Source organism: Hyperolius riggenbachi, chromosome 1, assembly GCF_040937935.1.
Source record: "Hyperolius riggenbachi isolate aHypRig1 chromosome 1, aHypRig1.pri, whole genome shotgun sequence".
In the NCBI taxonomy this organism is placed as follows: domain Eukaryota; kingdom Metazoa; phylum Chordata; class Amphibia; order Anura; family Hyperoliidae; genus Hyperolius; species Hyperolius riggenbachi.
In genome coordinates this window covers 471,974,401-472,037,049 of record NC_090646.1, presented here as the reverse complement: position 1 = coordinate 472,037,049, position 62,649 = coordinate 471,974,401, and the positions used below count along the sequence as shown (strand labels likewise).

General features: G+C 44.2%; 1 protein-coding gene across 1 annotated transcript; it reads right to left on the bottom strand.

Moving 5' to 3' along the window:
* Positions 1–2,399: 2,399 nt before the first annotated feature.
* SELENOM (selenoprotein M) lies at positions 2,400–44,908 on the bottom strand. Its single transcript, XM_068271500.1, has 5 exons — positions 44,739–44,908; positions 44,478–44,513; positions 16,044–16,078; positions 13,236–13,314; positions 2,400–3,774 (listed from the first exon to the last, which is right to left on the bottom strand). The coding sequence occupies exons 1-5, from the start codon at positions 44,835–44,837 to the stop codon at positions 3,580–3,582; spliced, it is 444 nt and encodes a 147-aa protein (XP_068127601.1). The 5' UTR covers positions 44,838–44,908; the 3' UTR covers positions 2,400–3,579.
* Positions 44,909–62,649: the final 17,741 nt, after the last annotated feature.

Here is a 62,649-nt window from a genome sequence, read left to right as displayed (position 1 = left end):
GACTACAAAGGATTAGAACAAAAAAAAAGCGCACCACTTTTCCACATAGTTATAGCCTTATTTCAAAATGTATTCATTTTTTGCCTCTGAATTCTACACACAACACCCCATAATGACAACATAACAAGTTTACTTTAGATTTTTGCTAATTAAAAATAAAAAATTGAGAAAGCATGTGTGCATAAGTATTCCCAGCCTTTGCCATAAAGCTCAAAATTGAGCTCAGGGGCATCCTGTTTCCCCTGAGCATCCTTGAGATGTTTCTGCAGCTTAATTGGAGTCCACCTGTGGTAAATTCCGTTGATTTGACTTGATTTTTGAAAGGCACATACTGGTCTGTACAAGGTTCCATAGTTGACAGTTCATGTCAGAGCGTAAACCAAGCATAAAGTCAAAGGAATTGGCTGTAGACCTTCAAGGCAGGATTGTCTTCAGGCACAAATCTGAGGAAGTTTACAGATAAAAAATCTGCTTTTTTGAAGGTTCCATCGAGGACAGTGACCTCCATCATCTGAAAATGGAAGAAATTCAAAACCACTAGGACTCTCCCTAGAACTGGCTGGCCATCTAAACTGAGCAATCTGGGAGAAGGGTCTTAGTCAAGGAGGTTAACAAGAACCCGGTCACTCTGTAAGAGCTCCAGAGGTCCTCTGTGGAGAGAGGAGAACTTTCCAGAAGGACAACCATCTCTGCAGCAATCCACCAATCAGGCCTGTATGGTAGAGTGGCCAGACAAAAGCCACTCCTTAGCTAAAGGCAAATGGCAGCCTGTCTGGAGTTTGCTAAAAGGCGCCTGAAGGACTCTTGACCATGAGAATCAAAATGTTCTTGTCTGATGAGACAGATTGAACTCTTTGGCTAGAATGGCAGGCATCCTGGTTTGCGGAAACCAGGCTGATGCCACCTCTACAGTGACGCATGGTGGTGGCAGCATCCTGCTGTGGGGTTGTTTTCGGGGGCAGGAACTGGGAGGCTAGTCAGAATACAGGGAAAGATGCCTGCTACAATGTACAGAAACATCGTGGCTAAAAACCTGCTCCAGAGCACTCCTAAACTCAGACTGGGGCGATTGTTCATCTTTCAGCAGGACAATGACCCTTAGCACACAGCCAAGATATCAAAGGAGTGGCTTCAGGACAACTCTGTGAATGTCCTTAAGTGGCCCAGCCAGAGCCCAGACTTGAAACTCATTGAACATGTCTGGAAAGATCTTAAAATTGCTGTGCACCGACACTTCCCATCCAAATAGCTGTAGCTTGAGAGGTGCTGCAAAGAGGAATGGGCGAAACTGGCCAAAGATAGGTGTGCCAATCCATAGTCAAAAAAATTGAGGCTTTAATTGCTTATTAAACATTTATTTAATAAATGTTTGAAAGTAAAAGTGTCTTATGGTATATTTGGGCTTATATTACTTTTTGGCCACAAGATGGCGCTACACTTAGTTCACCAGGTCTTCTGTTTACAGTAGATAGGAACTAAAGTGTGTGTAACTGTTTCCTTGCAATTATGAATGAGAGATGCATCTCTCTCCCATTCATACCAGGCACAGTGATCGGGGCCGAGAATAGATGATTCTCGTACTCCGTCACGGAAGAACAGGGATGAGGTGATGGCAAATGGAAACGGCACAGGAATCGGGATTGGCGGCGGTAAGTAAATAGTGCGTATGTATACGCCCCTGATCTGCTAGTGGTAAACACAGGGGCGTATATATACGTACCAAAGATCTGGACCTAGTTAATAATCAGAAAAGTGGGTGGGGCCTACAAAAGCCAATGAAGTCATCAGTGAGCGGAGACAAATACAAATTTCACTGGGAAAATGTAATCTGCAGCCATTCTTACACTGTTTATGGTAGGTTTCTCAAACTTTGCACAGCTAGTCACTGGGTGACTGGGATTAATATTCAGAAAAGTGGGTGGAGCCTACAAAAGCCAATCAAAATTCACCTATTTTTAAGGGGAATATTTAATTGCTGCCATTCTTGCACTGTTAATGCCACAAGCTTTAAACCTGGTACAGTTGGTTATTGGGTGACTGGGGTTCAAATTCAGAAAAGGGATGGAGCCACAGCCAATCGGATACCTGGGCAATGCCGGGGCATCAGCTGGTTTTTAATAATTTTGCCAAAACCTCAAGTAAACTTTTTCATGTTGTCATTATGGGGTGTTGTGTGTAGAATTCTGAGGAAAGAAATTAATTTAATTCATTTTGGAATAAGGCTGTAACATAACAAAATGTGGAAAAAGTGGTGCCCTGTGAATACTTGCTGGATGCACTGTACAAAACATTACAAATCATACTTAAATTTGCAATCATCCTTGTAAGAAACACTCAGTTGTACATTTCTATGTCACCTTCTTCACCTCTATTAACAGAAAACAAAATTCTACACATACTTTCTTTAAAAGTTTTTATTTTCTTAAAAAGTCCTCCTTACAGGTCACAATCTAGTATCTGACCATTCCTAGTCAGCAGAAACGTTTACATCGGTTCCCAGCCAAGACTTTACAGCTGAGATCTTCATTCATGTTCCTGAAGACAGCAATGGCCAGAACATGGATCGCTGAGGACAGCAGGTGATTTGGGGATTTATTCTGCATTATTGGGGGACCTAGCCTACTACATTCCATAATCATTGTAAAACCCAGATATATTCTAACAGTAGCTAATTTTATTGTCAACCAACGTGCATAGTAGTCAGTAAGGGATGGCAGCTTATCATTTTCCATAGATTGTGTTCTTTAATATACATCTGTCACCTCTTCAATGGTTTTATCCAAGTGCAGAATTCCCAGAGAAATCTGTTCTCACTTGTGCCAGGTCCTGTATGTCAGGGAAGTGACACTGATGTCCTGTCTGCCTGCTGGCACCACACTCCTGGCCAGGGCGAGTGTAAGCTCACAAGTCAGAAGTGCTGTGCTGCAGCCCAACCAGGTGCATCACCAGCTAACAAACAGGATCTCTGCATTCAATGAGACCGATTTCTTTCAGGATTGTGCACTTGGCAAAACATCTGCCTTGCTTGTAATGTGTGTGTCCTAATAAAGCTGTGGGGGGTCAGTGTGTGACTCCTGTTCATGGTGCTCTGTATGGAATCTGTAACGACCTCCTTATCACATGGCAGTCACTGGCAGACACAGATCTGAGCTCGGGGGAATAGCACCGCTGAGAAATGGCTCTGCTTTTGCAACCTTTATGAAAAGTCTGACAGGTAGGACTTTATATAGCAACACATAGATGGTCGGTGGGATGCTAATAATTCAGAGCTGAAGCACTTTATGCAAATTGGTGCAGTGGCTGCTGCATTTGACGAGTTCATTCCCAATCTGCAAAAATTAGCATCCGCTCTGAATTCTAACATCTCATTCACCATCTGTAGAACCACTGCTCTGGTGGTAAGTGTAATGCTCTGGTGGGAAGCATAACTTTAGAACTATGGAAAATGTCAAGCCAGCTTTATCAGTCGGTTGAGCAAGTGGCATGTGTCATTGTACTATGTGTAGGATAATTTAGCTGTGTGAGCGGTATGTGAATGGTGCGGGTTCTCCAGTGTCAGGACAAGGGTTAGTGAAGACCCTACAGCTCTTCCCTGGTCTCCTCCTCTGTGACTTTTCCCTCCACACTCTCCTGCTTCTCTTCCTTAACAGGCTTTGCAGGAGCCAGCTTAAACTCTGCGGGAACAGCAGCATCTGGGCTCTCCTTCCTATAAAATCCCAAATCCTTCAATAGCTGGTTGATTTCATTTCTTGTCATTTCACGGAGAGGAATTCTCTGGAAAGGAGAAAAGAAATATATATAGATGTCATTTGCTCTCAAAGGTCAAGTGTATTTCCATTCAGCATAAACTGCTTATGTTTCTAACTGGCAGAGGCTTTCCGCAGAATAACATAAACAGATAATCATTGTGTTTATGAGAGAAATGATGGCTGAAATTAGGCGATTCCCATGAGATGCAGAAGACTAGGAGTGGAGGTATTATGACACTGACATGCAAGCATTACAAGTGCAACAGTAATCCTTTCTGGACAGAAGTGTGTTGATGTGCAGAGCCCTAGCAGTAAGTGTTTTGTAAACACTCCAATGTAGGGTTGCTTTCATATAACAGATGGTAACTGCCAGCATAATTTTCAACGTGTCCAAAAATAGGATTATAATGCATTGTTTCAGGACCTTGCAAATAATGGCTTTATAGGCTTGCAGGAAATCTGGGCGCACCCTGCACCACCACAGGCCGTAATGTGAATGACAGTTATAGTGGCACTCAGACAGCAATTTCGGCACTAGCTGGCAGCCGAATTACATCTTCCCCCGGGGTCCATGGCGACCTGGAAGGGGAATAGTAATTAACGTCGCCAGGACTTTTGCAGAAGCATTGTGAGACGTTCCTTGTGGCCAAATTTCCCAGTGCTGTTTTTGCATGTGCACTTGCAGTCCATCCATACCTCCAGAACTGCTGGATTACAGCAACTCTTTGTCCTTAGTTTTACAAAGCTATCTATTCCAACCTGCACACACTCATTTGGCTTATTTGATTTTAATGAGCGTGAGCAAGAATCTATGACCTCATTGACTATGGTTCTCCTGTCCTGGAAAGCTTGGTGATCCAACAAATCAACACTTTTTCTGGAAAAAAAAAAATCTGTTAGGTGGCAGAGTCCTTGTCTTTGTGATGGCAGAACATGGCTAAGATTGCTTAAAAAAGGGAAAAAAAATAGCTAGTGAACTAGCTTTTTTTTTTTTCCCTTTTTTTAAGCAATCTTAGCCATATTCTGCCATCACAAAGACAAGGACTACTCCCTATCAAATTGGACAGGCGAATCTTGTCACCCTGGCAGGTGCTAACAACAACTGGATCAGGCAACATTATGGTCTCCTGATTTTTAGACTTGCCAGTGTAAGGCCCGGTTCACATTAGCGGTGGCCGTCCGGAATCGCCGTTCCGGAGCCGGACCGCTTGCAGAACGGACGGAACGGACGCACGGCAATAGCTATGAAAGCCTATGCGTCCGTTCACATGCGTCCGTTCTGCCGGACCGGAGCCGGACCGGATCCGGACCGGATCCGGACTCCGGCGTCCGTTCCAACATGCGCTATTTTTTGGTCCGGCTCCTCCGGCAGCCGTATCCGGGGCGGAGCCGGACTGCACCATCCGGCCAATACAAAGTAATGAGAACCGGAGAGCGCACAACACACTGGCTACAAAAACCGGACGTTCTACCCCACTTCCTATGCATTTTGGATGGGGACCACATGGAGTTCACAGAGTGGGGCAGCAGCGATTTCATGCTGGAGCTCTAGGCAGCAACATGTCTGATATAAGTCTGATAACGAGGAGGCGAACAACAGAGAATTCCCAGGTATACGAAAAATGCCTGGATCCATGGTCCCAACTGCAGTCTCTGTATCCACGGATGGTCTCCACACGTCCACCTGTCTCCAACAATGACCCCAGACCCTTCTGCTGACCTCCCAGACCCCAGGTATTTACAGGTTGTTATCTCCTTAAGAAACCGGATCCGGACCGCAACCGTGTTCACACCGCACGGAAACCGGATGCAAACGGACCGGATCCGGACCGGATCCGTATAGGAACCGTACGGATCAGGTCCGGTCCGGATACGGTGCGGTCCGGACATCCGGTGCGGTTTTGACAAAACCGCAAGTGTGAACGGGGCCTTAGTGCTGGCGAGTTTGTCAATTGCATCAGGCCCATTGAATTTTATGAACAGATTGTGTAGGGAAGCTCACATACTATCAGTTTATTGCTGGTGATTACTGCCACAGATATCACAGCCCATAATTGTTATATATTTGGAACTACTGTATTATTTTCCATAACATCCATTAGACAAGACTTCCATATACTGAACTGTAGTTGCGCAGTAGATAAATGTTAAATTCATAAGTCAATAATTATATACATAAAGTTATGTTGGTTGTTACAATTTTAGTTGTTCTATCCCGTTTTTATTGCTTTGCTTGTAATGCTGGCCAGAGAAGTGGCAATTTTTAAATTGTTCAGTGTGAATGCTTCAGTTATTGAAAACTATTGCATTGCCAACAAACAAATCCACGTCCATGTGGTAAAATAATCAAAAGCCTTCATTTCTACCCTAGCTGAATGTTTCTATTTCAAGAAACCGTAAAATGTACACTGGAGTATATAAAAACTGTTCTTAAAATTTTTGCTTCCCAGTCAATTCAATAAAATGGTCATATTGACTAGAAAACTACAATTTTTACTGCCACATTTGTGGGCACCATAAAAAACGCTCTTTCCGGTCTTGTTAAGATTTTATCCTGGTCCGGGTGTGAATGATACTTTAGCAGCTGTTTCTAACACATACGGTTGTGTGTATGGCAAGCATTTTTTCCATGCAGGGCCCACTCATCCTCTGGGGTGAGTAATATTTCTTATGTAACCAATCTCTCTAGTTATCTCTCTGAAAAGATAAAGATAACTGTGCAATAACTGTACTTGTGCAGCTGGTCATTGACTTTTTTTTAACAACTTCTTATGACCTCTAATCCAATGAAAGTTCATGGAATTAAACTCTCAACAGTCACTAGATCCAGATGATATAAAGTCCTTCCCAATTGTACAAAAGTTGCAGGTCAAATCAAACTTCTCAGTATAAATGTTCCCAGTGAAGCATTCCACCGACAAGCAGATAATGCACTCACCGAATCAGTCAGCTGACCAAATTACAGACCAGCAAACACGTTTTTTTTTTTTTTTTTACTACGCACGATCTCAGGCTCCAAACACTCAGCAGGGTTCCCTCAGTGATGCATGTAAAAAATAAACAGATAACTCCACATTGCATAATACTGTTATTATACAGGGACTCTTTCAACCACCAGTGTGCTTTGGGTTAAACACCCTTTTACACTTGTATCACCATCCATCAGTAATGGAGAAAAGCACACTTAACCACTTTCCCCACCACTACAGTATATCTACGTCAGCTGTGGCACTCTCCAAGCCACAGCGACGTAGATATACTGACCTGCTTTAAGCCCTTTTGTGCAGGAACAGGTGCGCTTCAGAGCGCACCCCCCGGCACTGTCGGTTGCCTTACTAATTGGCAAAAGGGAACATGTTCCCTTGTAGCCAATTAGTGACCCCCCCCCCCCCCCCCCCCCGCGGATGAACGATCACCGCTGTAGCAAACAGTGTGATCCTTCATCTCCCCGTCCTCCGTGCACAGATAGCTAAAAAAATGTAAATAAAGCCGCCTCTCTCACCTTACCTCGTTCCAGCGATGAGCCTGCAGCCCGAGCATCCGATCCCAGCTCTGAACTCAGCCGCGTATTGCCGGTGACCCGGGTCCCGGCTTGATGACGTCATCAGGCCGGGACCCAGGTCACCGGCAATACGCGGCTGAGTTCAGAGCTGGGATCGGATGCTCGGGCTGCAGGCTCATCGCTGGAACGAGGTAAGGTGAGAGAGGTGGCTTTATTTACATTTTTTTGGCATCTGTGCACGGAGGGGCTGCCTGATGGGGGGGGGGGTCATACATCTGCCTACCCACACTGGGGGGGAGGGGGGGTTTGGGGGTGCAAAAAAACTGCCAGGCATCTGGGTAACTGGGGGGATGACATCACAATGGGGGATCATTTGGCTATCTGGGGGGGGGGGGGGGGTAACCTAATACTGGGGGCACATCTGGCTATAATTGGTGGGGGGGGGGGGGGGCAATTCTGGGGGCACATATGGCTATAATGGGGGAAATTTTATCCTGGGGACACAACTGCCTATAATGAGGGGTGCCAATCCTGGCGGCGTTACTGTCTCTCTGTACTGGGGGGTGGTAGATACATGGGACACATCTGACTATACGGGGGTGCCGATATTGGGGTCACATCTGGCTAAACTGGGAAGGTTGGGCTGATACTCGGGGCACATCTGACTATATTAGGGGGGACATTAACTGGTGGAATGGTTTTATCACTGTGGCACTTTTTATTTTTAAACTGGCATTGTTAAAAACTGAGAAATAATGCATTTTTTTTAATTTTTGTTCCCTTTTTTCAATTAAAATGCCTAGAAAACAAAATTGTTCTTGGAACTAAATACCCCCCATTGAAAGCCTGGTTTGTCTTGAAAAAAAAAGATATATAGATCATTTAGGTGTAGTGAGTAGGGATAAAGTTATTGCTGATTGAATAGGGACACCGTTAAAGCGTCAAAACTGCTCTGGTCAATAAGGGGAAAACAAGGTCTGGATGTGAAGTGGTTAAAGAGAACTGGTGACTAAGCACCCCATGTATTTTACCATATATATCAATGCGAACATGTCAGTAAACTCCTACCCTGCCCTCTGTTTCATTCTTCACTGCTAAATCTGCCTGTTATCAGCCCTGATAAGAATCCCCGACTGAGCATTCAGTCTAGCTTTTCCCAGAATGATTATAGCTGAGTCAGTCTTCTGTGATGTCTTTTCAAGCCCAAATCTGCCCCCTTGTGGCTCTGCTTTGTTGCTATTTATCCTCGAAGCAGCAAAGCAGAGCCACAAGAGGGCAGGCTTGGGCTTGAAAAGACATCACGGAGGACTGACTGAGCTATAATCCTTCCTGGAAAAGCTAGACTGAATGCTCAGTTGGGGATTCTTATCAGGGCTGATAACAGGCAGATTTAGCAGAGAGGAATGAAACCGAGAGCAGGGTAGGTGTTTTCTCTAATGTTCATATATATATATATATATATATATATATATATATATATATATATATACATACATACATACATACATACATACATACATACATACATACATACATACATACATACATACATACATACATACATACATACATACATACATACATACATACATACGAGAAAACACCTACCCTGCTCTATATATATATTACATGAGGGTGCTTCGTCTCTGGTTCCCTTTAAATTAGCTAAGTGCTCAACAGTCACTAGATCCAGATGATATGGGCGGAGTTTGGACATCCATGGAGACGCCAGGAGCATATGGATTTTGATATGCGCATGACTTTACCTTCATATGCGATTGCACTCAATTTTTATATTTTTATTTAATAAACAGTTTCGCACTATTGGAGTTCTCTTTTAGTTGAAGGTCTGCTTGTACGGTCGATGAGGAAGACCCCCAAAAAGGGAGTTCAAACGCTGTTGCTGGTCTGTGCTGGGTCAGCCATAGCATTTGGTAAGAGGCGGATGTTATAATCTGGTGGATGATGACACTATTGAAAAAGGTGTTTAACCCAAAGCACGCTGGTGGTGGAAAGAGTCCCTGTATAATAACAGTATTATGCAATGTGCAGTTATCTGTTTATTTTTTACATGCATCACTGAGGGATCCCTGCTGAGGGTTTGGAGCCTGAGATCGTGTTTGCTGGTCTGTAATTTGATCAGCTGACTGATTCGATGAGTGCAATCTGTATTATTTGCTTGTCGGTGGAATGCTTCACTGTGAAAATTTATACTGAGTAGAAGGTTGATTTGAACTGCAACTTGTGTACAATTAGGATGGACTTTAAATCATCTGGATCTAGTGACTGTTGAGTGCTTTGCTAAATTGTGTGTGTTAAGGGTACACCACGCTAGTGGTGTAGCGAACCAGTCATAAAGGGAACCTAAACCGAGAAGGATATGGATTTTTCCTTTTAAAATAATACTAGTTGCCTGATTATCCTGCTGATCCTGTGTCTCTAATACTTTCAGCCACAGCCCCTGAACAAGCATGCAGATCAGGTGCTCTGACTGAAGTCGGACTGTATTAACTGCATGCTTGTTTCAGGTGTGTGATTCAGCCAGCACTGCAGCCAAAGAGCTCATCAGGCCTGCCAGGCAACTGGTATTGTTTAACAGGAAACAACCATATCCCTCTCAGTTAAGGTTCCCTTTAACCTACTCACAGAGTGACTTCTCATTTATTTAATTTAACACACTCACTTAAAAACCTCTGTAAGATCACTGAACTAAATCTTAAATTGGTAAAAATAAATCAAATTTCCCTATTCCTGGACTGCTTCCCCAACATACCTGTTCTAATGGTCTGTTTGCTCTAACACTCTAAACTGTACATGGCGCGTGGTTTACCAAACACTTCAGCAATCTGTTACTGCAACTGAAGCGCCAGCAGAAGCTGAATACACCCACATACAGCTTCTATGGCAAAGACAGAACTTTGTGTTGGCAAACAGCTTTATAAAGCACCCATAGCTACAGAAGGTGAACATGAACCTTACTTCATAAGCATAATTATTCCTTAATTTACTTTTTAATGCGTGGCACTGCCTCCTTGTAACCTGCAGATGTCACTGTTGCAGCTGCTCACTGCAAACCATAATGAGATGTATGCATCTGCAGCAACAATAGATGTCTCATAAAGACAGCTGTGCTTCATACAGAGGGGGAAGCAATGCATATGCAGTACTGGCTGTGCTGATTCAGGCTCATTTTATAGAAAAGTGGAAGAAATGTAAAGGAGAAAGGAATTGAGAAGTTGCTATAGCGAGCAATTAGGTTTTATTTTTAGAACTTAATGGAACAAGAATTTTCATAGGTAGTTTCTCAGTGTCTATTCTCACTTTATTTGTTCATTTCTCTATCAACTGAGGCCAACTATCTTAACCTGTAGAGCACATCAGTTGTATTTCCTTAAGTTATCAACAGAATGTAGATGACATTTATACAGTATGCAGCAGCCTTTGGGCAATCTTTAGAATACTTACTTGTGCCATTAACATACAGTGATGTGAAAAACTATTTGCCCCCTTCCTGATTTCTTATTCTTTTGCATGTTTGTCACGCTTAAATGTTTCTGCCAGTGTTGCCAACCTTGGAAATACATTTTTACTGACAAAGCACAAAAAATTTACTGACAGAACACTTTTTTTTTACTGACATCTAATATTGAAATTGATTGAGCATGCCAACCTGAGATATTCCAGCATGTCCGATTGTGATCGATACATGCAACTAATTTTGGCCCGAAATTGGATTGATTGTAAACAAGGCATGCTCTTGGTGGCACCAATTTCTATAATATCAATAATAATTGTCTTATCTGATGGTTGATCGGCCGCCAAGTCTACAGATGTATGGCCACCTTTAGCTAGAGCAGTGTACATTCCAGAGTGATAGAATACGTGAACTGATAAGTAGTAAGTGCTGTGATCTTCTGGGAAAGAGAGAGGGGTTTTTTTTACTGACACCACAATTTTTTTCATGGACTTTACTGACAGCCCAGATTTGTTGACTTTTTTACTGACTGTCAGTAAATTTACTGGCGGTTGGCAACACTGGTTTCTGCTCATCAAAAACCGTTAACTATTAGTCAAAGATAATAAAAACCATCATTTAAAACTGCATTTTGTCTTCAATTATGTTATTTAGTGAGAAAAAAAACTCAAAACTTACATGGCCCTGTGTGATAAAGAAATTGCCCCTGAACCTAATAACTGGTTGGGCCACCCTTAGCAATAACTGCAATCAAGCGTTTGCGATAACTTGCAACGAGTCTTTTTTACAGCGCTCTGGAGGAATTTTGGCCCACTCATCTTTGCAGAATTGTTGTAATTCAGCTTTATTAGAGGGTTTTCTAGCATGAACCGCCTTTTTAAGGTCATGCCACAACATCTCAATAAGATTCAGGTCAGGACTTTGACTAGGCCACTCCAAAGTCATCTTTTTGTTTTTCTTCAGCCATTCGGAGGTGGATTTGCTGGTGTGTTTTGGGTCCTTGTACTGCTGCAGCACCCAAGATCGCTTCAGCTTGAGTTGACCAACAGATGGCCGGACATTCTCCTTCAGGATTTTTTGGTAGACAGTAGAATTCATGGTTCCATCTATCACAGCAAGCCTTCCAGGTCCTGAAGCAGCAAAACAACCCCAGACCATCACACTATCACCACCATATTTTACTGTTGGTATGATGTTCTTTTGCTGAAATGCTGTGTTACTTCTACGCCAGATGTAACGGGACACGCACCTTCCAAAAAGTTCAACTTTTGTCTCGACGGTCCGAAAGGTATTTTCCCAAAAGTCTTGGCAATCATTGAGATGTTTTTAGCAAAATTGAGATGAGCCTTAATGTTTTTTTTTTGCTTAAAAGTGGTTTGCGCCTTGGATATCTGCCATGCAGGCCGTTTTTGCCCAGTCTCTTGTTTATGGTGGAGTCGTGAACACTGACCTTAATTAAAGCAAGTGAGGCCTGCAGTTCTTTAGATGTTGTCCTTGGGTCTTTTGTGGCCTTTTGGATGAGTTTTCTCTGCGCTCTTGGGGTATTTTTGGTCGACCGGCCACTCCTGGGAAGGTTCATCACTGTTCCATGTTTTTGCCATTTGTGGATAATGGCTCTCACTGTGGTTCACTGGAGTCCCAAAGCTTTAGAAATGGCTTTATAACCTTTACCAGACTGATAGATCTCAGTTACTTTTCTTCTCATTTGTTCCTGAATTTCTTTGGATCTTGGCATGATGTCTAGCTTTTGAGGTGATTTTGGTCTACTTCTCTGTGTCAGATAGCTCCTATTTAAGTGATTTCTTGATTGAAACAGGTGTGGCAGTAATCAGGCCTGGGGGTGACTACAGAAATTGAACTCAGGTGTGATAAACCAGTTAAGTTATTTTTTTTTTAACAAAGGGGGCAATCACTTTTTCACACGGCCATGTAGATTTGGAGTTTTTTTTCTCACTAAATAATAAAAATCATTTAAAACTGTATTTTGTGCTCAATTATGTTATCTTTGACTAATAGTTAAATGTTTCTGCTGATCAAAAACCGTTAAGTGTGACAAACATGCAAAAGAATAAGAAATCAGGAAGGGGGCAAATAGTTTTTCACATCACTGTACATTCTTGGAACAGGAAGTGATCTATGAAGGACAGGATGTGAATGTCTGCCACACAGCTGCAGCAATCCCAGTTAGGATGCTACTGTATAACCTTCAGTAGCAATACACTGTATATATACAGTATAATAAGCTTACTAACTGATGCTCTTTTTTTCATGTGAATTCACACGATAATGTCTGGCCAGTATTTTAGTTTCCAGGTGGTAGTCACTGATGTGAAAGGCTTGTTCTGTGTGTAACTGGTTATACTGAACAATGTAGAAAGACTGCTGAGAGCATAATCTGAATTGGGAGTTGTATATGTATGCTTACTCATACATTTTAAGTCGCCTGAAGACCTGATAAAATCTGTTGTAGAGTCTGTTACTTGACAGCCTAGTAAAGCCTAGTCCTCACCTCCAGCTCCTCATATATGTCAGAGAGGAGTATTAGTTCAGGATCTGCTCCAGCCATATGCTTCATCTCAAGGTTGTGACTGAGAAAAGACATGCTGTCAAGGAAGAACTATTCATACTTTATATAGAATATCTACTGCAACCAACTAGGCCTAATTGGTATCTCTAACAGTTTAGGAAACCATGCATGTTCCTAAAGGTGACCACACAAGATACAATAAAATGATCCAGTTTTATGGTACTAAGATAAAAAACGAGTGTAGTCATTTAACTCTCCTTACTTGACTCCACCAGGATCCTTAATACCGGGTGTTGGGAAATTTGGGCACCCAAAAACCCCGACAGTTGAATATAGGTAAATTACGTTTTAGTGAAAATTACCATTTTACTACAGCTAAACCTAAGCCTTTTCTCACACTGAACCCTCCAACCCACTACCAATGCCTAACATTAAACACCCCCCCCCCAATGCCACACCCCTAACCTTAATCATACCTCTTCAGCGCTCAAATTTCCCCTCATTGCTCGTATTACAATGGGGGCCTATGGCAGCAGCCAAACTTCCACTGCTAATGGGTGCCAAAATCTCCCATTCCCCTCAAAGGACAACTGAAGTGAGAAGAATATGGAGGTTGCCATATTTATTTCCTGTTAATACCAGTTGCCTGGCAGTCCTGCTGATCTATTTGGCTGCAGTAGTGTCTGAATAACACCAGAAACAAGCATGCAGCTAATCTTCTCAGAACTGACAATAACGTCAGAAACGCCTAATCTGCTGCATGCTTGTTCAGGGTCTGTGGCTAAAAGGATTAGAGGCAGAGGATCAGCTGGATAGCCAGGCAATCTGCATTGTTTAAAAGGAAATCAATATGGCAGCCTCCATAATCCTCTCACCTCAGGTGTCCTTTAATACATAGTTACATAGTTATTTTGGTTGAAAAGCCCGTCCCCCACATACCCCTGTTGATCCAGAGGAAGGCGAAAAAAACCCCACAAGGCATGGTCCAATTAGCCCCAAAAGGGAAAAATTCCTTCCTGACTCCAGATGGCAATCAGATAAAATCCCTGGATCAACATCATTAGGCATAACCTAGTAATTGTAGCCATGGATGTCTTTCAACGCAAGGAAAGCATCTAAGCCCCCTTTAAATGCAGGTATAGAGTTTGCCATAACGACTTCCTGTGGCAATGCATTCCACATCTTAATCACTCTTACTGTAAAGAACCCTTTCCTAAATGGCTAAAACGTTTTTCCTCCATGCGCAGCTCATGTCCTCTAGTCCTTTGCGAAGGCCTAGGGACAAAAAGCTTATCCGCCAAGCTATTATATTGCCCTCTGATGTATTTATACATGTTAATTAGATCTCCTCTAAGGCGTCTTTTCTCTAGACTAAATAAACCCAGTTTATCTAACCTTTCTTGGTAAGCGAGACCTTCCATCCCACGTATCAATTTTGTAGCTAGTCTCTGCACCTGCTCTAAAACTGCAATATCTTTTTTGTAATGTGGTGCCCAGAACTGAATTCCATATTCCAGATGTGGCCTTACTAGAGAGTTAAACAGGGGCAATATTATGCTAGCATCTCGAGTTTTTATTTCCCTTTTAATGCATCCCAAAATTTTGTTAGCTTTAGCTGCAGCTGCTTGGCATTGAGTACGATTATTTAACTTGTTGTCGATGAGTACTCCTAAGTCCTTCTCCAAGTTTGATGTTCCCAACTGTATCCCATTTATTTTGTATGGTGCTAGACCATTGGTACGACCAAAATGCATGACTTTACATTTGTCAACATTGAATTTCATCTGCCATGTATGTGCCCATATAGCCATCCTATCCAGATCCTGTTGCAATATGACACTATCTTACTATTACTATTACTATTACTATTCCTAATACTATTTTGTTTAATCTGTAGCTGGGAAACTGGCATTACCAGGTGAGGAACCATAACTGATGTCTTACAATACTGGACTGAACTCTTGAAAGGCCCGATTTAGGGATTAAATAGCCTAGAGAGTAAGAAGTGTGGCCCATCCCAGATATATCATTACCTGCAGCCCCCTCTCCCATTCCGGGCATCAGAGGACACAGAGCAAGGCTGATGGTGTAGCTGTCAGCAGAGTCATCCAGGGATAATTAGATGAAGGTTGTAAGATACCTGAGCTAAGAGGTAAGATTAGGACAAAATAAAGAATACCCTTCATGGTGCATTCTGTATATGGGCCCCCCACCCCTTCCTCACCACTCAAAATCAGTACTGCCACTGGACTTCAGCATAGTTATCCAGGGGCTACCAACAAAGGAAACAAGACACAAAAATAAGCAAAATAGAAAAATAATGCAGGTAACCGCAATCCCAGCCGCTCCTGAGGCCTTCTAGGGCCCACTTTCACTTTTGTGACCTCTCGGTCATGACGCTGGAAGGAAAGAGCTCTCTCTAACCCAGCGTGCAGGGAGGTGGGGGCGCGGCCAGGGAGAGAGATGCCCAATGGCCCCTAGTGGGCGTTTGAGCAGGGAATCTTCTCCTCCCTTACCCTTAGCAACATATATTTTAGCTAATTTCAGGGGGGCTGTGGTGGTGGGGGGGGGGGGGGGACACAGAGGCATCTCATGAGGCAAAGAACATGCCTCTGTGTCCCATCACCGCCCCGCGCCCCCCCCCCCCCCCTCGCACTGCCTCAGGGTCACTTTAAAGCTATTACTATCATAAAATGCAACCTAACCCAATTCTCACACAGAACCCTCCCTCTACTGATGCCTGTATGTGGACAAATCACATACATATCTCCATTCTCGCATAAAGGATACTAAAAAGGGATGTCTTCATTTACGAAGGCCTTCACCTGAAAAACAAAGAGAACTCTGTTACTGCTCAGTTTTGTACTTTGCTCAGTTTGTCATCAGCATAATTTACCACAATATTCCAGTAACAGTGACTAAAGTAAACCTTTACAAGAAAAGTCAAAAAGTGAATATTTACATATTATTCAGCAGGTAATATCTCTGGAAGTACTGATCCCTCTAGCGTGCAGTTTTCACTGCAGGTAATTTCTGATTATGATTTTTTTTTATATGCTGAGCTTGGATTGCCTAGGCTTGTGATGGGTACGATGCTGTGGTCAGTAGATAGTCCTCTATTGTGGTGCAGAGATGCTGGAGCCTAGTGTATAGGGTCCAAAAACATTTTTTTTAATGGATTGCTCCTTAAAGAGAATCTGTATTGTTAAAATCGCACAAAAGTAAACATACCAGTGCGTTAGGGGACATCTCCTATTACCCTCTGTCACAATTTCGCCGCTCATCGCCGCATTAAAAGTGGTTAAAAACAGTTTTAAAAAGTTGGTTTATAAACAAACAAAATGGCCACCAAAACAGGAAGTAGGTTGATGTACAGTATGTCCACACATAGAAAATACATCCATACACAAGCAGGCTGTATACAGCCTTCCTTTTGAATCTCAAGAGATCATTTGTGTGTTTCTTTCCCCCTGCATCTCTCATGCACTGAAGTTTCAGGCTGTTTCTTCCTGCAAACAGCTTTGCCCTTGTCTGTAATTCCTCAGTATGTGAAAGCCCAGCCAGCTCAGAGGACGATTTATCCTGCTTGTAAAAGAGAAGAGAAGAGAGAAGCTGCCCTAATCTAAATAATACACAGGCAGTGTGCATAGAGGGGCCTGGAAGGGGGAGTTCATAGCAGAACCACAACACTGAAGAACTTGGCAGCCTTCCAGACACATGCCGACAAGTCTGACAGGGGAAAGATACATTGATTTATTACAGAGATGGTGATAGTAGAACGTGCCGCAGTAAGCCAGAACACATTAGAATAGCTTTTGGAACTTGTAGGATGATAAAAAACAGGATGAATTTTTGTTACGGAGTCTCTTTAAAGATCATACTTCTAATGGGGTAGACTGATTTTTATGGTGTTGATTAGTGCTTTGAACACAACTGTAATTACCCTCCGCTTCCTCTCCCGGCCCCACTGTGTGCCTGCGCTCCCTCTCCTGCCCCCTCCTCCCCATGCCTCCACTCCCTCTCCTGTCCCAACCCCTCCTATCCACTGTGTTCCTCCGCTCCCTCTCCTGACACCCCTGGTGTGTAGCTTACCTAATCTGCTATGCCCACGGGATTGCAGATATCCCTCTCCTTCGCTTGTCTCACTCTAGTGTTCGGCTTGTATAGATTGCATCATCAATACAAGCCGAACACTAGAGCGAGCTGTGCGGAGGAGGATGTCTGCAGTGCCCGCGGGCATGGCGGATTAGGTAAGCAGCTACCGCTACTGCTGCTATACACTTGCAAGGGGTCCAGGATAGGGAGCAGAGGCAGTGGGGGGAGCCAGGCACTCGTGGGCACACAGGCAGGGAATCCCCAAAGTGGCAGCAGGCCTTTGCCGTATAAGACCTAGGGACTTTCTCCCAATTTTTTGAGGAGAAAAAGTGTGTCCTATATAAGAAAATACGGAACTAATTGGTGATTCAGAGTTAAATTCACTTCAATGCAACCTCAGAGCACATTTTGCACACAAAAGTTGTGGCTATCTGCTGCCCTCTGCTGTTTTGGACTTTCCTGGGCCTCTGCAGCAGATTGCAGCCTGTAGTTTAAAAGGAAATCTGACATCAGGGATATGTTGGCTGCCATATTTATTTCCTTTTAACCCTTTCAGGTGTTAAAAGGAAATAAACATGTGATCCCTTAGCCAATCAGTGTTTCCCAATTATCACTGTTTTAGGCCTGGAACCCACAAGAAAGTGCTATTGCAATCGCTAGCGATTTGTGATAGCGTTTTGCAAGCGATTTTTGGAGCAATTTCCCTGCTCCTATACAATACATTGGAATGGAAACGCACCCAAAATGCTGCATGTCCTGTGACTGCGATTTCCTTAATCGCAATTGCTCTAGTGGAATCTGACCCATCCATTTACATTGGCAGAGCGTTTAGGGAAATCGCTAGCGATTTAAAGTGTTCCCTAAACTCTCCAAAAAAATACTCTAGTGGGTTCCAGTCCTTTAAAAAAAAAAGTGTTAAAGAGCCGCCCAATCATTGGTGCAATGGATCATAGGGTCCCTGAACCAATCAGTATGCTTGAAGGTCTGTACCCACGACGTGATTTTTGCAGCGACTTTTTTTGTGACGAATGATAATCTTCATGAAATTGTGTAACGTTGTTTAACAAAAGTTGGTTAAACCATGTTTAGCAGCGATCGCGGCCCTCATGACGGATCACAAAGTGACCATTCACTCAGATCCTCAATTTCCTGCCGTGATAATTTTACTGCAATCATTTAAATTATCATTTGCGCTATTGTTACCACAGTAGCGAGGATGGATCGGGGCATGATTGCTGGTCGTGGCTGATCCCCGATCCATCTTTCCTTGGGTACTTATAATATTATTATTATTATTTATTTATATAGTGTCAACATATTCTGCAGCGCTTTACAAAGCACAGTAAGACGACACGAGGATCAAAAGTACAACCAAAAAATGTACAGCAGTCTCAAGCAGCATAAATATTACAACAAAAACAGTAAACATTAGGAGAATAGCCCTGCCCTTGTGAGCTTACAATCTAAAGAGTAGTAAGAGATGGGGGGTGGGGGGGGGGGGGGTGGGATGGATGAGGCAATGAGCTTTTGTCTCTGATTACATTGTGAACAGAAAAGTAAGCAGGGGCTGAAACATTTTATATGCTTGTCTGAAAATTTGTGTTTTGAGAGTGTGTTTGAATATGCCCAGGTTTGGAGCATAACGTACAGGCTGTGGAAGAGAGTTCCAGATGAGGGGTGATGCTCGTGTAAAGTCCTGGATGCGAGCATGAGAGGAGCTGATCAGCTTAGAGGCCAGGAGAATTTCTTGGGAGGAGCGAAGGTTGTGGGAGGGACAATATCTTGAGATTAGTGAGATGTATGGAGGGGACAACTTGTGAAGGGCTTTGTATGTTAGAGTCAGGAGTTTGAACTGGATCCTCTGGGTAATGGGTAACCAGTGGAGGGGACGGCACAGTGGAGCTGTATCAGAGGGCCGTGTGGACAGGTGAATGACGGGCAGCTGAATTTAGAAGGGATTGGAGAGGTGCTAGCCTGTTTTTTGGTAGACCACAGAGCAGGGTGTTCTAGTAGTCTAGGCGGGAGATGATTAAGGCATGTACAAGCATTTTGGTGGCCTCTTGTGAGAGGAAGGGACGGATACAGAATATATTTTTGAGCTGGAAATACCAGGCGGTGGTTAATGATGCAATGTGAGGTTTAAAGGAGAGCTCTGAGTCAAGTATAACCCCTAAGCAGGGGGCCTTAGTGGTCGAGGTTATTGGGGTGTTGTCTACAGTTATGGTTGCAATTGGTGGGTAGCAGTTGTTGGCAGTCTATGGTGCACAACAAACGTGTGGAAATGTGCAAAGGGGTCCTAATCACTGGATCTTCTGTTCACCATTTTTTAAATAACAGTACACAGAACTGATGGCACCCAATTTTTTTCTTTCCACTGCAAATCAGTAGCAGTGCTGCCAATGCAGTTTAGGCACTGATTATGTGTGAGTAGCCTCAGGCCTTCATAACTAAAGCTGGGTACACACGGTACAATTTTCCGTCAGATCGACGGATCTATTAGATAATGTCCGATCAGATTCCGATCTATTTTGAGATTGATTTTGGGTACTTATCAATGCAGGATCTATCTGGAACAATTTGGACGTCTACACACGATGCAATTTCTTAGATCACCGGTTGATCTGATGGAAAATTGTACAGTTTATGAGGCTTTAGATGTGCCAGTATTTAAAAGGATGATTTGGCAACCCTGATCAGTAGGGCTTCAGTGTGCCACTTTAGGTTACATTCTTTACTCAAGCCTTGTTTGCAAGAGAACAATACCTCTTTAGCAATGTATTAGACTGCACCTCTCTTTGTACACCATGAAATTTCCTGTCAGATCGATGTTAATGCGATAATTTTCAAAAGATCGGATCAACTTCCAATCAATTTGACAGATTTTTCGACAGTAGTTACTAAAAAAAATAGATTGAGTTATCGATCGGGAGTTGATCCGACCAGTTGTAAATTGTCGAATCCGCCCCGTCAATCTGATGGGAGATTGCGTGGTGTGTACTGGTTGTTAGAGTAAAGGGTCTGTATATGGTTGCTGTGCTAACAGTGGCTCTGAAATCCAGAGCATATGAAAGAAATCAAACAGTAGTAGCTTTTGCCTGTACGCGAGGACCTGTCATAATATGTGATGTCTATGTAGTGACACTGCTCTGACCGTGCTTTTCACACATTGTTGAGCCTTGACCTTCCTGTTAGAAGTAGCTCTCTGATGTAGCAGGATAAGCAGTTATACTGGAAGTGTGGGTTAATCCTGTGCAGTCATCTGAAACACACTCCTGCTGAATTATAGTTCATTGTTCTGCATGGTCTACAAAGCAGGAACAGTGTGACCCTGTACAGTTCTCTGCTTCACAAGGATCTGGGCCTTTTTTCCTTTGCAGTGCTGAATAACTGAAGTACATTACAATAGTGTTATGGTACGTGAATTTTTTTATTTTATGTTTTTACAAGAGCTTAAACAAGAGTCGTGAAAATTCCTAGATCACCTTTTACAACAAAAAATCTCATACTACACTACCAGCCTAGAAACATATAAATTGCTCAGATCTGTAGCTGGAAAAGACGTGAACTGTGCCAAATGAAATACATTGTAAAACTATAACTATAACATTTACAACTATGTCTTATTACCAAGCAAAGGTTGATTTATTCACTTGAAAGGACTAAATTGCATACTACCACACATACGCTTTTTACATTGAACAGTTTTTTGGGTTTTTTTTGTTTTGTTTTTTAATAAAATTTAAAAAAAAATCTGAACTGAATATGAAAAGTCAAATGACATACACACGTCATACTTACCTCATGTGCAGTCTACTCCTCCACCTCTTTCTAGTCTTCTGCGTTAGTCCACTGTGATGAATGGAATTCTCCATCCTCCATTTTGAAAATGACCATTACCCAATAGCAGCTTCCTGATCAGCACACTTTTAAACTGTAATATTGCCCACTTGAGCCATAGGGAATCATGGACATTCCCTTGCTCATCTGTTGTCCTTTTCAGTTATAACTGACAGCAACTGATATATTCCAGTTCTGACAAAATCGTGTCAGAAATGGAAGGAATGGTAAGAAGAAAATGTTACTTGCTGAGAAGAATTGACGGCGAGGTAAGTATGTAATTTTCATCTGCAGATATACTGTTTCAATACTTTAAAGGTTCCTTTTAAGACGCATATGCACTTCACATGTTCATAACTACCCTGGTCCCCTCTTTCTTCCTCATTCTTTTGTACATATTTCTGTAATCTCCAATTTCTCATTCTTTGAGGGGAGGAGGAATTGATGTGTTGCTTGTTTTAAAATACTTTCTATGAAGGAAAAGTAGTGATAATAGGACCAGTGTGGTTTAAATAATGAAAGTAAGTCTTCTGCTCATACATTCTTCATGGTATGTGTGACTAGGGTTGGGGCCGCTGGTGTGGCAGTGGCATGCCTTCCCTCAATCTCATTTCAAAAGGTTGGGAGGTTGTGATAATCCAGCCCCGCGATCCTCGTTAGAAGGTAGTAATGTGACAGAGCGTGCCAATCCTGTCTAATCTGCTCCCGTTAGCATTCGGGGAATAGTCGCACCCGATAGCAGGAAGTAAAGATTGCAGACGGACAATAGAGATTGGTTGCAACTCTGTCAACAATATGTAATGTGACAATCAATCGCCAATCCCGTGTTACTAGGCCACTGTTGCCATGCAGGTCTCATGCACTAGACTTCTGGAGGCAGATTCACTGTGTGCGTAGTAAATGGTTAAGATTGGTTGGAGGTGCCCATACATGTACAATCCCGATTGTATGTACAATCAGTAAACTAAAAATATCGATTTCACGCTGGAAATCTGGTAATTTGACTGCCACCACTCTCGTGTTAAGGGAGGAAAGAGACATCCGCTATCATAATATGGCAGTCAGCCCAATCACGTCCGACATGCTCCAGTAACCATTCGGGGAATAGTCACTTCCGACGGCTTGAAGACTGTTAGCAGCGTGACGTGAAAACTGGGTCCATATGTGATGCAATCTCTATTGTATGTACAATCGATAAACTAAAGTTATCGATTCCGCACAAGAAATCGCTCATTTCCTAGAAGGAAGAAACTTATTTACAACCAGCTAGCAAATCAACAATTTATAAGAAAATAATAAAACAAAGCGGTAGAATGACTCTTCAGAGGGCATGTTTGTTGTAGCAGCAATCGGATGACCAGAACAGGCACAAGACTGAATGATAAAATCATTAGTTTTATTCTAAAACTACATACACACAGTATACTTTAACCCACAGATAAATATACCTGTCCGTCAGAACAGATTGGGTTGATAGAAAAAGGGTAGAGAGGAAAAGAAACAGAATGTCTTAATGTACAGTTCAAATACCATTATTGGTAGTCCATGCGGCAATTGCAAGTCTTTGGCGAAAAGTCCAAGATGGCGATTGCTATGCGGCCATAGGCCGTGGTAGGAAATAATCCAAGTGATTTTGCCAGTGTCCAGCTAGCTGTCTGTTGATGTTAACTCGATGTCAGATTTTAGATGATGGACTTTGGACACAGGGCTTTCTGAGCTCTGTCAAGTTATACCCCTCACTTCAACAAGGAGGAGTTAGTGTGGGGATCACACACCTCTTTGGGGCCTGAGATGAGCCAGCCCCTTCTCCTGGAGTCAGAAAATTTACCTAAATCATGATAGGTGGGCTATCTCTGAAACCGTATAGGTTATGTTAAATCTAATAACATTTTCAGGTTGGTCAGAATTTATCAAAAACTATATCAAACTTGAGGGGTCTGGAGTGAACTGTGACCCCAAAATGCATATATCTGCTTTGGCAGGGCTTACCGTGAATTCAGAAACCTCTAATCGTGTGTTTTTTTTCCGAATTTCATCATAAGTGGGTTCTAAAGGCAGATGCCCATTTGGAAAGTCCCATTTATGACAAAAGATTGATTTCATTTTTGTGACGTCCCAGAAAGGTTTTAACTTGGTGAGAAGGCCAGCTGGGAGATGGCCTCCTTTCATCTCTTCTGCAGAGGGAATCCTAGAAGACCACTCTGCTGAGATTGATGCCGGCCAGTCTGACATTCTTGGTCTAGATTTTGTTCCGTCAAAGCTCATATCTGACTTCATCTGATGGATGAGCCTGTAAACTTTCCAGGGATGCTTGGGAACAGCTTTCACACCTATGTGCAAGGTTCCATAATTGAAAGCTATCAGTGATTGCGAGCAGAGCCAGGGAGAAGGGGGAAAAAGTTGATTTAAAAAAAAAAGTCATTTTGGTTACTTGCAATGAAATTTGCGTTTGTGTCTCCATTACGCAGACGCGGTTTTCTCGGGAACCGTGTGAGCATCAGAAGTATGTGTGTAACTGTCCTCTAGGTTGCTGAGGTGGTTGTTAGTGACCCACTGTACTGGGTTAAAAACAACCAACCACTATTCTTGTAAGAACTTAAATGTTCCCACAGCAGGGCTCCTCCTGTTACTTTTTTCCCCACCCTTCAGAATAGAACAAGCTATTCGCCTGATCTAAAGAGTGTAATGCAACTTGACTCTAGCTATTTTATTGTAAGTAAACTAGCAACAGGGCCCTGTAAGGTTCAGAAACCCAACGACCCAGCCATGCACCTCAAGTCCGATAGCACACTTCTGCCGCCCTTGCTATGCCCATCCCATGCTCACTCCAACCCCCACCCCCTTTCCCTCTCCCAGCTCGCTTGTGGTGACTGCTGTTCCAGTACCAAAGCCAGGTAGCTGTAATATGGGGGGAGTGTTGATGGTGAAGATTATAATCTAATTTACATCAGACTATTGGGGTTTTTCCTCATCTCTATGGGGACTTGCTGTTGCATTAGCCCTGCTTTGCGACTGTAGTCAGTAGTAAGATTGCGTAGGATACAGCTTTACTTACAGATGAGAATGTGGTGACCCACTACAGGGTAACATTAGATAAACTCTGCAGTGGTAGTGACTGAAAAGTAAGAAAATAGTAGTCATTGAGAGGTAAAAAGCTTGTGGTCACTGAGAGGTAAAGAACTGAAAGTGGGCCACTTCTCCTCCATCACTGCGCCAGGTGCGCCCTCCTCCCTCACTGCGACCCCTGGCGGACACCTGCCTTGTCCATCTCTAGAAATGGGGCTGGAACTAGTCACTGTGAGGTAAGGAACTGGTTGTCACTTAGATGTAAGAAACTAGTTGCCATCACGAGGTAAGGAACTGGTAGACTCTGGCTGGCTTACCCTTCAGTTTAGAGGTGGTGGGGGTGAGTTCCCTGGAGGTGAGAGGTCCAGGGCTTGCCCACACTTCCCTCTAGGTATCACATGGTGGTTTGGGGGGCCCCAGCTAGTGAGAGAGACCTGGGGCCCCCCGGCTGTCGTGCGGACCAGTGTTTGTGATTTTAAAAGACTGATAAGTCAATCCAACTGTTGGATCGACTTATCAGTCTTATCAGCTGTTTGAACAATAGCAAAATACTTTTTTTTTTTTTTTTTAGTTTTCAACTTGTTTCACAACAAAAGTTGCTTGATCGTTGTGCTGCATAAAAGACCGCTGTTGAATGAGTGTATGGAGCTTAACACCTTCTGTGTATGGACCTTTAGAAGTGAAGTCCTCTCCTAGCACCTTATCTTGGAATAGGGTATCGACTACCTAGCAAGATCCCTCCTGGATAGTTGATTTAGCAGAAATAAGACTGGGAAACTAGGCGAAGATTGGGAGGATCTACCAACACTGAATCATTTTTACACTGTACCTGTCACTGTTTGGATAAAGTAATAGTCATTTGTTGTCTTTTAGTAGCTTTGTCATCTCTGCATACAGTATATGCATGCTGAATGTATTTCTGTATAACAGTGCTGCTAGAGTTTGTTGTCCTGTGGCATTCTGTTTTTTCTCCCTCTCTTTTGGGCTGCCCCTCCTGACTAATTGGCAATTTCAAGGAGCCTTGAATATTTTATATACTGTTTGGCATGAAATATTGTTGTTGTTTGAATGGAACAGAGTGTGTTTTCAGGAAATGTGCCGGAGTACAAATAGATTATGACAGAAGCTGACTAGCAAGAAAGTGTGTATAGCAGTTTAGAAGAAGCAATGTTCCCTCTGCAGGCGGAGACTCTTATACCCAAATGCTATTTTCTTCTGGTGTACAGAACATTACAGCTTTCCAGCATGAGAAGAATTGCCTGTAATCAGTGGCATGTCATTGTCACCAGAGTATTTCTGGCATATGTCAACCTTTCTAAATCTCCTTTGAGTATTCCTGACAATTACTGGTTGATTGTTTTCAGAGCATGTTTTCCACTCCTCCCATGGGCCATTTGATCCCCAGTGATGTTTCTGCTAGGTCTCTCCAAACACATGGAACCACAGGTACCTGCATATGGGTTAAAGCTGCTTCACAATTCACACTATATTGCTATGCAACAAAGTGACTATGCCTAGAGTTCTGGTGTGGTGCAACTAATGGACCATCTTCATGTTGCTCTATGGGTATACAGACTGGTATGTACTGTCCTGCGGATGGACATGAGAGCTTCTGTATTAGTATCTGTCCTAAGGATGGACATGTCGGAGGAGGCAAAAAGGCTTTAAAGCATATGTGAGGTGATTCAACAAAAAAAAGTCAACTAACATATGGAAAGAGAAGGCTCTGGATCTCATAGAGCATTCCTGGTTCTACAACGGTGTCCTCGTTCCGGTGCTGTTGTCCCCCATTCAAATGTGCCCCCAACGGGAGCCCTCAAAACCACTCATGCCCTCAAGTGCTTCCGAAGATGGAGTACTCCATACTGTGCATGCGCAGTACTGAGCCGTATGTCTTTGGAAGCACTAAGGGACAGGAGTGTTTCTGAAGTCTACTGAGGATACCCGAAGATGTATTGGACCAGTTAGTCCAATACCTGCAACAGAGGTGTACATAGAGTGACGTATAAGACTGTATTAACTAGGCCTATAGTTAACATTGAGTCTCAAGTAATCTGAAAGCACACTTATGCGGCATCAGCAAATCCTTATTGGTGCTGGGTAACTGAGACTCTACTGTAGTAATAAATATCTTAGGGAATGATTTGGAATCAATAACCAGAGAGCGTCTGCACAGTTAACAAACACACTCTTGTGCTGAGTACATGGGATTAGGAACAGACTGGTACCTGGAGCCAGGCTCCAACCATATCTTATGCCAAATTCTCTCTTACATTTGAGGTTTGTTTGCAAAGAATCAAAGCTTCATTTCCTCTATTTATATAGTGCCAATATTATTGTAGAAAGCGTAGTGGAGCACTCCCCTCAGTTCAAACAGCGATGTGCCTCGGCTATTCTGGCAACACTCCAGAATCTTTACAGCAAATGGAAGCGAAGCCGGCACCATCAGATATGTATTCGCTCTTTTAATCAGATAAAAACATGCAGACAGCAAATATGCGACGTTTCGAGGACACAACCTCTTTTTCAAGCTGAGCTGTGCATGACAAAACATAAGTAACCAAACAATCCTATATATACACAACACGGACATATGGCAGCCTATCAGCATTAAGCTACATCATTAACCAATGAAATCAGGTCCTACCTAGTGGACCTGATAGAAAACCACAAAGCTGCCTGTCTGATAGGATCTTTTGAAGTGGAGACGTCCCACCCTCCCATCCACGTCAGTCCCAGGTGGGGGCAAACGGCTACTCATTGCTGGGCAGAATCATGTGGACATCCGTCTCCATCCGGCCACACCCATCGGCGGACCTGAGAGGGGACACTCCGCACTACGTAGGGGAGAGGGCGGCAACCAGCCGTCCACTCCCCTTCTGCCCAGCAACGCGTGACGTATGCGGAAGAAAATCCGCTTATACGCCATGCAGATGTAAACAGAGAGCCTAAGTGCCCGCCCCCACTCGGGGAAGAGAGCGTGTGTCTGTTGCCAAGCAACGCATGCAGTGTGTCATATGAACACAATGCTATGTCTCTAAATGCTACTAATAGTCGTTCCTAAATGGCAGCAGCCAATTAGATGTTGGTATATAAAACTATACAGGGGAGGAGCGGAGACAAAGGAGCAAGGGGACGGGTAAGAGAGGTAAAAGGGGGGGGGGAGGGGTTTGGGGGGTAGGGGGGGGGGGAGGGGAGAGGGGGCATGGAAGGAGGAGGGAATAAGGAGGTAATGGGGGTTGGGGAATTGGAGGGGAGGCAGCCACTTGGGGACCCACTGGAAAAAAAGTAAACAATATTAGGCAAATCAAAAGAACAGACAAAAAACATCTCACTGAGGCTGCACAACATGGAGCAGCGAGTAATCAAACAAACGGCGTAAGATCAAGCTCTCTATTTAGACCTCTCGGCTCCATGGTGTCCAGCCTCTTGATCCAGTGGGCCTCCCTCAACAGCAACCTCCTCTCCCTGTCCCCACCCCTTCTTAAGGGGCGCACCTGCTCTATAATTTGAAACCTGAGTTGGCTAACATGGTGATTAGCTGCCACAAAGTGATATGGGACAGCCTGGTCTACTAATTTCTCCCTGATAGCATGTTTATGTGAGGATAATCTTTTTTTAAATTTCTGTGTGGTCTGTCCCACATATAACAGCCCACATGGGCATTTTAGCACATATACTACATAGGCTGTATCACATGTGTAGTGGCCATAAATTCTGAATTTTTTTCCAGTATGTGGATGACTGATGTATTCACCCTTAGTCACAGAGGCACAGTGTACACAGTTGAGGCATGGAAAAGTGCCCTTATGTTTAGTATCTACTATACCCATGTCACTGCCACCCATATCTGCATGTACCAACCGGTCTCTCAGATTAGGCGCTCTTTTATAAGACACCAATGGGTAGCGTTGAAAATGGGGTATCTCTGGAAAGCTATCTGCCAATAGGTACCAGTGCTTCCTGATGATCTTGCTGATCTCCTCACTCTGTGTACTGTATCTCGTGACAAAGGGAACACGATCTGCTGTATTTGTCCTGGTGCGTCTCTGTCTTCCCTCCAGTCCCCTTTGTAATCTGTCATGTGCTGATTCTAACACTCCAGTTGGGTAGCCTCGTTGGAAGAATTTATGTGTCATCTGTGTCATCCTCCGCTGCCTAGTCGCCCCGTCATCAACTATCGTCTGTACCCTACGTAACTGTCCAATAGGTATAGCTCTCCTAGTCATTTCGGAGTGAAAACTCCCGTAATGTAGGAGTGAATTGACATCAGTCGGTTTAACAAAAATGTCTGTCATCAGCTTGTCACCCTGTCTCTGGACAAGTGTGTCAAGGAAATTAATTTGTTGCTCAGAATGATGGATAGTTAGGCGTATATCAGTACACCTCGTCATGAGCTCAGAGACAAAGGCCTCTAGGGTCGAGTGCGGCCCCGCCCACACGCAGAAAACATCATCAATATAGCGATGCCATAATTTGGCATGTTTCTGAAAAAGATCATTAGTGTATACATACATATCCTCATAGACCCCCATGAAGATGTTAGCGTAGGGCGGAGCCACATTCGACCCCATCGCCGTGCCTTTCCTCTGTAAGTAGAACCTATTGTCAAAACGAAAATAATTAAATGTTAACACAATTTCAAGTAGTTTACAAACAAAATCGACCTGCTGTCGAGAAAAATCAGATGAGGTCTCCAACACAAAACGGACAGCCTCTATACCACCATCATGAGGGATGGAGGTATAGAGGCTCTCCACATCAAGCGTAACGAGCAGACATGATCCCTCTAGAGGGGGAAGATTGCGTATAATATTGAGAAACATCTGAGTATCTCTCAAATAGGACTTAAGAGCCACGACAAAGGGACTCAATATTCTCTCCAAATACTTTGCTATCGGTGAAAAGACAGAGTCTATGCCAGCCACTATGGGTCTCCCAGGGGGATTGATTAAACTTTTATGTATTTTGGGGCATACGTAAAGAACGGGAGTAATGGGAAAGTCCTGTATCAGGTATCTGGCAAGTTTATCATCAATTATTCCTGCTGATTTGGCGGCAGAGACGACCAAGGTGGAAAATATCGTCTCTGCCGCCAAATCAGCAGGAATAATTGATGATAAACTTGCCAGATACCTGATACAGGACTTTCCCATTACTCCCGTTCTTTACGTATGCCCCAAAATACATAAAAGTTTAATCAATCCCCCTGGGAGACCCATAGTGGCTGGCATAGACTCTGTCTTTTCACCGATAGCAAAGTATTTGGAGAGAATATTGAGTCCCTTTGTCGTGGCTCTTAAGTCCTATTTGAGAGATACTCAGATGTTTCTCAATATTATACGCAATCTTCCGCCTCTAGAGGGATCATGTCTGCTCGTTACGCTTGATGTGGAGAGCCTCTATACCTCCATCCCTCATGATGGTGGTATAGAGGCTGTCCGTTTTGTGTTGGAGACCTCATCTGATTTTTCTCGACAGCAGGTCGATTTTGTTTGTAAACTACTTGAAATTGTGTTAACATTTAATTATTTTCGTTTTGACAATAGGTTCTACTTACAGAGGAAAGGCACGGCGATGGGGTCGAATGTGGCTCCGCCCTACGCTAACATCTTCATGGGGGTCTATGAGGATATGTATGTATACACTAATGATCTTTTTCAGAAACATGCCAAATTATGGCATCGCTATATTGATGATGTTTTCTGCGTGTGGGCGGGGCCGCACTCGACCCTAGAGGCCTTTGTCTCTGAGCTCATGACGAGGTGTACTGATATACGCCTAACTATCCATCATTCTGAGCAACAAATTAATTTCCTTGACACACTTGTCCAGAGACAGGGTGACAAGCTGATGACAGACATTTTTGTTAAACCGACTGATGTCAATTCACTCCTACATTACGGGAGTTTTCACTCCGAAATGACTAGGAGAGCTATACCTATTGGACAGTTACGTAGGGTACAGACGATAGTTGATGACGGGGCGACTAGGCAGCGGAGGATGACACAGATGACACATAAATTCTTCCAACGAGGCTACCCAACTGGAGTGTTAGAATCAGCACATGACAGATTACAAAGGGGACTGGAGGGAAGACAGAGACGCACCAGGACAAATACAGCAGATCGTGTTCCCTTTGTCACGAGATACAGTACACAGAGTGAGGAGATCAGCAAGATCATCAGGAAGCACTGGTACCTATTGGCAGATAGCTTTCCAGAGATACCCCATTTTCAACGCTACCCATTGGTGTCTTATAAAAGAGCGCCTAATCTGAGAGACCGGTTGGTACATGCAGATATGGGTGGCAGTGACATGGGTATAGTAGATACTAAACATAAGGGCACTTTTCCATGCCTCAACTGTGTACACTGTGCCTCTGTGACTAAGGGTGAATACATCAGTCATCCACATACTGGAAAAAAATTCAGAATTTATGGCCACTACACATGTGATACAGCCTACGTAGTATATGTGCTAAAATGCCCATGTGGGCTGTTATATGTGGGACAGACCACACAGAAATTTAAAAAAAGATTATCCTCACATAAACATGCTATCAGGGAGAAATTAGTAGACCAGGCTGTCCCATATCACTTTGTGGCAGCTAATCACCATGTTAGCCAACTCAGGTTTCAAATTATAGAGCAGGTGCGCCCCTTAAGAAGGGGTGGGGACAGGGAGAGGAGGTTGCTGTGGAGGGAGGCCCACTGGATCAAGAGGCTGGACACCATGGAGCCGAGAGGTCTAAATAGAGAGCTTGATCTTACGCCGTTTGTTTGATTACTCGCTGCTCCATGTTGTGCAGCCTCAGTGAGATGTTTTTTGTCTGTTCTTTTGATTTGCCTAATATTGTTTACTTTTTTTCCAGTGGGTCCCCAAGTGGCTGCCTCCCCTCCAATTCCCCAACCCCCATTACCTCCTTATTCCCTCCTCCTTCCATGCCCCCTCTCCCCTCCCCCCCCCCCTACCCCCCAAACCCCTCCCCCCCCCCTTTTACCTCTCTTACCCGTCCCCTTGCTCCTTTGTCTCCGCTCCTCCCCTGTATAGTTTTATATACCAACATCTAATTGGCTGCTGCCATTTAGGAACGACTATTAGTAGCATTTAGAGACATAGCATTGTGTTCATATGACACACTGCATGCGTTGCTTGGCAACAGACACACGCTCTCTTCCCCGAGTGGGGGCGGGCACTTAGGCTCTCTGTTTACATCTGCATGGCGTATAAGCGGATTTTCTTCCGCATACGTCACGCGTTGCTGGGCAGAAGGGGAGTGGACGGCTGGTTGCCGCCCTCTCCCCTACGTAGTGCGGAGTGTCCCCTCTCAGGTCCGCCGATGGGTGTGGCCGGATGGAGACGGATGTCCGCATGATTCTGCCCAGCAATGAGTAGCCGTTTGCCCCCACCTGGGACTGACGTGGATGGGAGGGTGGGACGTCTCCACTTCAAAAGATCCTATCAGACAGGCAGCTTTGTGGTTTTCTATCAGGTCCACTAGGTAGGACCTGATTTCATTGGTTAATGATGTAGCTTAATGCTGATAGGCTGCCATATGTCCGTGTTGTGTATATATAGGATTGTTTGGTTACTTATGTTTTGTCATGCACAGCTCAGCTTGCAAAAGAGGTTGTGTCCTCGAAACGTCGCATATTTGCTGTCTGCATGTTTTTATCTGATTAAAAGAGCGAATACATATCTGATGGTGCCGGCTTCGCTTCCATTTGCTATAGTGCCAATATTAAACACATTACTTTAAAGTCTTCATATTACTTTTCACATTTCTCTCTGTCTACAAAGAAGATGATAGATCACATTCTAATGTATCTGCAATAAACGCTAGGCAGGTTTAACAACTTATATGTTTACAGGATGAATCCAGAGAAAACAGGTGCAAGCATGAAGAGTATGCGAATTCCTTGCACACTGGTATTCTGGTAGGTTTTCAAATCAGTATGGCAGAGCTGCAAGAGTGCTGGCTGTACAGGGGATGAGGGCTCCATATGGCAAGCAACTAATCGCCCCCCAATCAAAAACTGATCATAATGATTTAATTTTGTTTAACAAATGCCAGCTGCCCAAAATCAATTAAGTTTGATTATGCATGTTAAGGATAACCGGTCCCTGGCAGATTCAATAGAGGTGATCAGTTTAGAGAAAAAAAATCAATACATGTATGGCCAGCCTAGGCAACTATGCTGCATACTATACCAACCAGCCTTGTACATAGGCAGACTAAAGGCGGCTGATAATGACCACCTCAGCTGATAGGCGTGTGTACAGAGACTGCCACTCCGCAAATGATCCGCCCAGTGAATCAAGCGACAGCTGAAACAAGTTTTGATAGGCTGGCCCAGGGGTGGCGCCCATAGGGGTTCAGGTTCGGGTCCCCGACAGGCGACATCAGTCAAAGGTGTGTATGCACCTTTACACCGGTGGATGTTATTGGGCAAGTCAAGGCAGGTTACATAGTGCAGATTCAGTGGTGGTGGCTGATAACCTACAGATAAACAAAGTGGGAGGCAGAGCAGCGACACATGGTGGTCCCTAAATGTGGTACTGCAGCTACAGCCTGTAGGCCACTTGAACATTACAACTGTAGAGAACTTTGGGGGGGGCCACCAGAAAGGGCTCGGTGGGCTGCATTTGGCCCCCGGGAAGGTCTTTGGACATGCCTGATCTAGCATGTGTACAAAACTTTAGGCCCAAGATATTCTATATGTAAAGCAAATCATAGTTACCAGTCAGATTCCAGCTTCTCATTTTTCTAACCAACAGTACAATAAACTGAGAGAAACCTGATTGCTAGCTTTACTTAACACACATTTTTGACTCTTATTTGTCATATAAATGCCTGAAATATACAAGTGTGAGATTGAAGCGAAGTACCCATGGCCAGATGATTGGGGATCTCCGTCAACAAACTATTGTTCCCTGATCCATCTGGCAAACTTGTGAAAATGAAAAACAAACTACGGGCCGCAAACAATTGATAAAACGATTGTTTTAATTTTCTGCGTCGGTCTGAGTGATAGGTTGCTCTGTGATCTATCATGATAGCCGTACAAAAAGAACTATTGTCGTGGGTAGTCTGCCGTTGTTAAACACCATTTAATATATTTTTTGCTAAAGGTTACGTCTGAGGGAAAAAATAATCTACTTACCTGGGGCTTCTTCCAGTCCCTGGCAGACTATCTGACCCTCACTGCAGCTCCGGTATCCCCAGAACCCCTCCATTGCAGATGTCCACCTCGCCAGGTTGGCATCTACTGCGTCTGTGCAAGCGCGCTCCTGTAGCTGGGAGCGTTCTGCGCCTGCACAGAACGCTCCAGGTTATGTGAGCATGATCACGGCGGACCAGGAGCAGTAGTTGCCAACCTGGCGAAGTTGGCATCTGCAATGGAGGGGTTCTGGGGACACCGGAGCTGCAGCGAGGGACAGATAGGCTGCCAGGGTCTGGAGGAAGCCCCAGGTAAGTAGATCTTTTTTTTTTCTCTTTGGACTTCTCCTTTTAAATGATGTTACGTAGCATCACGAAAATGATTTTGTTGTGAAAAAAAATTTCAAAAAAAATCTTGACGTTTATATGGACCTTGAAGCTTCTTTCTCACACAATAAGGTGAATCGGCACATGCTTTATAACCATATATAGCATAAGGCAGAAAAGCACTGAGGCTGTAATTATAAGCAGGTAAAAAGCAACAGGAAACAGCTGTCAGTATTGCAGCACGTCTACACATCAGCTATGAGGACACTGCAGCATGTGGGAAACAGCTGTCAGTATTGCAGCATGTCTACACATCAGCTAGGAGGACACTGCAGCATGCGGGAAACAGCTGTCAGTATTGCAGCACGTCTACACATCAGCTAGGACACTACAGCATGTGGGAAACAGCCGTCAGTATTGCAGCATGTCTACACATCAGCTCGGAGGACACTACAGCATGTGGGAAACAGCCGTCAGTATTGCAGCATGTCTACACATCAGCTCGGAGGACACTACAGCATGTGGGAAACAGCTGTCAGTATTGCAGCACGTCTACACATCAGCTAGGAGGACACTGCAGCATGCGGGAAACAGCGGTCAGTATTGCAGCATGTCTACATATCTGCTAGGAGGACACTGCAGCATGCGGCAAACAGCTATCAGTATTGCAGCACGTCTACACATCAGCTAGGAGGACACTGCAGCATGCGGGAAACAGCTATCAGTATTGCAGCACGTCTACACATCAGCTAAGAGGACACTGCAGCATGCGGGAAATGGCTGTCAGTATTGCAGAACGTCTACACATCAGCTAGGAGGACACTACAGCATGTGGGAAACAGCTGTCAGTATTGCAGCACGTCTACACATCAGCTCGGAGGACACTACAGCATGTGGGAAACAGCTGTCAGTATTGCAGCACGTCTACACATAAGCTAGGAGGACACTGCAGCATGTGGGAAACAGCTGTCAGTATTGCAGCACGTCTACACATCAGCTAGGAGGACACCACAGCATGTGGGAAACAGCTATCAGTATTGCAGCATGTCTACACATCAGCTAGGAGGACACTGCAGCATGCGGGAAACAGCTGTCAGTATTGCAGCATGTCTACTCATCATCTTGGAGGGCACTGCAGCATGCGGGAAACAGCCGTCAGTATTGCAGCATGTCTACACATCAGCTAGGAGGACACTGCAGCATGCGGGAAACAGCTGTCAGTATTGCAGCACGTCTACACATCAGCTCGGAGGACACTACAGCATGCGGGAAACAGCCGTCAGTATTGCAGCATGTCTACACATCAGCTAGGAGGACACTGCAGCATGCGGGAAACAGCTGTCAGTATTGCAGCACGTCTACACATCAGCTCGGAGGACACTACAGCATGTGGGAAACAGCCGTCAGTATTGCAGCATGTCTACACATCAGCTCGGAGGACACTGCAGCATGCGGGAAACAGCTGTCAGTATTGCAGCACGTCTACACATCAGCTAGGAGGACACTACAGCATGTGGGAAACAGCTGTCAGTATTGCAGCACGTCTACACATCAGCTAGGAGGACACTGCAGCATGCGGGAAACAGCGGTCAGTATTGCAGCATGTCTACATATCTGCTAGGAGGACACTGCAGCATGCGGCAAACAGCTATCAGTATTGCAGCACGTCTACACATCAGCTAGGAGGACACTGCAGCATGCGGGAAACAGCTATCAGTATTGCAGCACGTCTACACATCAGCTAAGAGGACACTGCAGCATGCGGGAAATGGCTGTCAGTATTGCAGAACGTCTACACATCAGCTAGGAGGACACTACAGCATGTGGGAAACAGCTGTCAGTATTGCAGCACGTCTACACATCAGCTCGGAGGACACTACAGCATGTGGGAAACAGCTGTCAGTATTGCAGCACGTCTACACATAAGCTAGGAGGACACTGCAGCATGTGGGAAACAGCTGTCAGTATTGCAGCACGTCTACACATCAGCTAGGAGGACACCACAGCATGTGGGAAACAGCTATCAGTATTGCAGCATGTCTACACATCAGCTAGGAGGACACTGCAGCATGTGGGAAACAGCTGTCAGTATTGCAGCACGTCTACACATAAGCTAGGAGGACACTGCAGCATGTGGGAAACAGCTGTCAGTATTGCAGCACGTCTACACATCAGCTCGGAGGACACTACAGCATGCGGGAAACAGCCGTCAGTATTGCAGCATGTCTACACATCAGCTAGGAGGACACTGCAGCATGCGGGAAACAGCTGTCAGTATTGCAGCACGTCTACACATCAGCTCGGAGGGCACTGCAGCATGTGGGAAACAGCTATCAGTATTGCAGCATGTCTACACATCAGCTAGGAGGGCACTGCAGCATGCGGGAAACAGCTATCAGTATTGCAGCATGTCTACACATCAGCTAGGAGGGCACTGCAGCATGCGGGAAACAGCTGTCAGTATTGCAGCATGTCTACACATCAGCTAGGAGGACACTGCAGCATGTGGGAAACAGCTATCAGTATTGCAGCATGTCTACACATCAGCTAGGAGGGCACTGCAGCATGCGGGAAACAGCTATCAGTATTGCAGCATGTCTACACATCAGCTAGGAGGACACTGCAGCATGCGGGAAACAGCTGTCAGTATTGCAGCACGTCTACACATAAGCTAGGAGGACACTGCAGCATGTGGGAAACAGCTGTCAGTATTGCAGCACGTCTACACATCAGCTCGGAGGACACTACAGCATGCGGGAAACAGCTGTCAGTATTGCAGCACGTCTACACATCAGCTCGGAGGACACTACAGCATGTGGGAAACAGCCGTCAGTATTGCAGCATGTCTACACATCAGCTCGGAGGACACTGCAGCATGCGGGAAACAGCTCTCAGTATTGCAGCACGTCTACACATCAGCTAGGAGGACACTACAGCATGTGGGAAACAGCTGTCAGTATTGCAGCACGTCTACACATCAGCTAGGAGGACACTGCAGCATGCGGGAAACAGCGGTCAGTATTGCAGCATGTCTACATATCTGCTAGGAGGACACTGCAGCATGCGGGAAACAGCTATCAGTATTGCAGCACGTCTACACATCAGCTAAGAGGACACTGCAGCATGCGGGAAATGGCTGTCAGTATTGCAGAACGTCTACACATCAGCTAGGAGGACACTACAGCATGTGGGAAACAGCTGTCAGTATTGCAGCACGTCTACACATCAGCTCGGAGGACACTACAGCATGTGGGAAACAGCTGTCAGTATTGCAGCACGTCTACACATAAGCTAGGAGGACACTGCAGCATGTGGGAAACAGCTGTCAGTATTGCAGCACGTCTACACATCAGCTAGGAGGACACCACAGCATGTGGGAAACAGCTATCAGTATTGCAGCATGTCTACACATCAGCTAGGAGGACACTGCAGCATGCGGGAAACAGCTGTCAGTATTGCAGCATGTCTACTCATCATCTTGGAGGGCACTGCAGCATGCGGGAAACAGCCGTCAGTATTGCAGCATGTCTACACATCAGCTAGGAGGACACTGCAGCATGCGGGAAACAGCTGTCAGTATTGCAGCACGTCTACACATCAGCTCGGAGGACACTACAGCATGCGGGAAACAGCCGTCAGTATTGCAGCATGTCTACACATCAGCTAGGAGGACACTGCAGCATGCGGGAAACAGCTGTCAGTATTGCAGCACGTCTACACATCAGCTCGGAGGACACTACAGCATGTGGGAAACAGCCGTCAGTATTGCAGCATGTCTACACATCAGCTCGGAGGACACTGCAGCATGCGGGAAACAGCTCTCAGTATTGCAGCACGTCTACACATCAGCTAGGAGGACACTACAGCATGTGGGAAACAGCTGTCAGTATTGCAGCACGTCTACACATCAGCTAGGAGGACACTACAGCATGTGGAAAACAGCTGTCAGTAATGCAGCACGTCTACACATCAGCTAGGAGGACACTACAGCATGTGGGAAACGGCTTTCAGTGTTGCAGCATGTCTACACATCAGCTAGGAGGACACTGCAGCATGTGGGAAACAGCTGTCAGTATTGCAGAACGTCTACACATCAGCTAGGTCCTGCTAGGAGAACACTGCAGCATGTGGGAAACCAGCTGTGATTTCATATACTGAAGCACTACTATCTAAATATGTTTAGTGAGGCAAGCTGGTTAATGTTGGATATCAGGGAAATATCAATAGTTCCCCTTCCTCTAGTGTTAGAAAATCTCATGCTTACAAGAAGATCATAATGACTAACTTTGGGTTTCAAAAATTTTGTAATTACGATTCTGATTGTAATTTACGATTTTGTGGGTAATCTTAACTTTACATCATTTCGCTAAGTGTTCACACACGAAGGCATAATGATTAAAAAAAATTGCATACAAGAAAATTCATGTTTCACTTGATTTGCATTAATCTATGGGCATGAGAAAATTATATTTCAGCAAAATTACGTCACTGCAAAATATTACACATCATTGTGAAATTACAGATATTACAATTACATGCAAAATTAATTTTGCAATAGTCTGAAAATTCTTATTGTGATTACCCTACATAATTCTGAATTTCACTGCAAAATTACTACTATGCCAAATTCAAGCCAAGTGCATGAACCAGCATTCTACTATATTGCCCCATTCAATTCAAAACCTGATTCTTGTGGTTAAAATTTTCCACCTCACTTGATTATTTGTACATTCATTTACAGCAAAACTAGTGTATGGCTGCAATCCCACATTGTATTCTGAAGAAGAGGCCTGAGGCCCACTAGAGATCACAAAATCACTCATATAAACTCTATACAGAGCATTTTGCTACTAAAAATTTCTGGAGCGTTTTCAATGAATGCAATTTTGTCCCCCGCTTTCATTGAATGTAATGGATTCCAAAAATGGTGAAGTGGTAATAGTAGTGTAGTGGTGCAAGTTTGATTTCGTGGAATCACTGTCATAAGCTTTCATTAGCCTAGTGCTTTTGGAATCGCTGGCAATTCATAGAAAGTACAAATCGCTGGTGATACAGCTCTAGCGGGCCTGAATCAGGGCTCAAACCCACTAACAGCCTTTTCTAAGCACTAGTGATTTGAAACAGCTCTTGCTAATGCAATGATATGGGGGATTTTTATAAAATCACATCACTCGAGTGGGATCACCCAAAACATAACATTAGCAAGAGCTTTTCAAATCACAAAGCACTCAAAAAAGCCCTTCTAGTGGGTTCCAGGCCTCAGTGTCGTTAACGTGACAGCAGCCACTGAGTTTTGCAAACATTTGTGCACTTGTAAATGATTTGTCAACTGAACATACGTTGGGGAATTTGACTATCCCCTGTGATGAATGGCCTTCTTTTCGCCCAACAGAAATGTGGTTAAAGGAGAACTCCATCAAGTGCCATTGAGCTGGGCACTAAATAAAATAGCAATCCTATTGGTAACATATCGTTTGAAAATTGTTTCTTCTTCACGAGCAATTGTCTGCACAAGTTATAAATGCTCTCTCCAGCCAGCTGGTCCACTGACCTATTTCAATACATCTAGTGACAGCCTGAGAGACGGAGTATCTGCATCACAGCTGTAAGGACATAGGGCCATATTAATGCATGTCTTGCACGGATGAGACAGAAAAACTCAGAATCAGCTGTATGCGTGTTTGGCTAGTATAGGCTATAGGCACACCAATGGTTCTGAATGTGTCTGACTTTCAGGGCTAGTTCACTACAAGCACTTCTTTTGTGAGCGCCAGCGTTTTAAAAAGCACTTTGCTATTCTAATATATAATGGGCTCTATTCACAAAACTTCTCATAAAGTTTATCACCTATTTGATAAAAAATTACCTTTCAGCTCATTACAAGCAAAATAATCACTCAAAGTAATTTAACTTACTTTGAGTGATTAACTTCATTTCAATATTACTTTTCTTACCTTTTAATAATATTTTTGCTCCTTGGGAGCTTAAGGTCACATACACAGTGGGATGTTATGGCCGCACGTTGTAAAGTCTTATAACGCAGCTTACCGCACTGCAATGCTAATCCTATGGGCCGTTCACAGTGCGACGTTAGACACATTAAAAAAATGTTGTGTTGTGTTAACTCGCTGCTTGCAGTGCGTTACCTCTTAACGCAGACACGTTGCGACTTTAATGTCGCATTAAACCGCAACGTCCCACTGTGAATACAGCCTAAAACTGTAACATAGATGAGGTGAAAACAGGTGAAAAAGCTTTGTGAATCAATCATGCCCATTGTGTGATTTTAAAACCTCACATCACACACACAGCATTACATTCGCATAGTGCCATTCAAATTGCTGGCGCTTACAAACGCACTTGTAGTGTGTTGAACCTCGCCTGACCGCCCCTCCTGCATCAACCAGTCCCATGAACGCCTCCAGAACTTCTCAAGAGCTGCTCCAACACTATGGAACTCCTTACCTTAGGGCAGTTCCCCCCTTCAACATCTTCAAGAAGGCCCTCAAAACTCACCTTTTCACTCTGGTCTACCACCCCTCACAAGTGCTCTAAACCCACAGCTGAACTCTGGTCCCCTACCTTTCATGTTCCTACCTCTCCCTCTAGATTGTAAGCCTTTGGGCAGGGTCATCCTCCTTTTGTGTCCTACCTGATCATGCACCTCCATTACTGTGCACCCATGCTATGCATTTGAGTGAACTCAACTTGCCTAATCTCCATATCCAGTGACCGACTTAGCATTACCTTGTACTCCTACTGTGCTGTGTGATCTGGTTTGCTTGTATTCCTGTATTGTCATATTGCTGTATGTCACCCCTAAATATTGTCTGTAACCCTAACTAGTGTCCGGGGCTGCGTAATATGTCGGTGCTCTATAAATACAATAAATAAATAGTGTGAACCAGCCTTAATGCCTGGTGCACACCATGCAATTTCTCGTCAGATAGATGGTCCAATAGATAATTTCCGACACGTCCAATTTGATTTACTATAGTTTTTCTGATCGATTTTATATAGAAGTGATTGGAAAATCGATCAGAAAAATGATAGGAAATCAGATCGGGCCTGTCAGAAATTGTCTATTGGACCATGTATCTGGCGAGAAATTGCATGGTGTATAGCAGGCATTAGAGTCATAAAGAGATGATCATCATATCGCGTATTACATGCATCATGGGAAATCTTTCTTGTTCACAAAAATATGAGTGTAAGTGCCTTCTGTTTTGAAGAATTAAAATTTTATATGAAACATAGCTCTTTTTTGAGCGTTAAGGGAGGTTTTTTAAAATGCTACAGATTTCCCTAAACGCTCAGCTAATGTTAATAGATGGGCCAAATTCCACTGGAGTGATTGCAATTACCAAAATTGCAAATGCAGGAAATGCAGCATTTTTGAGCGTTAGCGTTTCTGCAATGTAAAGTATATAAACGCTGGCGTAATTGCTCGCCAAAACCTACACAGAGCGATTTGCTAGCGTATTAAATTACTGTACACTGTAAAAAATGAAAATGAACTGAAAGGACCAATCAGAATTAAAAATCGATAATCACAAATCGCTACACAATAGCTGGCAAAAATCGCTACCAAAATCGCCAGAAAACGCTCATAAAATCTCTTACAAAACACTCAAAACGCTAGCAATTGTGATTTTCAGTGGGTTCCAGGCCTCGGGCAATACCTTAACTTATCACTGTTAAGAGAGGACATGAAAAAGGATTCAGATGTACTTAAAGTGAACCTGAGGTGAAAATAAACTGTTGAGATAAACAATTGTATTTATCCTCCTTCTCCTAAAAATTACCCTTTTTTAAGATATCCAATGGTTTTATTTTATATTTGCACATTTACAAACTAAATTTAATGTTTGGTTGCATCTGCTCAGTACCAGCTTAAGCGTCCCAGAGTAGGAAAAAATGTGAATAGTTCCTGTATTTTATCGCCTTCTGCTCTCAGAAGTTGTATTTTGCCAGGAAAACTTTATGGCTGTCATTTCCTTATCAGCGATGTTTACTATATTCGCGACAAGGTACCGACCAGACAGAAGCTGTCACTTCCATGCCTAGACATTAACTCTTTTAGGCAGCAAAATAACAAGTAAAGCAGCCTGGTTATTAATGTTTTGTACTATACATACACATGTTTATCTCATCATGTCACATGTCACCGCAGGTACACTTTAAACTCACTCCATAATAGAGTATTCTGAATAGCAGGGCCCTGACTAGGGAGTTCTCATTCAAAGGACAACTGTAGCGAGAGGCATCTGGAGGCTGCTATATTAATTTCCTTTCAAACAATACCAGTTGCCTGGCTGTCCTGCAGATCCTCTGCCTCTAACACAGCCAGAAACCCACTAGGAGCGATTATGAGCGCTTTGCGATTTAAAAGCTCTCGCTAATGTAATGCTATGGGTGTGATCCCACCTGAGCAATGTGATTTTATAAAAATCCCCCATAGCATTGCGTTAGCCAGAGCTTTTTCTAATCACTAGCGATTAGAAATCGCTCCTAGTGGGTTTCTGGCCTCAGGCCTGGAACCCACTAGAATTTTTTTTTTTAATTTTTAGGGAGCGCTTTCAATCGCTGGCAATTTCCCTAAATGCTCGGCCGATGTAAATGGATGGGACAGATTCCACTATTGCGATTAAGCAAATCGCTATCACAGGATATGCAGCAGCATTTTGGAGCTTTTCCATTCTAATGAATTGTATAGAAGCAGGGAAATCTCTCCCAAAATCGCTTGCAAAACGCTATCTCAAATTGCTAGCGATAAGTGGGTTCCAGGCCTCAGCCATAGACCCTGAACAAGCATAGCCAGATCAGGTGTTTCTAACAAGATTAGCTGCATGCTTGTTTCTGGTGGTGTTCAAACACTACTACAGCCAAATAGATTGGCAGGGCTGCCAGGTAACTGGTATTGTTTAATAGGAAATAAATATGGCAGCCGTCATATCCCTCCCACTTTAGTTGTCCTTTAAGTGTATTTTGGTGAAGTCTGCATTATTGTGTATGAGACAGCAGTGGATATAGCTCAGTAGCAATGAGCACAAATTCTTCTACTATACAAATATATTCTCAAACAACGTAACCATGTTATTGATCTAGCTGCTTTTTTCTTTGGGATTATTTATTATTACATTTATTTTTAATTCACAAATGTGATGGGTTTTTTTTCAGTTTAGAAATCAAAACTATTTTTAAACTTTATAACAATTCCCTGTAGTGTTTATGTTTTAATCCTTCTCTTCTGTGGTCCCCTCCTCTGCTGTAAGCTGATATCCATATGGATTTCCCTTCTCTTTTATGTACAGAGGACCTGCTCTTTCATCATTAGACAGACCCTCTGCAGCCCCTCAGGAGCAGCCACCCCCTTTTCATAGGCAGCCTTCCTTCCTTCTGTAATAACATTTGACCCCGCAGTGTTGTCTAGAGAAGCTGGGATCTGGCAACAGTGCATGTTTCACTGCTACCCTCACATGTACACAGGTAATTGTGTATTTATTTGAGTGCATGGATGCATAGAACTCTCTTCATACTAATTTTTCTGACCCTCGGTATTAAACGGCAAGATCATAGAAAGTATCATACAGATAAATAATTGAAGTTGGCATATGAGGTTTTAAAAAAAAAAAAAAGCTTGTCCCTAGTGTACATTTTTTTTTTTTTTTTACAATAGCATCCCTCCACCTTTCATGTGTACAGTTTACCCTATCCACTGTCATAGACCCCCAGCACCTATCCTCCAACGTCACACACAACATTTATATCCCGCTTCTCCTGGCGGACTGAAAGCACCAGAGCTGCAGCCACTAGGATGCGCTCTATAGGCAGTGGCAGTGTTAGGGAGTCTTGCCCAAGGACTCCTACTGAATAGGTGCTGGCTTACTGAACAAGCAGAGCCGAGATTTGAACCCAGGTCCCCTGTGTCAGAGGCAGAGCCCTTAACCATTATACTATCCAAACATCAGAGTTCTATATTACAATTTTGTGGCCTCTGCTGTCACCATGTTTAAGCCTTTCTGTACCAGCTCAGTACCAGCATTACAGTACAGTTTAAATTGAACCTTTTTTTACACCATAACACTGGCTGGAATTCCAAATGCTGGCAGAAGCTGATGGTCAGGTAAAGAAGATGGCATATGGACTGGGCATAGAGAAACAGCATCCTGTAGGTAAATACTGATTCTCCCCCAACCCCTGCACCCCAACGGCACGGTTCATAACAAAACAAAAAAACAGTGCTCAGTTCACTTTAAGTAAGAGGGTTTTTGGAAGCTGTCAATCATATTATTTTTCTTTTTAAACAATGCAGATTGCCTGGCTGACCTACCGATCCGCTGCCTCTATCTATTACTTTTAGCCATAGTTCCTGAACAAGCATGCAGATCTGATGTTTTTGACTAACGTTTGACTGGATTTGCGGCATGCTTGTTCCAAGCCGGTGATTCAGACACTACTGATGCATGAAGATCATCCGGATGCCAGGCAAGTGGTATTGTTTAACATTAAACATGACATCCTCCGGATCCCTCTCGTTCAGGTGTTTAAATGCTTCTGACCTATCTGCATCATAAAACAATCTCCAGAATTCTACATTGAACAATATGGTAATTGTATCAGTCATAGTTTATGGCATAAGTTTGCATCTTTCTCAATGTGGCATTTAATTTAATTTCCATACCTGCCTGAAGGCAGCCTACACACATACATACATCAGTGCAACAACATCTTACCTCTCTCAGCCTGTTCAGCTGTCATCCACCACATGTCTGCAAAACAAACACAAATCTTGTTAGATTCTGCAGCTGCAGAAAAAAAAAATAATCAAATAGTCTCAGTGGCAGATGTTGCACTGCAGTGATTTCCTGCAGTGAGCAGGTTCAGCTGCTACAGATATGCCATAATACCTGGATTACCGGTATCTCCCATCATACCCTCTCGTCAGGGGGGCGATACACAGTTGCAGATACACTGTAACAATATGCATCACTTACCTCCACCTTCCCACGTGCCATCTTTTCTAACTTTTCCCACTTGATTTCATAGCTCAGCAAGGGCTGGAAGAGGCCGAGGAGCAGCAACGGCAGCCACATGTCGTCGTGATTGGAGATCTCTGCCTGCTGTAGCGACCAGGCAGGAAGTACAGACAAATTCAGCGTGTTTGTGTGTGTGCCACGTCAGTGATACAGAGCTGAACGAGGAGGGGACACAGAGAGGAGGAGGTGCAGTCACCCACCTCTCCTCTCTATACTCTTTGGAGTACCAACACATAATTAGCAGTCCCGATGGGAGCACAAGCATCAGTTTCATCAGACACATCTGCGAACCCAGGACAAGTAACTGCTTGACAAACAATTAGCTACAGTGCAGTGATTTGGTCCTTATTTATTTTCAATTAGTCCTATTTATATAATTTTATCAACAGTCATACCATGTACATATCGTGAATTCTACAAATAAAGTCAATATCTATTCTTCCTGTATTTATTTAACAGCATGTGCCTGTTCCTCAGTAGTGCTCCTTGAACATAGCGATGTTCGTTTGTATTCTGGGCAAATGTGCCAAAATGGTCCTGTTTGCGATTAAGGACAGACTTTAGACAAGCAGAATGTAGTTTGCTTTGTATGTCTACAATAGCTTTTCTTTGAACCCATCAGCCAGTGGCGTAGCTAAGGAGCTGTGGGCCCCGATGCAAGTTTTACATTGGGCCCCCCCAAGCACTCTATACATAACAATTGATACGGCACACCAAGACCTGCCAATGGCAACTACAGTGTCAGATGTGCAAGAAGGGGATGGGGAGCTGTTTGTTAATGATCCCTACTATTCAAAGTATCTATATAAGTGATTATTATGAGCACAGGACCAATAGAGAGCTAATATTGTATTTGAGAGAGGGCCCCTCGGGGCCCCTTTGGCCCAAGGGCCCCGATGCGGTGGCTACCTCTGCACCCCCTATTGCTACGCCCCTGCCATCAGCAATAGCACCCCTCAAAACACTTTTAATGGTTAATCTCAAGGGTTTTTTTTTTCCGTAGTCTGATTCATATTAGTTATCTGTCACTAAAGGTGGCCATACACACATCGATTCTCTCATTTGATTCCCTGCAGATTTGATCACTGATCAAATCGGATGAGAATGAATTCATGAATTCCTTTAGGCCTCGTTCACATCTAAAGTCGAAATCTCTGCCGCCAGTGAATTTCGATTTTGTGGGGGATTTTTTATTTATTTATTTTTACTTCTCCCGGTAATCAGGTGGGCGCTGCATTTTTTTAAAGTGCTTTTCTAAGGGCTTTTGTAGAGCAATTGCGTTTTTTCACTATCTGACGCAATTCAGGAAGTGAACGCTTTTTGATCCGGAGAATAATAAATACAATGCATTTATTCTCAAAAACGTGAACGCAATTGCTGCAGAAAGCGATTTTGTGAGCGTTGTGTTTTTCCTAGACGCCTCAACACGCCTCAAAAATTGTACAGGCACCAATTTGCAGAGCGGATCAGAAACGAACCGCTCAGCTGTGAACTCTCTCATAGGTATTCATTGCACAAGCATTTTGAGGGCGATTTAGAAAATCGCCTGCGCTTGAAAAAAGGGCAAAAACGCCCTTAGTGTGGACCAGCCCTGAGGCCTTGTTCCCATTGTGTTCTGCTTGCGTGGTCATTCGCGTTGGCCATTTTTTTAAGGTTTTTTTTTTATTTCTGTGCATTTTGGACATTTTTGTTAAGTGCTTTCTAAGCACTTTAGCAGAGCGATTGCGTTTTTTCACTTCCTGATGTCAGTAAATATACAATGTATTTAGTCTTAAAAACGCAAATGCAATCGATGCACAAAGCGATTTTGTGAGCGTTTTGCGGTTTTCTATACCTTCCATTGAGGCGGAATTGCCTCAAAAATGGCCCATGCACCGCTTCTCTGAGTGGATCGGAAACGATGTGAACTGTCTCATAGAGAATCATTGCCCAAGCGCTTTCAGGGTGATTTTGAAAACCACCATTGCTTAAAACATTTCAAAAATGCCCCTAGGGTGAATGAGCCCTAAAAGGACTTCCAAGGCAAGTAAATTTAGCTTTACTTACCTGAAGCTTCTTCCAGCCCCTAGAAGCCATTTGTTTCCCTGGCCGCAGCTCTGGTCTTCTCTGGGTCCTGCAGGCAGCCTCTGAAGTATCGGTGTCTTCTGCACATGCCCAGTTACCAGGAGCGTGCTGCGTCTGCGCAGTTGCTACGACTCGATGGGGGAATAGTATTTAACGCCGCCGGGGATTTAAGCTGGGCGCAGAGTGAACTGAATTCTGCTCGCCCTGCCCCCACCTCACTGGCAGGGTACATATGCGTACGCCCTCAACTGAGCTGGGTGGTGAATCTTCATATGGTCATTTGTGGACAAATAATGTAATACTGTACTATTAAAATAGTTTACAGCTAAACTACAAACAAATACAAAAAAAAAATTAATTCAGTTTTGTACCAGGTAGACTCATTGGAAGACAGATCACAGGATGGAGCTTCCAGGCATACCTATAAAATTGCTTCTGGGAAATTTGGGCGCAGGGTAAAGCCATAAAAAGGCTTACCCTGCTCCTGCACAAGTCCCAGTGGCGGTAATTACTATTCTTCCTCCAGGCCGCCATGAATAGTGGGGGGAAAGAAGTAATAAGTCTCCAAGCAATTGCTGGTGGCCGAATTAGTGTTTTTAGATTCATTTGTGCGTCTTTTCACAGTGCCCAAATCACTCAATATTTTGAGTTTAATCCCACTTTAACTCCAAAATCTAACCCTTACCTGATCTCAACCATTAATTCTCAACATAATCCCAAATCCTGACCATCAAAGGCATATCACACAAAAAAACCTCACAAATGATACCAGCGAAAATGAAATGACACTGAAGATAGAAAGTCCTGCCATATTATACCAAAATTTGTGCCCAGATTTTCTGATTAAAGATACAGGTTTTGAATCTAGCCTTAGTCCAGATAATAACAGGGTGACCTTATCTCACTGGAGATACCTGGGAATTGACTATGACACGTCTGCATGTAGCACATGAAGCAACTGCTTTTATTTAAATAGTTAACCAGACTAAGCGCCCATTTTAGAGATTCTGGGCTTGTAATGCAGCTGTGATCAGCTCAGCAGATTGGATTTATACAGAGCACACTCTGTCTTGGTACATCCTGGGAAACCATGTAGAAAATAGGTCAACATACTCAATGTCCTTTGCTAGCCATGTTACTGATGTTAGGGGAGAAATCAGAAAGGAGGAGGTGGTTGCTAAGCAGCTGTTAGTAATGAAATGTTCATGGTATCCAGCGATAGTATTCTGGTAGAAGTCTGATGTGTGAGACTTGTGATGAAACCATATAAATTAGTAGCTTTAATAGGATGAAATAAGGTCACCACTGTTCAGAAAATAGAAACACAGAGGGAAACCCCGTACCTACCATGCCATTAATCTGTCTACTTCCAGTGATGAGCTACACTGGATCACATAAAACTGACTGCAGCAGACTGCCCTTGTTATGCACTTGTCACCCACCCCCAATGTATATAATAGGCTGCTTAGCAGCCAAGCTGCATGTTTGGATGCTGAGGCAGGGGTCACACTTGTCTTTCAGTTTCTACACTTTTCAGAAAACTGAAAGACAAATGTGACCTCGACCTTACAGCAGCTAATGTAATTTATAGAGAAAACTGACAAATTGCGCAAGATGTCAGTTTTTTTTCTGCATGCGAAATCTGCATTAAAGTGTGACCTAGCTCATTGCTAGTTCTCAGTTGAAGTCAGTTTTTCTGTGCAGAAAACGCGTACGAAAGCCGGTAAGTGTGACCCCTGCCTTAATGTTTTGTGACACTGTCACCTGATGCCGCCACTAACAGTCATTTTTGGTAACAGCCACAGTATTGAGATTTTGGATCAAATGCTTTAGACTTTGCTAAATAATGATGTACACTGCAAAATATGATGTATTCTACACAAACACCTGAACCGGGTCTTTAACTTGTAAATCACAAAGGTATTTTTAGCACCCATTCAGACAAATGAACTGACATTTGCACTGATTTGATGGTCCTTCACTATGACATGTGGTGAGCAGGGGATTATGAATAACGAATAACAGTAGTTTTCAGGATATTATGTTTGCATATAATAAAGTATACAAGATTTGTTGGATTCCAGCTCAACAGCTAACTAGTCTCTATCACAATAATGCTGCATACACACTTGAGATAAAAGTCTTTGGAAAAGGCAAGATCACAGACCAATTTTACCCCATTCCATGTAGTATGAGAGCTATACCTACACAGTCTATTCTATGGAGCTGCACTCCCCATCAGATAAAATCTTTGCAAGATGCTGCACACAAAGATGCCCGTACACATTCAAAAGATCATTATCTGCAAAAGATCTCTTCCTGCAATAGATCCATTCCTGCAAAATGCATTCATAGTCTGAGATCTGCAGATCATCATACACACCTTGTTTAACAGGCAATCATCTGCAGATCAGATCCACCAGGATGGATTTTCAGATCTGCAGATGATTGCAAGATATGTAGATGAAGTCTGTTAAACAAGGTGTGTATGAGGATCTGCAGATCTCATAGACTATGAATGCATTTTGCAGGAATGGATCTATTGTAGGAACAGATCTTTTGCAGATAATGATCTTTTGAATGTGTACGGGCATCTTTGTGTGCAGCATCTTGCAAAGATTTTATCTTATGGGGAGTGCAGCTCAATAGAATAGACTGTGTAGAGTATGGCTCTCATACTACATGGAATAGGGTATAATTGGTCTGTGATCTTGCCTTTTCCAAAGACTTTTATCTCAAGTGTGTATGCAGCATTAGTGTCACAAATCGTATGCATGCTAAACAATATCTGTGTGATGTGTATTTCGCTGTACTGGTTGGGCATGTAAGAACAAAGTGCTGTGGCAGAATTTAGAGGATAAGTAAAGTACACAGATCACTTATCCTTTGCCCAAGCTCCTCTGATTACTTATCGGCTTCTGGTCTTATGGTCTGCTGTAATTGACTATGCTATGCTTGCATGTTTTGCCCGAACTGGGAACTGTTAATGCTTATGGACTGTGTTCACCCTGTTAAATGCCACCAAACTACCCATGCTAAATTCTTATGGACTATGTTCTCCCTGTTAAAAGGGGAACTGAAGAGAGAGGTATATGGAGGCTGTCATGCTTATTTCCTTTTAATCAATACCAGTTGCCTGGCAGCCCTGCTGGTCTATTTCTCTGCAGTAGTATCTGATTAAAACCAGAAACAAGCATGCAGCTAGTCTTGTCAGATCAGACTTATAAGTCTGAACCACTGAAACACCTGATCTGCTGCATGCTTGTTCAGGGGCTATGGCTAATAGTATTAGAGGCAGAGGATCAGCAGGGCTGCCAGGCAACTGGTATTGTCTAAAAGGAAATAAACATGACAGCCTCCATATACCTCTCTCTTCAGTTCCCCTTTAATTGCTGAGGTGCGGCTGCAGACAGCTCTGCGCACAACACCGGAATGCCATGCTCCTCCACCCTGCGTTGGTGCTCCACCACCCCCTACCTCCTCGCCAACAGTCATGCCCCCCCCATGCCTCCCCACCATGCGCACCACATACACCATGGCACAGCTTCTATGGTGGGAAACACGCAGCCCCTCTCTTCTAGATACCAGGCCCCTGACCAACTGCTCCTGGGCCCAGGGGGGGGGGGGGGGTGTCGGCAGAGGAGAGGCTGCTGAGCAGGTGCCCGTGTGAGGCTAAAGAAAAAAAGGAATGCACTCAGCCATCCTTGAGGCCCTCATGGCAAACGTCCGCATCCCTCCCCAACAAGTTGGATGAACTGTGTCTCCTCTGTGACATAAGGGAGCTCAGCGGGAACATTCCTGTCCTCTGCTTCACGGAAACAGGGCTACATGAAGACATCCTGGAGAATGCACTTCTCCTTCCAGGCTTTAGCCACTTGTGCAGAAAGAGACCCTGCCCCCTCTGGGAAAAGAGAGGTGGTGACATCTGCTTCTACATCAGCTCCTCATGGTGCCCTACCTTGTCAGCACTAGCAAGGAAGTGTTCAGCGGACCTCAAACTCTTACTCGCTTACTGCAGTCCGCTATACTCACCAGGTGAGTTCTCCTCCTATGTTCTGGTTGGCATGTACATCCCTTCTGATGCTGATGCTAAATCTGCCCTGCTCGACCTCAGTGACACCATCTCACAGTGGGAGACGTCCCTTCCAAACTCACTGTTTATCGCTACAGGCAACTTCAACATGGCCAATCTCCGCCAAGAGCTGCCGTGCTATTATCAGTATGTAGCCTGCTCCACTAAGGGCCTGAACACACTCGACCATTGCTACACAGCACTAAAGGACGCATACAAAGCAGTCCTACGGGCAGCTCTTGGCTCTTCGGACCACTGTCTCATATATCTCATCCCCACCTACAGGAGGCACCTGGAATTGGCAAAACCAACACTTAAGTTCATTAAAGTGTGGTCAGACGAGGCCAAGATCCAACTTCAAGCCTGCTTTGACTGTACTGACTTAAAGTCCCAGGAAGCCCCAAACCTGGACAAGTGGGCAGATAATGTCATCTCATATATCCGTTTCTGTGAGGACTCTTGTGTGCCAAACAAATCCTTCAAAGTCTACCCAAACAACAAACCGTGGTTCACCAACAAACTATGGCAGCTGCAGAGGCGCAAGGAGGATGTGCACAAGTCTGACAACCAAGTGGACTACAGGAGGGTGAGAAATAACCTGAGAGCTGCCAAAAAGGTTTATGCTGAGAGGACAAGGCATTATGTATTTCCATTAATGCTGTCTGTTTGCCCTCTCTCTGATGCTATGGACCCACCTCGCGATTTTTCCAACGATTTTCCCGACATCCAGAGATTTTTTTTTTTGAGCGACGAGTGGTCGGAGAGAGTCTAGGGTGCCTGGTGAATGCAAGCCCCACCCAATCTTACTATAAATAAGCCAGGTGGCCATTAGTGGAAGGCAAAAAGTGTTATCTTGCCTAGGGCCCATTTGATTCACAGGGGACGTTGTGGAGCTGCGTTATAAACTCTAAGGCCCCGTTCACATCACAAACGCGGATGGCCACGCATGCGGAACGCAACGCATGCGAACGCACGCCATCCGCGTTTGTGTGCATTGCGTGGCTCATCCCATCACTGAAAAGTGAATGGGACAGCCATGCGTTTTTACAAAAAAATGCGTGCAGCATGCTTTCCCGGACCGCACAGTTCCGGAACGCATGCAGTGTGGACATCAGACATTGCACTCTATGCAATGTCTGATGTCGTGCGTGTCGGCCACCTGCACGCGTTTCCAAAACGCGTCTGGAAACGCGTGCAGTGTGAACGGGGCCTTATAGCACAGCTTACCCCACTGCAATGCTAAGCCTATGGGACGTTCACAGTGCGACGTTAGCCTCGCATTGTAACTTGTAGCGTTATGTTAATGCACATCCGGCGTGATGCACCATTAGCTGGGTACTGAGCTCCCTGCTTTCCTGCCGGGCAACGCAGCGCATCGCCACCGGATCACTGCAGCAAGGTTCCATTTGATCCACAGGATCCACCGTCACCGTGGTCAACCTCCTATTGGGGGACTATGCATATATGCTACCAGCGTAGCTCACCCTCTGTACGGTAGCCATTATTGGCTGGATCCTGGGCTCACCCGGACTGACAGTTGTTATCTTCAACATCATCTGGAGACCTCACCACGCAGGGATAGTGCTGATTCAATCCACTGCATGTATAGCCTCAGATCTTGGAGCGACATCCATATGAGGTATTTGGTCGACTGGACCTGTCATGAACTGACATCTACTAGATGGTAAGATAACACTTACACTGTACCTGCATGGAACTCTGCTTTTCAGACTAACATCGCTGCATGTGCATGCGCTTTTCCTGGCTTAATCGATATTATAAGGCCATACAGACTGCCCCTTCCATAAATGAATGCTTATCGGAATTATTGCTATTTAGCTCTGTGCACTCCAGCGGTATACCACTCAGTGGGAAAGGAACTCTGATACAGTTTCTTGTTGATTGATCCCTGTGGACTCGGGGTTTTGTCAGCAGTTGGTCTTGTGTGAATGTGAAGGCGCCGGTTTGACTGCAGGGTGGCCACCTAGCTAATTTTTAATTTTTAACCTTAATGTTATTTAGCAAGTGTGTGTTAGGTTTAATAAAGCATTTTTTGATATTTTTGGAAATATTTGTTATTTGTTGGCTCGACTCCCCTCATTTTTCTATCCTACCATTTATGGTTATGTTAATGCACTTACCAGGTACAGGAAAGCATAGTTTTCATTGCCTGTATGCTCTCCTGTAGCTACTGTATGTGACGGTAATGCAGCGTTAATATGCATTACCACCTTTTTTTTTGTGTAGCGTTGTAATGCTGTGTTGTGACTTTAACGTCGCATTACAACGCAACGTTCCACTGTGAATAAGCCCTCATAGTAATCTTTTTCTGATGGCTTATGGCTTATATCATGTGCGAAGTGTTCTATAATGTGTGTGTGTGTGTGTGTGTGTGTGTGTGTGTGTGTGTGCGTGCGTGCGTGCGTGCGTGCGTGCGTGCGTGCGTGCGTGCGTGCGCGCGTGTGCTGGATTTACCATAAGGCACTGTAGGCATGTGATGAGAGGTTACTCACCCAGCTCTCAGCATTCCACTGGCGTCAGGGGCACCTCTAGCTACTTAATACAGAGGTTCCTCTAGCTACCTAATACGTGGGGGCACCTCTAGCTACTTAATATTGAGAGTACTTCTGGATACCTCTTACTAATGGACACCTGTAGCTATTGCTACCTATGATGGCCAAGGGAAGAAAGGAAGGGTGATAGCAGGGACAGCCAGTACACTTGCGGTGCAGTTTGGAGGGGATTTGTAGGCTCATGGAGGGCAAAGTCTAAGGTGCTAGGACATCTGTGCCTATCGGCTCCTGTGAGGTAAATCCGGACCTGTGTGTGTGTGTGTGTGTGGGGGGGGGGGGGGGGGGGGTTGGCCACAGGATTTCTTGCCTGCCATGACAGAAAGGCTAGAAGTGCCCCTGCACTCACCACTCACATTGCAGCCACTACACACAGGCTGCAAACAAGGTGGAGAGGCTGCAGTAGGTGAGCAAAGCTAACTGTGCCTCAGTGCCAAGGTTAGAAATGTCACACTTTGATGGAGAACAGGATGTTGCAAAGGATAAGAGAACTGTAGTGTGTAAAATCTGTTATCTTTGGAGCACTAGGAGCACTTTTCTGAGCACTTTGTGATTTAAAAAAAAAGCTATTGCTAATGTAATGCTATGGGTGTGATCCCACTTGAGCGATGTGATTTTATAAAAATCCCCCATAGCATTGCATTAGCAAGAGCTTTTTCAATCACTAGTGCTTAGAAAAGGCTTCTAGTGGGTTTGAGCCCTAAGCCTACTACAGATTACTGCCGTTAATGATAGGACTGGGTTTCACTCTGCTTGTATCATTCCCTTTGTAGTTGTCCTTGCTTGGGACAATAGCCAGTGGCGTGCATAGCTACAGACCTCGGGACCCCAATGCGGAACTTAGATGCCCCTGACCCCCCCCCCCCCCCCCCCACATTAAATAATGTTCTGTCACCCACACCAGTATAATAGCAATATGTGCCTCCAGCCCAGTATGGTAGCCAGATGTGCTTCCCTTCTCTCATCCCCCCCCCCAGTATAGTAGCCAGGTATAGGTGTCCCCAGTATAGGTAGCCAGGCATAGGTGCCCCCAGTATAGATAGCCAGGTATAGGTGGCCAGAACTTAGAAGGCTTGGGGCAATTCCACCTATAGCCTAAGTGTGAATGGGAGGCATAGAAGTAGCATCATGGAAGGAGAGAGAGCAATTAGGTGGCGTGGTTGCGTGGGACAAGAGGACAAGACAACCATGGTACCTCAGCATGGCCACCTAGAGAGTGGCATACATGAGGAGGCAGTGAGATTTTTCTTTCCCCTTAGTCTTGCTCTGATTGACTTATACATTTCCTTTTTTCTTACCAACCAAATTTTTAAAGAAAACCTGAACTGAAAATTAAAAGTCAAAATAAGCATACACAAGTCATACTTACCTCCCGTGTAGTCTACTCCTCAATTTCTTTCTCCTCTCCGTGTCCTGTTTGTCCACTGTGATCAAGGGAATTCTATTTTGAAAATGGCCATTACCCCATAACAGCTTTCTGGTCAGCACACTGTTAAACTGTAACATCGTCCACTTGAGCTATAGGGAAACATGGACATTACTGGGCACATCAGTTGTCCACTCAGCTATAACTGACAGCAACTGATATGTAACTGACAGCAACTGATATATTTCAGTTCTGACAAAATGTTGTCAGAACTGGAAGGGATGATTGTCAGAAGAAAATGGTGAGCTTCTGAGAGGAACTAATGGCAAGGTAACTATGCAATGTTCATTTGAAGTTACCTCATGTGTCTATTTTAAATAATTTTACTCAGTACAGGTACCCTTTAAGGATGTGTAACCAGCAGATGTTACTTTAGGTAACTGCCTAGTTTTCCTCTGCCACAACATGGCCGTAGCTGCTGCTCTGCTGTTTGTGAACAATGGGGCTCTCTCGCCTTATTTTATGTATATCAGTATGAATATCAGTAATGCAGTGTAAAGGCCTGTACACATGCTCAGCCAAATCACCTGATTGTTATCTGACTTTGGTCTGTTGGACGACAATCAGGTGAGTGTGGTAAACGACTAGACAAACAACTGAAAACAGGAGGTTTGCCCGAATCAACTGGCAGATTAAGGCTCCCTGCACACTGCATGCGATTCCGATTTTTAATCGTTTTTTACATCCGATTCCGATTTTTAATCGTTACTGCATGCTGCATTTTTTCCTCCATTTTTCTGTTGATTGCATTCAGGGAAAATCTGAAACAGAATCGGAATTGCAAAACGGATTTGCAGTGTGCAGGGAGCCTAACTCACACGACTGTTAGACTGATATTGTGCAGTTGGCCACATGTGTAGAAATCGTTTGAGCGATGAGCATACACACCAAAGCATTTGTTTTGAATGCAGCCGTGTCGCACAGTCCGTCGTTTTGCTTGAGCGCGCAGTATGTAAATGCAGTTGGGCGTTTAGTTGGTTGGTGCATGGAAAATACAAGTTGTGTAAACTGTTTGAAATGGGGTAGGTCATGTTGTGGGACTGGTCGTGCACTTTGGTGTGTATGTGAGTCTTAAAGCGGACCTAAACTCAGAACTTCCTCTCTGCTCTAAAAGATATGCAACAGCAAAATTACCTTTAGGCTTCTTGCACACCAAGACGTTGCATTAGGTGCCACGTTAAGGTCGCATAACGTGCACCTAACACGATGTATGGTGCTGCAAGAGCCGACGGTAGAGTGAGCCGCGTTAGGCGGCTCGATTCCTATAATGTCTCCCAGAGTGGCGCTGATTGGCCAGCGGGACCACGTGATGCGGAGCGAGACACTCCGCATCACGTGGTCCCGCCGGCCAATCAGCGCCCGCCAGTGCAGTGAATATTAAGTAGCCATGTGCGCGGCTACTGTAGCTGGCTCTCCCCGCCTCCTCTCCGCCCCCCACTGCGCATGTGCAAACAGTCTAACGCGGCTATAGCCGCTCCAACGCCATAGCATGCTGCACTTTGCGCAGAACGTGCAGCGTTACATGTAACGCAACGTGGGCTGTGTGAACAGCCCACTTGTGTTACATTGCTGTGCGTTGGGGGAGCGTTACAGGCGCACTAACGTGCGCCTGTAACGTCTTGGTGTGTAAGCAGCCTAAAAGTAAAACATTTCTTTGTTACAGCTGATACAAATACTGAAATAAATCAGCTCTGTTTCTACTTCCTGATTTCACAGAAGCAGATATATTGCTAACATCCTGTGCTTTCAAATGAGCTTATCTGCCATCTTTACTGTTGCAGTCTAGTGACTAGAGCTGGGATAAGGTCCTCCAGCACCCAAGGCTGAGACACCAAAGTGAGCCACTCCGTCCCTTCCACCCCAGCCGCCACATACTGATTGCCATTAGACTAAGAGGCACTCCAGGGCCCCAAACCCCCCCAACACCTTAATCTGTAGTTATCTGGCTTGCAGTCACTGCCATGCATCCCCTTTTTATTACTTCTCACTGCTTCAAACACAATAGGGGAATGATAGCTGAGTGAGTTGTGCGCCCCCTCCTACACTGCGCCCTGAGGCTGGAGTCTCTCTCGCCTCTGCCTTGCGAGCGCTGTAATAACAGCACAGGAGATTTGGGCGGAGCCGGCGCCACCATAGACCGTTATAGGAATTACGGCTATAGTGGCGCACAGTGAGTAACTTTGGCACTGTCAGAAGACAGAGCTTAAGTACTTTTAAAACCCTGTAATTCGGCTGCCAGCAATAGCTGGAAGCTGAATTACATCATTCCCCACCATCCACGTGGACCTGAAGGGGGAATAGTAATTAACACCGCCAAGACTTGTGCAGGAGCAGGGTAAGCCGTATATCGGCTGTATTCTGCGTCCAAGTATCCCGGTGGCAATGTCATAGGTACGCCTGCCTCGGCCCAGTCCTGCTGGGTGACACACGGGAGAGATTAGATTACAATTTGTGATTACACACAGATGAGGGGGAATTAGACGAGCTAAACTCTCTAAATACATAAAGGGTGCATTTCTCTGTTTTCCTTCTGTCTTGTGCAATAGTCCACTTTAATGGACTTCTTGTTCAGTTGCTACTTTTCCTGTAAAGAAACATTTTAATGTGCAGTCATTATTTTATTTAAATGGTCGACAAGATATTTCTTGATATCAAATCTGCAGATGCAAATTCTTGTGCATGTCTTGCAGGTAAGTCAAAATGTATCCTAAAGCCATTATACTGAATGTAATTGCACTCACTCTCCATGTTAGATGTAACTAATGGAATCCTCCAGTGAGTTATTGCAAAGCTGTATTCCTTACAGAAGCTTAGCAAAGTAAAACATCTCATTAATCATAACAATGCATCAGGCCATCAGCAGATGCTGCTCAGTCTGCCACTCTACAGTATATGCCTGAAATATTTCATATGACTTTGGTTGCAAAACCTATTAATAGATCAAACCCTGTTGCCAATTCAGTTGATCAGCTGTGCCATACATCACTCAGCTCCTTCATGCTGTAGTGATTTTTTATATTACAGTTCTTTTTATATATTACTGCTTTCAGTACAGCAATTACGGTGCAAAAGGTATCTATATCCCCAATGAAAAAACGTAGTGATATACTGTATAGCGGGCTATGTTTTTTTTTTTAAGGATAAGCAGAACTGCAGCCAACATAGCAAATTGGCCCCAGCCACAGTGCCACTGGTGTAGCAATCACCATAGCAACCATAGCCATTGCTATGGGGCCCGCCCCAGCCCTACGTCACAGGGGGCCCGCAGCTGAAAGAGGACTTTTTTTTAAATTCTAATAAAGCCGGGCTCCCCCTCCGATAATTATAACAAAGCTCTCACACGCGCGCCGCATGTGGACATATCCCTATTGGAGACTGTCCTCAGAAGTGCTCACAATCTATTACCTACTATAAAATCATGCAAAATTTCTAGAGTACATGTGTATGTGAGCCCAAAATGGGGGGGGGGGCATAAAAAATTTTGCTATGGTGCACAGTCATTTCTAGCTACGCCCCTGTGCAGTGCCTGCGTAAATTACCTGAACATCTTGGCACCTACTGTAACTATGGGATTAAATCTCTGTGCCTCACTATGGCTAATGAAAAAAATAAATAAAATCAACATAGGAGAACTGCAGCGTAATTGCAGTAAGGCCTAGTTCACATTATAAATCGCCAGCATAATCACAAGAGCTTAGTGATTTTCTTAGCGCTTTTCCCTGCGCTTTCAGAGCGACTTTTCGCTTTTCAAAGTGCTTTTGTGCAGCAATTTTTTTTTAAACTTCCTGATGTCAACCAGGAAGTGAACTCTTAGGGCTGGTGCACACCAAAACCCGCTAGCAGATCCGCAAAACGCTAGCAGATTTTTAAACGCTTTTTTTTATTTTTATGAGGCGTTTTGCTAGCGTTTTGCGGATTGCTGCTGCGGTTTTCAGTATAGTAGATTTCATATATTGTTACAGTAAAGCTGTTACTGAACAGCTTCTGTAACAAAAACGCCTGCAAAACCGCTCTGAAGTGCCGTTTTTCAGAGCGGTTTGCGTTTTTCCTATACTTAATATTGAGGCAGAAACGCATCCGCAATCCAAAAAATGCCTCACCCAGGCATTTTTCGTTTCTGCAAAACGCCTGCCGCTCTGGTGTGCACCACCCCATTGAGATACATTGACCAAGCAGATCCGCAGCCGCAAGCGGATCTGAAAACGCCCAAAAAGCCGCTCGGTGTGCACCGGCCCTTAGACCTGGAAATGTATAAATACAATGTATTTATTCATAAAAGCGCTCAGCAAATTTATTTTTCGAGCGCTTTTGCTATACTTGGATTGTAAAGAAAGCTCATCACTTATGTGAGAATACTCACATAAGCAAACATTGCACAAGCTCTTTTAAAGCGATTCTTAAAATTGCCAGCGTTTAAAAAAAAATAAAAATCGCTCCTAATGTGAACAAACCCTCACATAACACAATTGGATGCATTTCTAAATTAACCCAGATTATAACTATATACAGTATGAGAGGAACAGGACCAACTCACAGTCATTAAGGCTGCTTTCACTGGTTTTTTTTGTTTGTTTTTTATTTGCCGCATGCGCCATTTTCATTCGATAGTATGCGTCAAAAAGTACGCATCACAGACGCATGAAGAGACGCATAACGTGGCTCTATATAACGTCCAACTTCAAAGCTAACATGCGTTAGGGGCATTTTGTGCAACGCATCTAACGCAAACGTCCAAGTGAGAAAGAGCCCTTTACATAAAGCAACAAGAGTAATCACTGTGGCAGAGTTTAAAGTTTACAATAATGCTTTGACTATTGCTATAACTATAGAGGATCTGTAGAAAAAAAAAAGGGAAATTGTCACAGCGATGAAATGCAGTGGGTTTAATGACATTTAAAGCAGCTGTTAGATTGGCATGGGCAAACTTGGCCCTCCAGCTGTTAAGGAACTACAAGTCCCACAATGCATTTCAGGAGTCTGACAGCCACGGTCATGACTCATAAAGGCAAATGCATTGTGGGACTTGTAGTTCCGTAACAGCTGGAGGGCCGAGTTTGACCATGCCTGTGTTAGAAGAAACTGAATGACATCTCTTGGTAATTGCAAACCTGTCCACAGACATTGGCCTCAATTCACTAAGCTTATCTCCTGTCTTTAATAACTCTTCTAGAGTTGTTACCATGGTGATAAGGCATGTAGTATTCAGGAAACATTTTACCTCAGGCAAACCTAAAGTGAACTCTTCTGTCTTTAAGTTAACTCTTTAATCCTTAAAATAACTCCAGAGTTAAAGACAGGCTGTTCATTAACTGCGTGTGAAAATAACTACAGAGGAGGTAAATTAACTACAGAAGAGGTAACGTAAGGAATGAAGAGATAAGATAACGCTCTTACTGTGTGGAGGTAAATTTTCTCTTGCCTTATTATCTCCTGCATGATCTTAGTGAATTGAGGCCATTGTCATTTATGTTGTCCAGTCCAGCCTGAGGTCTTTTCACACTGAATCTCTTGTGTTCCGTTGCAATGGACAATATCATTGCATCCCAGGACGGTGCAATTATATGTACATTCACACTGGGTGTAACATTCAGGATGCAAGTAATGCAAAATGTTTACAGTGGCAGTGAAGCATTCTTTTATTTAACTTTATGCTTCACTGTATGGTCAGATTGCACGTCTAACACGCAATGTGTTTCGGCAGCATTTTCGGCACTGTTGCATTGAAATAATTGCAATCCAGCATGTATTGTGTGAAAGGACCCTTAGCCAAACCTGTAAATAAACTAATGAGATAAAGAATTACATCTGTAGTCCTAATTTGAAATAGGACTTTTCTGGTATCTGACAGTCTTATTTTGTAGAAATATTGAAAAAAAATACAACAAACAGCGAGCTAACAAGCAGCCAGGCATACAAATTTAGTGGCACATAAATTCATAGCTGAACACCAATCACAAAACTGAGCCCACTAAACGTTGTACAAATATATACAACAATAAACAGGTCGGAAAGCAAAAGCAACACAGAGCAGAGTAGAACAGGAATTCACAGTTTATAGCAGTGCTGATTATTCATGCTACTGATTAACCCTCCTGGCGGTTTATCAAAATCCGCCAGGGGCAGCAAAGCCTTTTTTTTTCATGTAGCGAGACAAGGTCTTGCTACATGATAGCTGCTGCTCAGCGGCATCCCCCCAGCCCCTCCGATTGCCTTCGGAGATCAGGAGATCCCGTTCAAAGAACGGGATCTCCTGGAGGGCTTCCCCCATCGCCATGGCGATGGGCGGGATGACGTCACCGACGTCGTGACGTCAAAGGGGACTCCGAGCCACCCCACAGAGCTGCCTGGCACTGATTGGCCAGGCAGCGCACGGGGTCTGGGGGGGCGGCTGCGGCGCGGCGGATCGGCGGCCGGATTGCACACGCAGCTAGCAAAGTGCTAGCTGCGTGTAACAAAAAAAAAATTATGCAAATCGGCCCAGCGGGGCCTGAGCGGTGCCTTCCGGCGGCATAGCCCGAGCTCAACTCGGGCTTACCGCCAGGAAGGCCAGAAACCTCCTAGCAGCCTTTTCTAATCGCTAGTGATTTGAAAAAGCTCTTGCTAATTCAATGCTATGGGGGATTTTTAAAAAATCACATTGCTCAAGTGAGATCACACCAGTGGCGTGGCTAAGGAGCTGTGGGCCCTGATACAAGTTTTACATTAGGTGCCTGATCCCCCCCCCCCCTCCCCAAAGCACTCTATACATAACAATTGGTACAGCGCACCAAAGCCTGCCAATGGCAACTACAGTGTGAGAGGTGCAAGAAGAGGATGGGGAACAGTTTTTTTTCATGATTACCACTATTCAAAGTATCTATAGAATTATTATTATGAGCACAGAACTAATAGAGAGCTAATATTGCAGTTGAGGGAGGGCCCCTTTGACCCAAGAGCCCCGATGCAGTTGCAACCTCTGCACCCCCTATTGCTACGCCCCTGGATCACACCCATAGCATTACATTAGCAAGAGTTTTCAAATCACAAAGCGCTCAGAAAAGAGCTCCTAGTGGGTTTCTGGCCTAAGGCCTCTTTCATGTGAGCAGCTGCAGGTGGTGAATTCACTGCCTGTCAGCTGCACTCCTGCACCAGTCATGCACTTGTTAGCAATTGGTACCAGTGCTGGACAAGCAGAAGTCCCATGGAGTCACATCGGAGCGCGACCGCGACATGTCACCATTCTCTGCCGCGTAGTAACACCAACGCAGGTCAAGGGCTGACGCGTAGTGTTACAAATGGGTGGCAGATGGGAGGCTGAACTGCCTAGCAAGTGTGCAGTTAAGCCTTCCATCTGAAAGAGGACTAACTGAAATGGGGAGGCAGGTGCCGCAATGTCATGTCACTAACTGAAGAAGAGAGAGTGGCATGACTATATGTAAAGTAGTGATGGGTCGTTCGCGAACGAGCCGGCTCTAAGAGCCGGCTCTTTGCTGCGAACGACAAGAGCCGGTTCTCAGTTTCAAAAGAGCCGATGCCTCAGCCGCCCCACACAGCCCTGCTTTGGTCTGTAATAAAGGGCGCTGAGGCATGCTGGGAGATGTAGTCCTCCTCTCACAGCTTGTAGGCGTGTATGGGGCGGAGCAGAGCAGTAGCAGCAGGGATTGCACCAGTCAGAGAAGCAGTCTGGAGTTGTCATGGAGACGGGGGCGGGGCTTTTACTCCGATTCTGAGTGGTGTCTAGTGATATTTACTGGAGAG